The following is a 60,948-nucleotide window of genomic DNA, read 5'->3' on the forward strand; positions in this document are numbered from 1 at the left end:
CAGGCAAAGACTAAGGTGTTTCTAAGAGGGGCGTGGATGATCCCCATGCAAGACAGAATCTATAAGGAGGGAAGAAGGAGTGGGCGGGCTATAGCAGCAGAATAACTCTGTTGTGATATAAAAGGCATGTTGGCATGATCAGGAAAGAGCCAGTAGGATTGAAGATTTTGGTTAGAAAATAGGACCAGGGAGTTCTAGGTAACTTACAGCTCAAAATTATAGCCATAATCAATGAGAGTAAGAGGTGAGGGGTCACTGAAATATGGATAAGCAAAGATCAAAGAGGCCAAATGTTGGCTTGGTGGGCTTTCCTAGTGCCCCCAAGACACTGTCTCCCAAGGCAGCAGCAGGGCATGAGCTGATGGGAGGCTGAAACAGGAGCTCACACATTTTTTGATAATGAAAAGATGATGTGAAAATAAAATGAAAAGGTAGACCTTGGTACCTCATGGACTTCACAGGACGTGGAGAAGTAAGGACTCAGCTATGGTGAGGTGACAATGGGAAGCAAGGATCTGGCTGCCTCCTGCCCATGTACATACTGGAAACTGTGAGCATCCTGTATCTGAGTCTCCTGTATGTATTGAGGAATCAGAGAAGCCATTCTTGAGGTGGAAAATAAATGTGTGTTCCCTACACTGCAGAGTTCCAGCAGTATCATGGGAAGAGAAGGAAGGAGGACAGTTAAAGAAGAAAAGCTGATAAAGTGGAGAAAATGAGACCATAGCAAGTCCTTGGGAGGACCACTGCTGCCAAGGATAGCAGGGGCGCCAGGGTGAGAGACACGAGACCCTGGCAGACCCCAGCTAGCATCTTGCCCTCCTGCCTAGTCCCTCTTTCTTTCCCTTTTCCATTTATCTCCCATTAGAGTCTTTAGGGTACTAGAGGGAGCATTCACAACTTGTATTACTGCTGCTTCTAATAGTCATACATTTAAAAGATTCCCAAGTCTTATTCTTTATTGTGAGTTTGAGTTCTGTAAGAAAATAACACACCAGCTCGAACCAGAGCTCCCTCATTGAGTATGGTGGACCCTGAAGTGAGAATCACCTGAAGCTGCTCAAATAAAGATTCAAGCCCATCTTCCCAGTGATCCCCCACTGTCAGGAGGATGGCAAATTGGAAAACGACTCTGTTATAAGTAAAAGGTGTAAAAGCTGTGTAACAGCGAACAATTCTTTGCTTTTAACACCTTAGACTTCAGAATAGAGCTTGAAATGTACAGATATTCATCACTTAACTACTTTAATGTTATTGCTTTGAAGCTTTTAATCACTGCCTTTAAAAGTTCCCCTCAAAGACATTCACTTTGGATGAAAGCCCTAGAATACAATGTCGTTCTGGAACAGCCGGTTTCCATCAAGCGCTCTGCGCCTTAAGTTGTGAAAAACACATTGATTATACTGCCAGGCATTGCTAAAAAGTGTTCTGCATCATAAAAGAACCAGGAGCTCCATTTGTTATCATTTAAATTGTAAGCCGCACATTTGATAGAAACAGACTGAAGCTCACCCGAAAGATACCACAGTGAAGCAATTCTGATGCTCTTTTGAAAACCGTGTTTTGGGGGCACCCTAATCTAAAACAAATCTTTTTGTTGGCCCCTGAGCAAATGCTGGCTGCATACTTCCTGCCACATTCTTGGCAAGAGAAAAAAAAAGTTTGGCCATCTCAGACCCGTAGAGCAGTATTGAATGTGATTAAATAAAATGACAGGGATTCAAAAAAGTGTCTGAGTCATTACATAAGAGCAAAGCCCCGAGGCTTAAGGGATGGTTTTAGTTGCCCACATTTCACGCAATGGAGTTGTCTCTGTTTTCCTCCTGGGAGACATGGAATGCGCTTCGGAGATGGAAACCTATTAGTCTTGACCAAACTAATCCTAAAATCTGTCCTGTTCAGAGCAAGCCCAATCTGCCTGATAGCAAAGCTAATGCCAGTTTGGAAGCTGAGTTTCGGGCATATGTTTCTGGCAATTTGACATTTTTTCAGCCAAGTGAGAGAAGGGAAGCCAGCGGTGCCCCTGTGGTCCAAAATTGAGGTTAGAGGTATTGAAAGATATACATACTCTTCTTTCTTCTCATCTTTTCCTAATTCTGCTGCAAACAGAAGAGAGGATGGGTACTGAGTTCTGTGTATTCTGGAATATAAGAATACAGAAAGATAACACACAAAAGCTGGAATTTATTCAGCTGGCTTTTGTGACATAAGAATAACTTTGTTTAGCCGACATTTTCTGTAGTCTCTTGTAATATTCCATTGAAGTATAGATGTTAGGTTTCATAGCTATATTAGTTTCTCAGCTCTGATGGAATATTCTGGAAGGAACTTATACATTGAGTGCTGTTATAGTTTAGATTTTGAATTTCCCCCCTAAGGCCCGAGTGTTGAAGACTTTGTCCTCAGCCCATGGTGCCAGTGGAGAGGTGACAGGACTCTTAAGAGGTAGAGCCTTGTGGAAGGAAGCCATGTCATTTTTAACATGCTACTGAAGGGAAGCCTAGTCCCCATCGGTCTGTGACTAGACTTCCTCCACCATGACATTCCATGATGCCACAGGAAAAAGATGAGAGATTTGAACAAAGGCAGTGGCAGTGAAGGAGTGTCAGAGAGATGTAGATAGACAAGGGAAGGGGGAAACGGAGTGACAGCCTCCTGTTCCTAGAAGATGTCACATGGAAAGATGGTTCAGACGTGGGGGCTGGTTTCTAGACAGAACCAATCTGCAAACGGAGAGAACCATGTGCTCAGGCATATGATGAAAAGAATTAAAAGGCTCTCACTGTGCCATTATTTTTACATCTTTCCATTGGATTTATTACTATCATTAAATATTTAACTTCGGCACTGCCAAAATTGCCCCATTATACAAATTCTTATGGAACTTGTCACTTCTCCCAACATAAGAAGTCTCTTTACTCTGAAACTGAGGTGGCCCCAGACACAGGGTTGAAAGTAGGATGTTGGCAGCATGAATCTGTATGATATCTGAGCCTCGGTTGGAAAATGCCATACAATTTTTTCCAGGATCTCATGAGACAACAAGCTGTGGCGCTCTATGCTTCCATGTAAGAAGTCTAAAACACAGTGCCACAAGGAAGCCCAAAGCAAGAAACACAAAAATCACCTGCAAAGGCCCCAAGGCTCCAAAGAGAAAAAGCAAAAGTTTCCAGGGAGTCCTCAGCAGCATCAGCTCCCATTCAACAGCACTTACACAGGATGCGACAAAGAACTTCCAGGCAAGCTATTTACAAGTTCTTGACACATAGAGAAAAGAGGAGTGATAAATTGTTGCCGTTTTAAACCACTAAATGTTGGCTGGCGTAATATGTTACATAGTATTAGATATCAATCAAACTCCCGCTGCCGGTCTTAGGGAAGGGATTTATTCAAAAGGGATCATTTAGTAGATCTGTAGTCTACTACTGAAGTCTCCCCCCATCTCCAAGGGACACAATTTCCCCAGGTAAGAGGAATGATGGGGACTCACAGTCGTGTTCCTTTCCTATGAACCTTCAGCCAAAGTGAAGACTAGTGCATCATGCCCCCTTCGCTGTGGAGAAACCATAGCTGACTGGGTGGTACAGCAGTCAAAACTCTGTCCTCTCTGTGATAGTCCTAGCCCTCCAGAGGAGCAGACCACTAGAATGTGTGTCTTGCTTTAAAGAGGGTTTACTAGAATGGCTCACGACCGATAGGAACTGGGGAGTACAACAACAGCAGTCTGCATGCTGGAGAAGCCAAGAACTGGGAGTCTCAATCCATGAAAATGGATGCCTTAATAGACCTAATCTGATCCTGAAGTCACTGCTAATCTCAGTCCCCACTGGAATCCAAAGAAACTGGATTCTGACGTAAGCGAAGCAGCAGCAGCAATAGCAGCCCCAAAGATATCTGCATCCTCCAACAAGAAGTGAAGGCAGGCAAGCCATGCTGCTTTCTCTTAGACATCTTTGTATGTGGGTTGTACTTGAAGATGCCACCCACTCTGGTAGGGGAAGGTCTTCTCCCCCAGTGAACCCTTCCTGCAGATGCCTTCACAGAAGAGCTCAGAGGCCGGTCTTGTGGTATATCACAAAATGACTATGGAGATTATCTGTTGCGTTGGCCAAGTTCAGATTGAGCAGAGGGGTCATTTCAGACCTAGAGATCTTTGTGGGATGAGCTGAAGGCTTTGATGCCCCACTCAGCTTCTTTCTTTACTCAGCCTACACCTTTTACCCCCTCAGATGTAACCCAGTGCACGTAAAACTCCATTCGATGGCCTTTTCTAGTAACCTTAGCTAAGCTAGCATGAGTCAGACCTTAATTTCAGTGGAGAACGTACTCAGCGTGACCTACTCAGGCTCTGAAACACTACCACCCCTCGTTTTCACAGTAGACATAAATAGTAAAGAAACATTGATCCTTGCAATAACATGAGCACAGCCTGTGATCCATTGATTATCACCGATGGTCTGTAAGGCATTTTTTTTTTTTTTGCTTGTTCTGAAACCTGTTGGATATAATCTAATTTGTCCTGACCAAAGTATGTTTTGGTCTTAGGAGTTGGATGGGAGAACCTGATATTTCAGAAGACAATGTGCTGTTGTTGTTGTTTGAAAGCCATTGTTTTGTGGATCGGCACCAGTAATCAAGCACTCGAAAGAAGAGCACACACCATCTTCAAATCTAGGTCCTGACTATGCCGCATAATCTAAGTGACTATTTGCTGAAACTTCCTCAGGAAGATTTTTTTTTTCCCAGAAAAACTTCAGAGACTTGATGAGCTTGGTTCTGTTTTCCTGGAAGTGAGAGCTCCGTCTCTTATTTGACCTAGCAGTCTCCTTCCAGACGTGAATCATGACTTCACTGAGGCTGTGGAAAGAAAGAGTTCAGAGGACGTAGCTGGAGGGAGGGGGACAGTTCAGTGATTTAAACCACAGGACATTTTCTGTTCTCAAGCCAGGTTCTATCTTCAGGCATTTCATAATAAATTGATGAAGCTGAACTTCGAGAGTTTCCCCCACTTGTCTCGTCCGTGTTTGCAGCCTCTTCTGAATCTTCACAGAGCCCATCTAGCAGCCGGAGATACTGATTTCTCCAAATGTCCAAAGTCTTTTGAGCCCACTATAGTAACACCACAGAAAATCAGCAGCAAATGAGAACACACACACATGCATATTAGCTGCACAATGAAATAAGGAGCTGTTTTATATTACTTCACCAGCCTGGAAAACAAAGTAAAATACCATTATTTCTAAGATTAAGTTTCTTCAAGTTCATCTGTAGAAAAAAAAATAGTTTTCCCTTTCAGGGGTCTTCCATCCTAAGAGAAGCCCCCAAACTCAGAGGTATGTTCTGAGTTGAAGTGGTTCAGATTTGATGGTCATATCTTCCATTAGTGAGAATGAATGGAGCACCTTCCTTCCTTGGTCAGCCCTCCTGGTTGGTATAGCCACAGGGCCATGCCTACAAGGCCACAGCAGGTTTGCCAGTATTGACTCTACTCAAGAGAGAGAGCAGCACGGCCTCTTTCAGTTAAGTTTATTTTTGTCATAAATGCATATGATTATCCTATATTATTAAAAAAAAGTTGAGAAGGAAGTGTTAACTACCCCAATTTGATTAGCATACATTGTATAGCTGTGGCAAATTATGGCACTGTGTCTCATGACCTTGTACAACTGAGGTAATTCATTTTAAAAATATATAAATATATAGATTATAAAAAAGATTACTCTCAGCCCTACAACACTCTTGAGGCACAGAGCCATAGTAACACTCTAGGGGCGCATGGGTAGGCAGGGTCCAGCAAACCAGCCCCGCTGTGAACATGGGGAGTGTGAGAGAAGGACTGTATCTGTTGTGTGACGTATCCATGCTGTATGCTCAGAGACCCTGAAATCGCCTGCCCTTCTGCTGCATGCTGTGAACCCGCCTTTATCACTTTTAGGGTCTACCATTGAGGTCTTGGAGGTTGGGAGATGTCTGAGTGGATAAGACACCTGCTGTGTGAGCGTGAGAACCTGAGTTCAGATCCCTGTGGACTGCGTCAAGGTGTGTTAGCCTGGATCCCAAGAAGAGAGCTGGGATAAAACTATATAAGAAAAACATTATGTCATTTGCTAGAAGACGAATGTAACTGGAAAATATTATTTTGAGTGAGATAACAACCCAGAAAGACAAGTGTGCACATTCTCTCTCATATGTGTATCTTGCTTCATACGTGTGTGTGTGTGTGTGTGTGTGTGTGTGTGTGTGTGTGTGTACAGTCCAGGAAACCTGAAAGGGGACTGTGAGAAGGGAAAAGGAAGATTTAAGGAAGGGGTTGAAGAGGACAACAGAGTGCATTCAATAACACAATGGAAAGGGGGAACACGTCTGTAGAAATGGACAAGCAGGGACAGAGAGCAGGGAGATCGGGGGGAAGAACTGGAGGAAGTCAACCTAAACTAAGTATGTGTAAAAACATGCCACAAGGAGACCTATTACTTGGTATGAAAACATAAACTAAAAATGAGGGGAAAAAAAGAGAAGGAAACTGTTGGGCGCGTGGCTTCCATCCAACTGATAGCAGGGAGACTTTGTTGATTTCTGAATATTGCGAAAATATATGTGTGGTTTCTGGCATCTATCTAGTCCCTCAGGTTGGAAGGTAGGAAGCCAAGACCTTCCTTTTATTAAGGACAAGGAAGAGAGCCAGGCTTGGGTGCTCACACTTGTAATCTCAGCACTTGGGAAACAGAGGCAGAAAAGATGTCGTGAGTTCAAAGCCTTCATGGGCTATGTGGTAAGCGCTAGGCCAGCTTGGTCTATAGAGTGAGGACTTATCTCAAACAACAACCATAAAAATCAACGAAACAAACAAGAATAGGAAAAGACAGAAACAATTCCATCTAGGTCCAACGAAGCCTGGCTTACCAAGGAGCAATGTCAGCCATTGGTTTAACCATCCAGAGACATCGATTTCTTGAGAAACTGCATGGGACCTTTGTTGAAGCACGGCATAGTTAGAAAGATTTGTTTGCTTTCTTTTAAAATAGAATGGGCACATCAAAGGACTCTAACTCCCTGGTGATCATGCTGCACAGCGCACCTGACGCCAGATGTGTGCTGTTTTCCCCATCAAACCCTTCTCCAGCTCTCCAGACACCAGCTGGAGATCCTATAATTTAGTCAGCTCTGGCACCAACTGGAGTCAGCACTGGTCCCACAGGTGAAGCACCCAGCCACACAAGACTGCCCTCTCTTCAAATGGCATTCGTCAGTCTGAGGCTCAGGTGTTTCTAACTAGGGGTTCACATGTCTCTCCCCTGCCCAGCTCAGGGATGATAACTAGCTGGAAGGATTCACAGACTTCAGGGGAACCCTTCTGTGTACCGGCTTGTTATGAAGGACGCAACTGAGGGACAACTGACGGAGAAGCAGCAAGGGGAGCGATGTGTCCTCAGAGAAACCAGAGCCTCCATGCCCTCTAAGTGGAGTCTCCTCCCCAACATCTCTGTACGTTCGGCATCTCCAAACTCATCTGATCATGTTGTTCCATGGCCTCTGTGGAGACTTGTCTCCCACCCATTTTGCCTGGGTCCTGTGTGGAACAGTCCAGTTCCAGCCTCACAGATGGAGCTGTGAAATCACCCCTGTTGCTGAAACTAGAAGGGGGCTATACGTGCTACAGCTCTGAGGGGAAAGGTTTCCCCAATGGAAGCGTTGCACTCCTGAGGGGAAAGGTATCCTGTCAGTCAGGAGCCAAGAGGTAACACAAAGTGACGCTGTACAACAAACCTCACGGAAGAGACTTATTAGACAAGACACAAGAGGGTGGCTGCCTCTGCTTGGGTGAGAAGCAACAGGATCTGAGCAGGAGACCAACTTATATAGGGTTTCTTGGATGAGGAGTTTTTCAAGGTGATTTCCAGAGTAAGGATTGGTGGGATTTCACGTCTTGAGTTTAGGACAAACCCAGAGATTGGTGAGTTTTCAAGCTCAGAGACTAGTGGGTTTTCAAACCCAGAAGTGAGCTCTTGCCTTTGTCCTACAGGAGTAGGTCACTGTAGTGGTCCTGGGAAAACAGGATGTGAGTGTGGACTGGACTCCTGAAGGCATCCAGACTTACTGGCCTGGCCATCTTGGCTTTCACTCTTGGCTCTCCAATCAGTGGTGAGACAAACTGTTAACCAATTTTTTTTTCATGTTAAAAAATAGCCTAAATAATACATACCTATTGTGGTGTTTTAATTAACACTTACAATATAATTATAAATAATATATTATACTATAACTACATTATAACTATAATATATTATAATTGAAATTCTTGTACTTCCATCTTTCCAGGTCACCTAAAGTATTTTATTTCTAAACCTCTGCCCAAGAAGTAGCATTGAAAAACCTTTCTGTTCTGTGCTATTTCCATCACTTCCCTAAGAAGGTGGTTTAATAAATCAATTTGTAGACTATGATAGACTATGAGTACCTTTTAATGAGGAGTTTAGTAGATAGGAACTGGAGAAATCTCAGACTCTGACTTTTCCACCTGGATAGCCTCTCAGGAAAGCATAGGGTGAAGGGCCATGCTGAGCAGTTGCAGTGTGTGTGTCTGACGGACGAGCCAGCGTTTTGACTAGCCACTTGCTTGGTGCCTCCTGTGTGCCTGGTTCTAAACTGTGAGCTTTGAGATGGAACTGCACTGCATGGTTGTAACATCTCTCGAAAGGGCAAGTATCCTCAGCAGAGAAACTTCGATGGACTTCAAAGGAATTTCTTATCCCAAACACACCCCTGCGGCAGGTGTTGAAGCTGTTCAAGGTAAGGATAAACAGTAAGAGATTTCTTTAAAAAGGATGAGAAAGTAAAAGACGAACATGTGGCAAGAGGAGCTGGGGGGGGGGGTCAAAGATGAATAGAGAAGTTAGAAATGTATCAGCCTGAGATTGTCCTTGACTGCTCCATCCTCCCTGCCTGCTGGTTAATACCCGTTTCTCTTCCATCAGCACACTGCTACTTCCCACAAATCTGCCAGGTGCTAAAATGGGTAAAAGGAGGTCAAACAGAAATGAGCATTCATGCTCTTTAATTTGGAACTGGCATTTGGAGGTGTTTGTGAGGGCTTAAGTTTCATTAATCCACTCCTTAGGAGCAAAGCCGGCAGGTTCTTGTCCATGGATTTTAGAAAGTTGAAGTTTTTTCCTTTAGACCCTTGCAGTTCCCTAAATCTCTTGGCCGGTGGAGGAGGCTATCTTTAAATAGGTGGCTTGTTTCCTAGGAGTCTCTTCCCACAGACTGCATGTCATTTAGCCCATTTACCTTGCAGGGGAGGATGTACAAAAGTACGCAGAGGGCTATTTTGTGGGGATGCGGGATGGCATTAGCTATTTTATAACCGTGCTATGTTTTAAACCTTTCTCCTTCTTCTTAGGAAAGACTCTGCTGGCTTCCTGTTTCATCACATTAAACTCCAGGGAATGACTTCAGTTTTGATCCAAAAGCTTCAGCTCTCAGAAATTCCAAGCTCAGAGCCTTCAGGTCACATGCTAATCACATGCAGGAGAACATAGTAGATGTGCAGAAGGTGGGCAGTAGAAAACAAAGTGGTGCTGGTCTCAGGCAAGCACTTGAAGGCCTAAAGGACAATATGAGCCTGTCATAGCTCAGATTCCACGGATGACCAGGACTCCCGCTAGGCAAGAAGAAGCCCTAATGCCGGAATGAATCATGGTGTAAAAAATTTACTATGTGAATTCTGGGAAAGAGGTATGCCTGTGCATCTGTCCCCGGGTGTGTTAGTCTGCATCCAGAGAAGACTGAAGAGAGATGGGAGAAAGGTATTAGTTCCCGGAGATGATGTGCCATCAGTTCAGGCTCTGGATATGGTACTGATGAAAAACTGCCTCCCTTGGTGGGGCAATGCTTGAAGTGCCATCACTGGGACCCTCCAATAGCCTCGTCATATGTAAGGTCCTGGCCAGGCAGAAGCTCACCGTATCACATCTTTAGTGGCCATCATCTATGGCCATCAACATTGCATTATCGTTGGAAGTTTTGGAGGGGGCCATGAGAGGAGATAGCTGTACCCCCAACGTCCATAATAACTGTGGTAAATGTAAATATACAGGGAAGTATTGCAGATGTTAAGGACCTCTTTGGAGAGCTTCCAGAATCATCATGCTGTATTACCATGACGGAAGAACAAGACTCCCTGCAGACCAAATCCGATCAATTCAGACCAAATCAGACAAATTCTGTGTATTGACTTTAAGACTTGAGCTATATGCAACTGATGTGTGGTGGGAAATAAAGCCAATGTGTGTTAGGATAACAGAATCATATTTTTATTATTGAGGAAGAATATGGAAAAGAATGTTGGGTTGCTAAGGATCATGTGACATGAACCCTAGGGCTAGATGGTGAGTGATCCCTGCTGGAAAATCAGATAAAAAGTACCCCTAGCACTGTATATCATTGCTGACCGGAAGTCTTAACTTGGCCATTAGCAGTGGCGGTTGGTTTAAGCTATGACTTAGTTTCCCATTGCTGAAAATGTCATCACCTAATGCTGTGTAATTTCACATCTCACCATTCAGTAAAAAAATCTGACTCGGCCCTCACTGAACTAGTAGGCTCAAGGTCCAGCAGAGCTGTCATCTTCTGGGAGCACTGGAGAAGAATGCTGCATCTTTTCCGGCATCCAGAGGATGCTCAGCCTTTGGTCCATGGGTCCTTCTGTCTCACTGAGGGTTTAAGTCACCTGGCCAACTCTGGCTTCTTCCCTGTCACTCTTTCATTTTTCAAGTGCCTTTGGATTCTACTGGACTCATCCGGATAATTCAGGATAATCTTTTGCTCTCAAGGTCAGTTGTCTGACAAGCGTAATTCCATTGGCAAGCTTGATATTCCTTTGTCACAGGGATCTCCAGATTCCAGGGATCAGGGCACAAGCCTCTTTGTGGGCATTATCCTACAAAGAAAGAAAACAAGGACAGATAAAATTTACTGAATGACAGGTCAATGAGGCCATATGGGGACATAAAGCAGAGACGCTGGAAATAGGGCACAGTTGACATGCGTCTTCAAGGCTGAAGGACAAGCAAGTAAATTCCCCTAAGATGTCAGGCAATGTGGCTCATTCCTGCAATCCCAGAACTTTGGAGTCTGAGGCAGGAGGATTGCCAAGAAAGTTCAAAGCTCCCTTGGACTACAGCAGGAGCTCCAGGCCAGCCTTGGCAATAGAGATCCTTTCTCAAAATTAGAACAAACAAGCAAACCCAACAACAAGCTCTAAGAGGTAAGAGAATCTCTGTGGTGCCATCTATGAAGGAAGCTTTCCAGGCAAGGTGATGCTGAGTGTCAAGGCCTAAGGAGCAGGCCTGCTTGGAGTGTTGGAGTAGCAGGGAGGAGCTGGAGCTGAAGTCACCAAGAAGGGGACCAAGAGAGGAGAGGAAAACAAAGAGGATGCTGAGCCTCAGGTGACAATCACAGGTTACCAGCCAGGACTTTGCATTTCATTGAGCATAGAGGAGTTTTGTTCAACATTTTCAGAAGTGTTTTTTTTTCTTTAAAGATGATTTCAGAAGACTATTTTAAGTTTATATACTCCAGGGAGTTCCCATGCATGCCAACTTCACTGTCTGTCCACGGTGTCTGTAAACAGAACACAACCATCAGTGCTAGCTGGCACTGGTCCAGAACCATGCAGGCCCTCTGCAGACATCACTGGGTTTTCGGCTACCTTCCTCTATTGGTCTTGGATCCCATCCAGGATTCCCTGCTGTAAGGGTCTGCAGCTGAATCTGCTCTGCTTGTTTTCCATGACCTTGGCACCTTTTAGGAGGCTTATATAGGATGTTCCACAATGTGGTTTGCCAAAGTGGTCTTACAGTTACTCAGTGATGACCTTGGGAAGAGAATGGCACAGTTGAAAAGTCTCTCTGGTCACACCCATGTCACAGGGTCATCACCACAGATAGCTTAGTGACAGAGGTATTAACATCAGCTGGGGCCTGACAGTTTTCTCATCTATAGAGTTCCCCCACAGCATCTTGTACTCTTTTCATGATAAGTGAGACTTAAATCCAGGCTACACTCAAGGGAAGGAGATATCAGGCCTATATGTTGGTGTGCGAAGTACCAAAGAATGTATGTACGTAGGTTGCAAACACTAGTACAATGGGCAAGAACTCTAGAGGTCATTCTTTAGTGCAGTGGTTCTCAGCCTTCCTACTGCTGCAACCCTTTACTTTAATACAGTTCCTCATGTTGGAGTGACCTGCAGCCATAAAATTATTTAAATTGCTTCTTCATAATTCTAATTTTGTTACCGTTTTGAACCATAATGTAAATATCCATGTTTTCTGATGGTCTTAGTGGACCCCTGTGAAACGGTCCTTCAACCACCAAGTGGGCAGCAAGCCATAGGATGAGAACGCATGCTTTAAGGCCATGAGAATATCACACTCCTCCAAGTCTTGCACACACAGAGCAGCACAGATCCACAGATCCATGATCCTGCCTCCTTAGGATACCTTCCCGAGAATCCTACCCACCCATCCCTGCTCCACTCCACTACTGAAAAGGTCTAGTCAGAAAACTGGCCCCTTTGTTTTCTGTAAAGAGTTTGTTTGTGGGGTGTTCTTTGGGTGGCTGTTATTTTAGTTTTTAAAATCAGGGTCTCGTGTAATGACTTGAATGGATGAATGGCTGCCAGAGGCTGGAGCAGGGAAGAGGATCCACGGACTTTACTGGAAGGCCCTGATAGCAACCCTGTATATTACCAGCCAGCCTGTGGGTGTGAGTCCTGATCTTCATGCCTCAGCCCCACCCACGGACTAATAGTTCCCTGAGCACACACCTGCAGATGTCACTTTCAATGTAAACATGTAGTGTGCACAGCTGGCTTTGCTTGAACAAACTCTTCAGGGCAGCAGCCTTGGGAAAACAAAAGAGAGGCTCCTGGCACCCAGCTTGACTTTGTAAAATCAAGAGAGAACGTATGGTGTTGGGAACTATTTCTAAGGGGAGCAAGAGGCGTGGGACAGGCTTACCCAGAAGAAAATGTGTGCTAACGAGTTCCAGAGTAGCCCACTGGGTTCAGTGAGCGCACATCTCCTGAAGTAGCCCACTGGGTTGTTCAGTGAGCTCGTCTCTCTTGAAATCAGCAGAAGCTAGAAGAGGCAGCTGCTTCTTCGGTCACAAAGGCAGCAAGTAAAAGACTTTCTAAGAAGAGAAGCATAAATAGAAAGGGTTATCACTGAAGAAATAAAAATATTCCAGTAACTAATCCTAAGGAATTAGTGTGACTTGCCTAACCAAGAATTTAGAATGGTTGTTTTTAAGGATGTCCAATGCTACAAGGGAATATAGGCAACTTAAGGATACCACAAAGTAAATTAACAAAATTAGAAGTTCAATAAAAAGTTAGGAAATTTCAAGTATAAGTAAAATTCCTGATCTTGAAATGGAAACATGTAATAAAATCTGGCTTGTTGCTTGGTTGAAGAGCTACATGGGGGTGATTGCTATAAATGATTCCCGACTCCTTTTCTTTACTCTGGGAAGCATTTATTCAATGATAGAACCATTACAAAACACCTCAGGGTCCCCTTAACAAACCACCAGAGTAATCTTCATTCATAAAACTTTTATTGAGTCTCACTGTGTCCCGGGCACTCTGTTATCTGCTGATGATGCAGACAGGAAAGAGAATTTTCTCTTTCCCTGGGGCAGATAGGTGTAACAGTTCTAACAGGTGCAAGGGATATCATGAACTTGGGGGCAAAGTCTGCTAAAAGTGGTAGAGTATTAACACAAGAGAGGGAGCCACTATTCTCCTAAAAGGCAGAGAAGGAAGAATACAAAGCTAAGAGCTTAGCTAGTCATAGGTATAGGGCTGGAGTTCTAGCCAATTACAGAATGTTCACACATCTCTAAACGATGACAAAGTGGTGTAGTAGAGACCACGCTACCCACACCACACAGTTGTGTTTTCATCTTGAACACACTTCCCGGTTCCCTTACAGCCAGAAGGGACCATATATCATCACACTATGGGTCATAAAATGAGGGTAAAATGTAGGGATACCAGTCATAGGCTCCACCCCTGAACATCGGGTAGTTGGCTACATGTTTTGTGCCCTCTATGAAAAGGCTGATGTCTCAGTCACTGTTCTATTGTTATGAAGAGACACCATAGCCAAGGCAACTTTTATAAAAAAAAAAAAAAAACAAACACTGGGGCTTGATTATAGCTTCGGAAAATTGATTAGTCTATTATCATCATGGCAGGAAGAGTGATGGAAGAGAGATAGAAAGGCAAGCAGGCATGCATGGTGCACACACACACAATCACATACACATACCCATGAGAGAGAGAGACAGAGACAGAGAGAGACTGGGCCTAGTGTGGACTTTTGAAACCTCAAAGTCCCCAGGAACAGACCTCCTCCAAAAAGGCCACACCTCTGAATCTTTCTCAAACAGTTCCACTATCTGGAGACCAAACATTCAACTACAGGAGGCTCTGAGGGCCATTGTCATTCAAACCACCACAACTTAGATGTTCCAGCCATGCTGGAAAGGGCTCTCAGAAGCCTGCATTGACAAGCTGCCCCAGGAAGCATCCCTGGCTGAAAACACAAAACAAACAACCTCATAGCAACTCTGAAACTGCTTTCTGTAACCATCAGGCTGTTCCTGATTAATGTATCTCAACCTCAGAGGCTGACTGGAGACATAATGAGATCATGAGACCTTCTGAGTAACCAGCAGTCAATATTGCTATCGTTGCCATGCTACAAAGACGTGAGCACACACATAGATAAAACTAGAGGGGATGTGCTGAGCAGGCAGATAATAGAAGGAATCACAACGGTAGGAGTAGTAGAAATTCTCAGCAGACTGGGGAAGAACAGCAAAGAAAGGAAGCTAGCCAGGAGCTGTGGTACACACTGGTGCTCTCAGAACTACAGAGGCTGAGCTGGGAAGATCATGAATTGAGAGCCAATGTGGTCTCCATAGCAAGACCCCATCTAAAACAGAGTTTTAAGAAAAGAAAAGAATGAAGACTTGGGATAGAGCTCAGTTGGGAGAGTGTTGCCTTCAAAGGAAAAGCTCTGGGCCCTATCCCCAGCATGGAATAGACTGGGCTTGGTGGCTCACAGGGGGAACCTCAGCACTCAGGAGATACAGGGGGAAGGGTCAGAAATTGATGGGCATCCTCAGCTACGTGGTGCATTCACGACCAGCCTGGGCTACATGAGCTAGATCCTGTGTGACAAACAAAGACTGAAAAGATAAAAAGAAAAAGAAGAAAGGAGAGGGATGATCAGGACTGAGAGAGGGACGACTGGGAGGAAGAAACAGAGCAGAAAGAGGGGAAAAGCCCAATAGTGGCCACTCAGCAGCCAGGGAGTGCGGCTCAGAGCAGGGTACCTGGCCCAGGGCTTCTGCTAGCAGCTGCTCCCAGTTCAGTGCTGTTCCTCCCCAGTCCATTCCAGATGCAGGTGGAAAAACATGAATCTCTCATTTGTTATAAGCCGACGAAAGTTCCTTCCTGGACACTTGTTTTTACTACTTGGAATGTGTTTCTTTCAGCACCTTCCGGTCACAGGAAGGGTTTCAGGAAAGGAGGAGAGCAGAAGTCTCCACAGAGGCTGACTAACAAAAAACAGAGCTCTCTTTGTGTCTCGGGGCTGTGCGGGAACAAAGGACAATGTGCAGGGCTCTCCTAAGGCCCTGAGCAGCTGACACATCCCTGGTCCTAGGGATGCTAACCCATTGTCATGCCACCATTTCCCTGTGCTGTGCTGAGGGATGCTGTGTCCTTGAGCTCCTCACTACCATCATCCAGACAGCCCAGAGGGAACCTAGAGATGAAGCACTTCTCCTTACCTCTGCCAGGCTTGCTAACCTTTGCCAAGCCAGCTCTGTGATACTGAGTCTATGAGATAGTGAAGTATAGGCTTTGCTTATGAGATAAAATGAAAATGTCTCCCCAACTGGAATGGACCCAATCAACCTCGTTCATAATATAATCTTATCAAGAAATAAAACACACACACACACACACACACACACACACACACACACACACACGTCAGATAACCCAGGAGTTAGTACTTCTAGGCAAAGGAACAATTCATGCCCCCAATGGGAAGTGATTGAAGCAACACCAAATCGGCCCAGGCTGGCTGAGGATTAAGACCGAGCCTACAAAGAGACCTATTTATTTATTCCTTAGGGCTTCCAGAGAAGCCCATGGTCCAACTGTGTGATCACAGTCTGCTTTTTAAAAGTACATTTCACAACTGCTGCTAAAGACACATTTTTGTCCCTTTAAACAAACACTGAGAGATAAGAAACCAACACAAAAGGAACTATCAAATGTGATTGGTGCATATATCTCTTTAAGATATGTGATTTGTGCTATCTAGAGAATTAGCTAAAAGGTTCACACAGATTACCTCCCACACTGCTGGACCACACTCCCTGGAAAAGATACTGTGGAGGACTAGGAAAGTCCACAGAAGCAGCCACTATGTAGATGCCCAGAGGCCCCTCCCCATCCCTGGCATAAAGACTCCTGGGGGAGATTTCTTCTCACACTTCTTTACTTTCTATTTTTTTTCACCCACTTCCCCCATTTGGTGCTGCTTTTGCCTGCCTTTGTTTTATTTCAACTCTTGTTCTTAAATAAAGGAAAAGTGAGGGAAAGGGAAGGAGCATTTATTAAGCACCCACTTCTGAGACAAGGGGTTTCAAGTGTTATTTACTCATTCCTTCCATTGACTTAATCTGAAAAAGAATCTTGGCATGCTCCCAATGGAAGCATTTTTAATAAACTTTTTTAAGTAGCAAAGGCAATTTATTAAGTACTCTATTTTAGGACATCAAAGTCCTCAATATGTCCAATATATTAAAATCCTTGCCCTCCCTGCATGCTCTGTAGGGCATACAGTCTCTGTCTTTAACACACACACACATATCTCAGAGACACATCCTTTCTTTCCAACCTATGATGTGGATAATAGGTCTCATGGGCTGGCCTATCACCTCCCCCCCTCCCACCTCCACAACCGTGACTGCCTCAGTGCCTGACAGGTACAGCGGTAGCTGGAGCTGGAGAAGAGACTTCCTGCACCCTTCCAAATGACATTCCGAATTCCAGGATTCCCTTACTCAAGGCTCCTCTGTGACCTCTGTCAGCTCCTTCCCACCCTTCCTCTGCCTCGCTCGGTTCTTCCCGACTCTGGGCTTGCATGGGGCACTGTTACCAAGATCTACTGTGATCTCCCCTCAGTCCCTTGGTCCTTTTAAACTCCACAGAACAAATCCAGACAGCACTCTGGCAGAATAGTGTAAAAGACAGATGGAGTATGGTATATTACAGAGTAGGGGGGGTGCCTCCTGGAGGGGTGACTGTGGCAATGACTAAGGGGACCATTGCAGAGGGAAGCATTCTGACCGGGCAAGACTTGACCATGGCCAGAGAAAGCCTTGTACCAGGCACGGTCTCAAGAGGTAAGAATGGACAATGGGCAAAGAGACTATTGTGCCAACTCACATGCTCCTGTAGGCGTCTTCCTCTCTCTCAGAGTTCCTGGAACAGACAGCTTTCCTGGTGAGTGTTTTCCTGTCTAGGTGGTAGATAGGCCCATTTGAACAAACTTTACGTGAGGGACATAAAAGTCTTTATCAACTAGATAGTAATCCTTTGCCCCTCTTTGAGGGACAGTTTGGTATGCCCTATCTCCACCCGAGGCCAAAGACACCACTCAGACCCTGTTCTTGTGACCAGTAGTCAGGATCCCTGGAGTGTACTGTAAAACTATGACCTATGCAGAATGAGACGGCTACTCCAGTAGAAGCAGGTCAGACTAACTTAGAAGATGCCTGGGGGACATCCTCTCGATTGTAGTTGATGTAGAAGGGACCAGACCACTGTGGGTTTCACTATCCCCCAGACAGTCAGACTTGTGCTGTATGAGAACAAGAACCTGCGAGGGAACCAGCATGCAGTGTTCATCTGTGATTTTTGCTTTAAGCTCCTGTCTTGGCTTTCCTCAACGATGGACTAAAACCTATAAATGAAATAAATCCTTTTCTTCCCAAGTTGTTTCCATCACGGTGTTTCTCATAGCAATGGAAAGCAAGCTAGGACATGTGGAATAGGAGGTGTCCCTCACGGGACCCATTTCCATACCCATAGGCCCAGTCCTCAATTGTCCTTCATGTAGGGGCACCCTATGGCTTCCTGCAGAGGGAATCTGATGTTGCCTGTAGACTTGCATGTAGAAAAGATGAGTTTCTGCTCAGCAGGCCCAAGCCAAAGTTCTCCCTCAGTCTGCAGTCCTTATCGCCTAGGTCTACCACCCCATAGCTACTGGCTTATGTGAACCACGACTCCTGGCTCTGTACATAAGAGGGAGGGTGTTGTAATAAGGAGCGGTGGGGCTGTGTCCCCAGCACCCCAGCCGCCTGGCTAGCTTATGCCCCAAAATAACAACATACAAATTGTATTCTTTTAAACACTGCTTGACCCATTTCTATCTAGCCTCTTCTAGGCTAATTCTCACATATTAATTTAACCCATTTCTAATCATCTGCATAGCACCGCTAGGTGCGCTTACCGGGAAGATTCTAGCCTACGTCCATCCTGGGTCGGAGCTTCATCGCGTGTGTCTACCCGGGAGCAGGGAGCATGGCGTCTCTGAGCTCACTTCCTCTTCCTCCCAGCTTCTGTTCTGTTTACTCCTCCCACCTATGTTTTAACCTATCAGGACCAAGCAGTTTCTTTATTGCTTAACCAATGAAATCAACAGATTGATATATGACACTCCCACATCAGGAGGGGATGCTCAATTTATGGTGAGGTAGCTGGGGCACAGATAGCTTTTGGAACATCTCCAGGACACACAACTAGTAAACTGTGGAGCTGGGGTATGGACACCCAGGTAATAGGGAGTCCCTGTCTTTCTTTCCCTGAATCCTATGGTTTGCCTACAATTAAATGCACCCATCAGGATGCTCTGTTGAAAGTCTACATACATAAGGGCCCCACAACCCATAATGTTCTGGAGGTCGTGACACTGATTGTCTGTCTACATAGAATCTACTAACTACCAAAGGTAACCTAGATGCTTTACACGTATATCTATTTTACAGACTGAACTAGGGCACAGGTATTGATGAAAATGAGAAGGGTGGTCTAGAGTCACTAATCCAGGCTTTCTTGGCTCTTTTGATATGATAATGTTTGTTGAGAACCTCTCTGGGAGCCCACAGCCAAACATGAGGCATAGCTCAGGGAATCCTGAAGAAGAGGGTGAGGAAGGATCATAGGAGCCATAGGGATCATAGACCCCCCACAAGAAAATGACTCACAGAATCAACTAACCTGGGGTCACAGGGCTCACAGAGACTGAACCCACAGCCAGGGAGCATTATGAGACTGACCTAGGACCTCTGCATATATATAGTGGTTGTGCAGCGTGGGGTTCTTGTAGGACCCCTAACAGTGGAAGTGGGATCTGTCTCTGACTTTTTTTTTTTTTTTTTTTTTTTTTTGGTTTTTCAAGACAGGGTTTCTCTGTGACTTTGGAGCCTGTCCTGGAACTAGCTCTGTAGACCAGGCTGGTCTCGAACTCACAGAGATCCACCTGCCTCTGCCTCCCGAGTGCTGGGATTAAAGGCGTGTGCCACCATCGCCCGGCTCTGTCTCTGACTTTTGAGACCCTTTTCTTCTTAGTGGGTTGCCTTAATATGATGGGACATGCCTAATCTTATTATAAGTTGATATGCCAAATTTGGTTAATATTCCTGGGAGGCCTGCACTTTTCTGAAGGGAAGGAGGAGTGACTCTGAGGGAGGGGGGTGAGGTGAGGGCCTTGAGGAGAGGAGAGAGAAGAAACTGTCGTCAGGATGCAACAATGAGAGAGAGAGAGAGAGAGAGAGAGAGAGAGAGAGAGAGAGATCTTCTCCAGGGAAGATGGAACATTTTAAACTTCCTAAATATGATGGAAAGAAGTAAAAAGAAGCATAGGACCATTGTTTTGCCAGGCGCCCTCTGGGAGAGCTCTGGTTGGTAAATCAATTTAGTACATTTTTCTATGCTATGCAAGTGAACTATCTGTCAGATTTTGCTCCCCTGTTCTAGAAAGAACCAGGGATTCTGGGAATAAGGCTGAAAGAAGGGAGGAGAAGGGGAGCTTGCTCTCAGGGAAGGGTAACCTTTTCCAAGCTCAGGCTTCTAGCCTGTAATCTGGGTATGGCACTACGTCCTATACAGGGCTAGCAGGGCCGTGTCAGAAAAGGTGGTGTTGGTTATAATAAGGGCCATGCCACTGCCGCTGGTGACTGTCATTCTTTATCCCATTGCTGCTTACAGTGAGTATCATGGCCTTGACTAAACCTTGAAGTTAAATGTAGCCCCATTTTTTTCCTTATAAAATCAGGAATAGAGTTCTGCTTTATCCACAAACCTTGGTCCAGTGCAGGCACACGGTAGCTTCAAACGATGCAATATCCAGTTGTCTTTAGCCAGTCCTCTTCCACACAGGGACCCCTCCCCTCTTCAACTCATTTCCTTAGCCCTAGAAGAAGAGCACAGATTCCAAAGGCAGGTAGAATTTATAACTCTGCTTCCCTTTTGAGCTGGACTCTAGCTGACTTGCCCTTGCTGGTCTTGAACTCATGGTCTACCTGCCTCGATCTCTTCTGCTGTGAATGTTCACTTTCTTTTCGTTTTTTAACTTCCCATTCTTTCCCTATTTATTTACTTAATTTTTTATTGGATAAAGAATAGGGACTGGAAATTATCACAGACAGGCAATGGTGAGTCCAGTTTCTGTGTGCGTAAACGCAAGCACAGCTAGTACAGAGTTCCATTCTCTCTGGCAAAGCCATGGGAGCCAGAGCACACGCCGCTTCCTCGGGGTATCTGTGTCTGCACAGCTCCACACAGCATCCCCTAAGCTGCTGTCTGAGCACCTATTCTCTCCCCACCATAGAACAGTGTAATCCACAGGCTCCACAGAGGCCTAGGGACACTCCACATGCTATATTTTACAGTTTTGTCATATAGAGGATAACTATAGATTCCAGCTATTGTTGCAGGACAGGAAACAAATTTGAAAAACAACCCATGGCGGCTTTACACACGGTCCTAGTTTGCTTTCTATCACTGATAAGTACTATAACCAAATAGCGATGTGGGAGGGCAGGGTTTATTCCAGCCTGTAGCTTCCTTCATACAGCTCTTCATGAAGGGAAGCCAGAGCAGAAACTCAAGCCAGGAACGGAAGCAGAGACCACGGAGGAGCGCTGCTTACTGACGTGCTCGACATGGCTTGCTCGGCCTCCTTTCTTGCACCACCCAGGACACCAGCCTAGGTGTAGCACTGCCCACACGCAGCTGGGCCCTCTCCTGCCAACCATTTTAATTAAGAAAATGCTTCGCAGGCTTGCCTACAAATCAATCTTATGAAGACATTTTCTCAACTGAAGTTCCTTCTTCCTGTTGAATAATAATAATAATAACAATATCAATAATAAAATCAACACACACATTAGATGAGTCCATAAGAAGAGTCAGGAAAACAACTGCAAAATTAATATGTAGTCTTGTGATCTTGTGAAAAGCATAGGGTCTTCTAGTCTCCTACTTACTAGATCCAGAGGACAACTGGGGTGCTCCTTTCCTTCCGTAGCAGAGGGGGGGCGACTATGGATAGAAGTGGGGGAGTCACCTTTTAAGAGTCCTTGCTATTGGATATTAAAGATGGTTCCTGAGTGGGTGCCTAGATATTTTATGGGCACTTGGCGCCCTCTAGTGACAGCATGCCAGCTCTTCAGTAGCATTAAAGTTGAGGCAACCAATATTTCTGGTAGTGGAGAGGGATAGAGAGGCCTGTGTTGGAGCGACTTTCTAACTCAGCTGGCTGGATGTCAGGCTGCATCCTGGGCTTTACAGGTTAGGAATCCCCCATGATTTTGAAGTTTCACTGTTCTTAAAAAGGAAAGGGGACTTTTCCACCTGTGTCTCTGGGGAACTCCCTGACTTGGAGTTGAGGGTTTCCCTCAAGCAACTCAGAAATGCTCCCCAAATCACCCAATCCTCTCAGCTCCTGTATACCAGGCATAAGAGAGCAGTTATAAACATCCCACAATATCAGCTGGAACAGAGTATGTGCCCTTTGTGAGCCCAGCTCCTTTCAGGTCAGCAGAGGACCAAAGGGTATCAACACAGCTGTTTTCTCCACAGGGAACACTGTGTAAGCTCCTCTCCCCTCCCAGTACCCCTTCTTTGGTCTGTGCCTGCACCTGTGCTGATGGCCGCCACCATCCTCAGGCAAAGGCCATGCTGTCTTCCCCATTCCTTCTCTCCCTGTGGCATCACTACCAAGCTGGCTTCCATGTGGCAGTCTTGACACCATTGCTGCAAACCATCTTAGCTACTTCCCACAGGATGGCTTTTCTTCCTCTACCAAACCAGAGTCCCTCTCCCCGGCCATTCATTTGTTAAACCGCTACTAGCAACCTTCCACAAGGTAGCCCCCTGCTGGACTGTCTGACCACCTTAAGAAAGACGTGATCCAGTGGGTTTCTTTCCACTTTCCCTCCCCTCCTTCAGTACACTGTCCACCCTGTCCTACAGTGACAATTTATCTCTAGGTCGTGACCCCTGGCCCTCCTTTACGACATACAGTGTCATCTTCAGGAAGCACCCCCAGCCTGGTGGGTACCACGTCAGCCTCCAGAGTGCTTTGACAGCACCATAAGGGAGCACTGCAGTCTGCTTCAGAGCAAAACACCGGACTTATTTTTGTGCACACATCCCAGAGTTCCCCACATGTGTGTAAAGAGAGTAATGTATCAAAATGCATATATGTGGTTGAGATACACGGATCTAACCTTTAAGGTTTATTTCATCTATAGCTCACCACACAAAACACATGTTGGAAAGAACATATGGTTCAGCAACCAACAGGACATGGCTTGAATCTTTGTTCTACCTCTTCCCAGTTGTATGGCTTTAGGCGACACAGCAATGCAGAATTGGTGTGTTTGGCTTACAAAATGAGGTAGTAGTTAACATCCACAGGAGGTGAACTAAAGAAGATACCGGATGTAAAGCTCTTGAGTACCTGCAATATGGTATGAAAGAAGAGTCCTCAAACACTGCCGAATGCCGCTGGATACAGTTCTAGCTAGCTGGTTGTTGTTTCCAAATTTAACTTTTTTTTTTTAAAGATTTATTTATTTATCATGTATACAACATTTCTTCCATGTATGCTTGCATGCCAGAAGAGGGCACCAGATCTCATTATAGATGGCTGTGAGCCACCATGTGGTTGCTGGGAATTGAACTCAGGACCTCTGGAAGAGCAGTCAGCGCTCCTAACCTCTGAGCCATCTCTCCAGCCCCAAATTTAACTTTTTCTTGATTCTGAATTTCACATCATGCATCTCAACCAACCACTCTCTACCCTTGCAAACCATCCCCCACCAGGATAAAACATAAAATTTAAAAGAAAAAAGAAGAAAACTCTCACTGTGGAAGCTGTAGCGTAGCAGAGTGAGACACACAGTCCCTTAGTTCATATATCACTACTTGCGAATGTTCATTGCAATGAGTTGGTCTGGTTTTGCAGTCTCTGGTTTTTGCTGCATCATCAATACTGGGCCCGCACTAGGGCTCCTCTTGGATATCCTGTTGTTGTCCTGTGTCATAGAGATCCTGCAGCTTTGGGTCTGCAGGGCTGGTCCCTTCATGTGCTCCAGCAGATCATAGATGGGTGGATGATGGGATAGGTCAACTCGTAGACCTAGATCTGGGTCTGGGTGGTTTATAGGTTGGTTAGTTCTGGGTCTGGTGGTTGATGGGTTGGTCAGTCCCCCAGTTTTCCCTCATCTTCAACACCAAGATGAGCCCCCAGCACTACCCTGGCTAGGCTAGCTCACGCTAGTGAGCAGCAAGGGGCAGAGCTGTTTCTCCTGCTCTCCTGGCCTCTGATTGCCCACACCTACATCACCAGGGCAAGCTCTGCTGTGTTGCCTAGGCAAGGTGTTGGGGCCACTCTGCCCAGTGCTGCAGCTGGTGAGAGGAGGCAGGGCCATTTAGCTAGCTATTGTATACCTATACCTATCCACCTATCTGTCCGTCCATCTCATATACAATATATACACGTACATGGCAAAGAGGATTTAATCTTCCTGCAAAAATAAGGGCCGGAAAGTCTAGCTCTGAGCTCACATTGAACAGATCTCCTCTTTTCTCCACAGCCCTTATACACACATACATTTCCATCTGCATTTGACATTAACTAATGCCTTCTTTCTAACTAATGGAAGGTTATTCGATGGTCAAGTATTACTTCATAGAAACATGTCTACCATGCCTCGGTTTCATATAAAAAGCATGGGCAAAGTGTGGTTTTTATTAATAGGTCATTTCATCATTTTTTTTCCTCTTAACTCCTATACATGCACCAGAGCCAAGTCAGTTGGGGAAAAAAAAGTGTATAAGTCAAGGGCTACTTTCTCATCGTGCTTCCGAAGCACCTGATTCCAACACACTTATCTATCCACAACACACACACTACCCTCTTCCACAGCGTCAGATTCAGGGTGCAATGCCTGGCTGGACAATTCACTGTCTTGAGGTTGAAAGGGGCACAGAGGAGCCAAGAAGGTGAGATTAGCTGTCAATATTAATTAGTAGGGGTGAAGGCTCTAGGAAAGCGCCGGACCACCTTCCATGCGTTCAGCTACACAGATGTCATTAGGAATAGAGCCTTACCACCAATTTGTGTAGAGCCACCGCCTTGACAATTGTCTGGGTCGCTTGCAGGTTCCCATGGGACCTCTTTAGTCAACAACTCGATCAGATGTAATCCATTCCTGACAATGGATACTTCATTTGGTGATGAGAGATGTCTAATTGGGGCTTGGTCTTCCCAGTTATTTGGTGAGTCCATTTAGATTTCTTAGACATATGTAAAAACTTTTAAGACCCTTCTACTGCCCCAGAAACTGCTCGCAAAGGGAAAATTGGTTTTCTCCAATGGAGTCCCACTGGGTACACAAACCACACTTACGGGCCAACCCAGCAGGAGACGGCCAACAGAAAATGAACTTAATGGATAAAAGACTTGTGGAGATGGGTGAAATTCAAAACCCTGTACCTTTCTCCCCAATTAATATTGCTGATCCTAAAACAATTACAAAAAATAGAAATAAAATAAAATAAAAAGGACAGGTATGGAGAGAAAGGAAAAGTTCTGCTGAGGCACTGGGGCTTTTCATGAACCCCTGGCTTCCCATCACTTCCGGTCTCTCCCACAGGTCTTCTCTCTATACTGAGTTCTCCAGCCTCCAAGTTGGAGGTTGGCGCATCTGAATGTTAAAATTCTCCAGAAAAAAAGGAGCTTAAGATCTGGTCATGTGTGGAAGCTGGTAACCAATTTAGAGTCAAAAAGGAGTGTGCGGCCTTCTAATATACTAATGCAAATTAGCATTTAAATCACTGCACACCTTCTAATATACTAATGCAAATTAGCATTTAAATCACTGCACACCTTTGAGAAGTCAAAGTATTTATTTTTGACATATTTACATACTTACAAAATTGATTTTATCCAATATATCACTCTACATAATATCACAAAATGAATACAATATCCTAGGAAAAAAAATCTACATTTCATAATAATTTATGTTTAACTCAACAACTTTTACAACAGATTATCAATTTGGCTTCACAAATCACTGTCCTTAGTTTTAGTGTAGTTTTGATTTTTTTTCTTCTTTTTGCCAAATAACAAGAGTAAACTAAAGGGCAGGCTGAAGTATTGAGTTGACCCTGAGTAACTGCTAATTTGCATAATTCAGAACAGGTGTAGTGTGTGCTTTCATTTGTTTTCTTACCTGCCTACACTTAAGATGGCAGCATCTTATCTCTAAAGATTGAGGAAGGAAGAATGAAAAACAACACAAAAATCAGTAGAAAAAACTTCCAGCTTCTAAAATGTTTCCAACTTCAGAGTCCTTGATACAGTTTCTGTCCAGAGTTGCCTCAAATCTGAGGAGGGACCTGGGGCTGTGGCCCTTCAGGAGAACGCTTGCCCAGAGTAAATGAGGCTCTGCCTGGCATTGTTATAAATAAACCACGCTAGGGGAAAACAAGGAAAGCAACAAAAACTGAATCCTTGGAACTAAATAGTTGAACAGTCTTGTAAGGCTGATCTTAAATTTTATTTTCCTACTGATAAATACAACCACCACCACAAACTCGCTAAAAATGCCAGTGTGGAAGGGACACAAAAACAGGCAGGAGAAAAGGGCACAGGAACAGAAGGGCCGGGAAGGAAACCAGGGTTTTGGACAGCTCAGGTATAAATGTCACCAGGCAGATTGAGCAGAAGAATCCTCAGAAAACAAGGGTCAGGGAAACAAGCCGGTAGAGTCAGCCTGCTCTGACATCCTCCAAAGAGAATTCTAGGCCAGAGAACCTGTCTACAGAGAGATCAGACTGGATCAAATAGTTCTCTCTTCCATCAGCCCGTCACTCCTCCTCCTCCCTTCCTCACAGTAGGCAGACTAGGTAACGACAATTATCCAGTTTCAGCCAAACCATGGCATAAGTCTGCCACTGTTAATTAGGACTCAAGGAAACCATCACCCAATGAGATGTCAGTGACTCCAGTGATTCTACTGGAACGATCCTCTGAAACAGTAACTAAGGTAATGCAGACTCAACCAGACAAGAGAAAAACAGGGTACCTTTAGGGTCTGTAAAACTTGCCTTTGGAGAATAATAAAATACTATTACCCAGGCAATGCCCCATCAAATGCTGCTAGACAAGACAGTTCCCCCTGGTGTGTGTGTGTGTGTGTGTGTGTGTGTGTGTGTGTGTGTGTGTGTTTTTTTTCCAGGGATTGACCCTAGGGCCTGACATCAGCTAGTGTTCCATTATGGCCTACATCCCCAGACCCAAAGGACAGTTCTTAAAAACAGCACAGCAGCAAGTGGTAAAGAAAGACCCCGGTTTCTTGTGCACGAAGAAGCATTGAGAGGCACTGTGGCCAATTTACTCTGGCCAGGCCCATCACCACAGCCACAGAATTCCTTCCTGTCTAACTAAGCACCACACACAGTGCTTGGGGATTAACAAACACCCACCTCAAAAGTAATAATTCTCCTTCTGGAAAAGTATGATGTCATTACTGGAAAGCACTATGGCACAGCACACTGTACATGGAAGGACAGAGGATGAGTGTAGAATCGACTAACTCTGGCATCTACAGAACTGTATCAACAAGGAAAAGAAAGTAAAATTACATTTCAGTACCAAATTATCTTCACGAAAATATCTGAATTGCATATACAGAGTTTAACTGTGTAAGAAAATTTTTTACTTAATTTTGACTTATGTAAATCCCCAAATGGTAAAATATATTATTTCAGGGAGAAAAAAGCATTCGTTAAATGCAATGGATTAAATAAACTACATCGAATATAAAATCATTCCCTTGAAGACATCCATAAGAAATAAAGGCAGAAGGGCACAGTCAGAAAAGTCAAGCTGTGCTTAAGGCAAACCAGGAAACAACCTTAGACATACACAAGGTCCAGTTGATCAACATCCAGCATGGGTGAGCCCATGAATCCCGCCCCCAAACTGGGGAGCTATTGACAGTTGATGAGTTCTGAGGGATAGTCAGTTTTCAAGGGTGTAGTCCCTCATAGGTCAACTGGTTGACAGCCTAACACCTATTTGGGCAGTACAAACTGGACTCGGTAAAGAGGACAAGAAGGGGAACATGGAGGGGAAGGGGTGGGAGACAAGTGTTATCAGAACACACTTCATGAACTTCTCAAATAATAAAAAGAGGAACTTTCACTAAAGAAAACACATACCATCCCAAGAGAAGGGGATCCTCTCTTAGAGTCTGGAGACGGTGAGTAGATGCAGGAGGAACAGCTGTCATGACAGCCAACTTCCACAAATGACACAAGGGCTGGAGAGATGGTTCAGGGGTTAAGGACATTGATTGCTCTTCTAGAAGAACCAGGTTCGATTCCCAGCACCGATATGGTTGCTCACAACCATCTGTGACTCCAGTTTCAGGGTCTGATGACCTCTTCTGGCCTCCCTGGTCACTGTGCACATGGTATATAGACATACAAGTAAAACATCAATACACAATTTTTTTTTAAAAAAAATCTCAATAACAACAACAATAAAACCACAAATACATATCTTATCTAAAATAGATTTGAATGATCTGCCCTTTAGTTCTCACATAGCAATGAAGAAAAATAAAACGTTATTTTCTGATGTTCAGAGTTATGGATCTGCAAAATGCCAAAGTTTAAAACAAAAAGGAAACAAGTCTAACTTCTAAACTATACATACATGACAAAAACTATCCATTCTGTTAATGTGGCCCATATTCTATAAAACACAAGGAACTGTGCACAACCCCCATGACCCAGCAAGCATGTCAGGTTGGTTGTTGAGCATGTGCACACACAGATGACAACAGGGTTAACAGGGCAGGTAACACAGACATGTTCTTAAGAAACCAGAAGAGCCAAGAACAATCATCCATTTGTGAGCATGGATTTCCGCGTTATAAATTTGGTATACTGAATTGTGCTGTAAATATGTGTGTATATTTTGGGGGAACTAGGACGTATGAAATCATGACAGTGGAAAGAGGATCTACTTCTTCTGTTTTACTGGAATGACACTGTGCCTTTATTTAATTGTTTATTCTTTTAAAAGGACAATTGTAAAAACTGTTGGATTCTCTGGAACTATCCAGTCTCCTCTAGCACAGAGCCAAGGGTGACGGCAGGTCTCCATTTCCCAGCAGCTGGTCTCACATGGGCCTGGGTGGCAGGCGCTGCTTATACATGCCCGCCAGAGCCTTGGCTGCGCTGTAGATCATCTGTCGGCGAGACATGCCAGTGAAAGCAAGGTGCCAATCAGTCCGGCTGACGTTTACCAAGCTCTTTTCCAGGACTTCCCCCACTGTCACCAAAAGGCCTGACCACCTCAGATTGTAGTCCTGGGGAGTCAGGCTTTGCGCCTACGGAAAAAGGAAGGTGAGTTACTTGTCACACACTGAAACAGAATTGGAACTCGCTATATTACAGAAGACTCCTTGGTGCCTCGACTCTGCTTATTTTAATACAGATTCTGACAAACCCTCAAGAGTATGGTTACAAGGGCGACTGCACACGCCTACTGTGTTAATGAGCCCAGCACACTCACGGGTCACACAGAATCTAATCTCCTCACAATTTACATTTTCAGAGGGCTGAGTGCACATCCAGTGAGAACCCCAGCTTCTCACAACTCATGCTGAGGGCTTAAGCTCTAGTTCGACGTTCAGGGTCACTTCACATTAGTAACAGGTTTCTGCTAAAATCATGTTCTTAGAGCCACAGAATTCCAAGCAGAGAGAGACTACATGTTGAGTCTTTAGCGCATTTAAGAAAGGATTTAGTAGTTCCTAGACAGTGTCTGCAGATACGGATAATACGAGTCAGCAGCTCACAAACGGCACCCAGGCCAGGTCAGCAGCCACCAGTACTGTCGCTCCCCACCTTTACCCAGCCTGTATGAACACCACTTCTCACACAGAAGTGAACGGCAAACAGATTCAAGGGTTCAATAGCTGGGGCTGGTTTAGAGTCCAGAGAATATCTGCAGGCAGCATGGACCTGCACTCTGCACGCATGCCCCACTACCTGCTTCACAATCACCCCAAGGGCTTCCCTTTACCTCAAAAACAAAACGAAATGAAACCAATAACAAAAACAAAAACAATTTCTTAGGCTCAATTTGGAAACACTACAGATGATTACAAGACAAATAGTCAAGAGTTACATCAAATAGCTTCCCACCAACCCTGAAAGAGACAGTGCCATGCTCTGCACTACCAGCATTGCAGTGTGCTTCAAAGAGAGACAGCAGGTCTTCAAAGATCCTGAGAGCCTGCTCCTCACACACCACAGAATCCATGGGAGCCTGCTCCTCACACACCATGGAATTCATGGGAGCCTGCTCCTCACACACCATGGAATTCATGGGAGCCTGCTGCTCACACACCATGGAATCCATGGGAGCCTGCTCCTCACACACCATGGAATCCATGGGAGCCTGCTGCTCACACACCACACAAGTCCCACTGTGAGCATCAAGAACCGTGTGCAGATCTCGCTCAAGGCATTAATCAGTGTTTTATTGCTGGGTGGTGCCCTTTCCCTGTCGGGCTAATGGAAGTGGTTAGGCTAAGTCACATGAATTATGGCAGTGACTCCTAGACTATTAAAGACAGCAATTCTACAAGGCTCAATCTAATACTTTTGAATCAACAGTGGTAAAACTTCCATCGTCCTAGAAAACCTGTCATGGCCATTTTAAGTTTCATTAGCATAACAATATGCTAATATTAATATCATATATTATATTAATATATAGTTAATATAATACTAATATGCACAGCAGCAGCTTAAAGCCTCTAACTGTCCTCACGTGAGTGCGCGACCTTCTGAAGAGAACTTAGGTGCAAATAAGCTTCAAAGAACATCAAAACTTTAAGCATCTTTCCACACTGCAAACATAGGAAGGACCACTAAGCACCTTTAGCAACTATATGGCTACACATTAAACTGAAATGTAACTGCACACATATTTTCTCAGAGAACATCAAATGTCTTCCCATACCATCAAATGTCATACATTCCAAATAAGTGTAAAAGGGGGGCAACTGTCTGGTATGGATGAAGGCCAGTTTTCTTCTGATTCCGGGGCCATGAACATAAAAAATGGAAAATAACAACATGGTACAATAGAAAACCGACAAGCAGAGCAAAAGACAAAGAATCAAGGGCATAATCCTCACAATAAATGTGGAGTGTCACGAAAAGGCAAAGAAACTAACCTGCTGCACAAACTCCAAAGGCACCGGTGTGGCTTGAGTAAAGGCTTCCAGGCGGATGCCATGCACCGGGTCTTCAACCACCAAGCAGCCGATGTCAAACCACCTGGAAGAGAAACGGAAGCCGCCCCCTGTTCACACGCTAGATAAAATGAGAGTGGACGGGGGCAGCACCCTGTTCACACGCTAGATAAAATGAGAGTGGAGATACAAAATGGCAAAGCAAGTTCCCTCTCACTGTTCAGACTAAAGTACCACAGTTCCCAGAAAGAAAATGTCTAATTAGTTTGCACATGGACAAGCCATAAATGTAAAACTAAAATTACTTTACTGTCTTAATTTCAAGAAGGTAGAAAGAGAGTAACAAAAAAGGAAACAGAACTAAGGTGGGGGATGACAGGAATGGGGGTTCTCAAATACACAGCTGACTTACCAGAATATGCAAAGAGCCACTTGCGGGTAATATTTTTAAATGATACTTGCTAAAATATGGGGAAATTTGTAATACCAACTCTCACCAGCATGCAACCATCTAACAATGTTAGGAAATAAACTCGTTCAGAGGAAACAACTGTGTGCTTGAGCCTCATGAACGTGAAACCTTCCAGTCCCAGCTGTAGCCAGGAGCCAGCCTTTGAAAGCACACTCTTGACAGATAATTAACCATAGATTATAAAACCCAAGGCACCAGGAACACACTTCAGATAACTGGGATGGCATCAGAATCCTAGCTCCCAGAAATATGAAACAGCCCTGACTGTAAGCACCAAGGGCGCATGGACAAGGTTATGTTTGTTCAATGACTCCATCTTTTAAAAAATAAGTAGATTTTAAAAGCACAAAGAACCACAAAATGAATAAGGAAATAACACGTTTAAAAAAAAAACACTAAATAAGACACAAGGCAGCATAGGCAACTCCACAGAATATTAAAGTGATACTTTGAAATGTCTCAATATTCACATCTTAAAAACATTTCAACTTATGAGTACTAAATAATATTTATTCCACTTGACTACTAATCAAAATCTCATATTTTGTTTTAACAAAGTCTCATTCAAGAAAGTGCAGCCAAGCTCAGCTATACCTTGTTTTGCCTCGTTCTGCCTGCTGTGGGCAGTGTCCATCCGGATACCGCACTGACCCAAGTGGAGACTGCCCCTTTGTGTCCTGAGAAGCTGCCCTACAAGCCCAGCAGTCTCTAAGCCACACACATCAGAAGTCCAGTCAACCTCTAAAAAGCACCACCTCCACCAGACACTGCAACTGGGAACCTGCTTTCCCATCCCCTCTGTGAACCTGCAATCCCTGCCACGTGCCCAGCGCCCTTCCATTTCGGTCCCTCGCCCTGCCGGCTAAGGGAACTTTCAGATTTCCCTCTTCTTCATAAAGTCCTTTAACAGGATCACAACTGGGGCCAGGGGTGGGGAGAATCTCAGCTGATCACTTTTGGTTACTAGGGATCTCCATCTTTTCTTCCCGTGTATAAGACAAGGTGAGAGGAACGTGATGGACCGTGGTCCCAAATATTTCCCAGCGCAGAGAATGGTTCACACTAGATTCAGAAGCCACAAAGAGACTGCCTACCATCACCAGTCAAGCCACAATGAAGTTGATGCTTAACACATTGTAATAACATTTTTGTGCACTTAACATGTCTAAAACTAACACCAAAGTCTAGACCTGTTCATCTCAGAATACTTACACTGGCATTATTCTAACGTGGAAGAAGACAACAGGCTAATTTTTCCAACTCTGCATGAATGAACAACAGTATCTGAAGAGCGCTAACCAGGTCTATATGGTTCTACTTCTTTTCCCTGGCAAGCACATTTCGAGATGATTTCCCCTTTAGCTGATTGCTCTCCCTGGCAGATGTTTCCAGCTCAGTAGAGGCCACATTTTGCAAATTATGGTTACAAAATACTAGGCAACAAGTAAACAAAAAATTAACACAACACCGTGAGATTATAAATGAAATTAGAATTCACCAAAGCACGGCTGTTTATTAAAAAGTAACTCAGCATATCCAAACAGGCTTTCCCATGGGAAAAAAAAATCTATTAAAAACATAGAGGCATAGAGCCCTCAAGAACAATGCTGAACTGTGCTTCCAGAGGCGTTGTAAAGCTACGCACACAGTATTATGCATCTCCAGCCTGTGTGTACCATCACATCTTCCTGCCCATCTTCCACCACTGTGAGTCACATGGGAGCAGTGTGCTTACTCCCAGGGCTCTATTAGACCTGGCCAGGCTGACGCGTAGCGTGTTTCCTACATTCAGTCCTAACGTATCAAGTGGTTGTCAGCACAGCTTGAGAGGCAGGCATCGCTCTGCACTGCTCAGTTACAAGAGAGAAGTAAGGACGAGAGCCAGCTAAGCACGGGACAGTTCCACTATCGGAGCAGACTCCCCACTCTGGCTCAAAACAGGAGGCACCTTCTCTAGGTGTTCCATGTGAGGACCTAGAGACTCCAGACACGGCTGTGTTGATTCCCAGGGTGCCCTGCGCCTCTTACTTGTCGGGCAGCAGCTCAGCGATGAAGTTTTCCACTGACACAGCAGTCTGCTTCTCGTGGATTGCGCCAGTCCTCCGCAGGCTGTCTATGCGTTCCTGGGCGCCCTGGAGCAAAAGCAGTGCAGGTTGTCAACTGGTTTTTAATACAGTATTAATCTTAAATATACTATTCTTAGCTATACAGTACATGCAGGTATTGAATACAATACACTCACCTTTAATCCCAACACTTGGAAGGCAGGCATATCTCTCTGAGTTCAAGGACAGCCGGGTCTACAGAGTGATTGCCAGAACAGCCAAAGATACACAGAGAAACCTAGTCTCAAAAAGGTTTGATCAAGGAAGATCCCCTGAGAAATCTCTGGTAGGAATAGAGGCCTAGATGTCTGAGTTCTACATCCAGAACAGTTTCAAGACTGCTAGCTGAGATGATCGAGCCCCACATTATACTCCAGTCAGGACTTGATCATAATTCTAAATTTTCTTTAGGTCCCCATAAGATTACCAGTGCCCTCAGTCAGCAGGAAGTAGCCTGGAAAACTATGCCCACATCCCTCCTCCCCCAAAAACTCTGAATTATGGATGTTTGCCTTTGTTTAGAATGTTGGTTACAAGTTGTTATGGATAATGGTCAGGAGAAAAGGTAAACAAAGGATATTAGGTTTAGAGTTCTTGTTTGTTTTTTTTTTAAAGGGGGGAGTACTGTGGGACAATGGTCTTTTATCCTGTCACTTGTATTATTTTTGATAAACACTAATTGGCCAGTAGCCAGGCAGGAAGTATAGGTGGGGCAACCAGGCAGGAAGTATAGGTGGGGTGAGGAGAACAGGAGAATTCTGGGAAGAGGAAAGATTCAGTCTGCAGTTGTTACCAGTCGCAGAGGAAGCAAGATGAGAATCCCCTCTCTGACAAAGGTACCAAGCCACGTGGCTAACACCCACAAGAATAATGGGTTAATGTAAGATGTAAGAATTAATTAATAAGAAGCCTGAGTTACTAGGCCAACCAGTTTATAATTAATGTAGACCTCTGTGTATTTCTTTGGGACTGATGGCTGTGGAACTGGGCAGAACAGAAACCTTAGTCAACACTCACTGACTCTGGACTCATAGTGGGCAAACCTGTATAAGACCAAATTAGGCCCACTGAATGTGGGGGACAGTTGTGAGGCTTGGGCAGTCTGTGGGGCCACTGGCAGTGGGACCAGGACTTATCCCTAGTGCTTGAACTGACATCTAGGAGCACATTCTTTTTGGAGGAATACCTTGCTCAGCCTAGATATAGGGGGAGAGCCTTGGTCTTACCTCGAAGTGAAGTATTAGACTTTGTTGACTCCCCAAGGGAAGTCATATCCTTTTAGAGGAGTGGATAGGGAGGTGGGGTGTGGGAGAAGGGGAGTAAGTGGTAAGCTACGTAAAATGAGAAAAGATTGTAATATTAAAAAAAATCCTAATAAAAAGTTACTACCATTCCAAATGGTCCCATGTGTAATAATGAAGTGCTATCTGAGGCTCAGCATAGGAGGGCTCTGAAATACTTTAGGAGGAAAACGTGTGTGCTAAATAAACTGCATCCCAACAGGAGTTACAGGACTGCTGGCTATGACTTTATTATAATGTATATACATACCAGCATCTATTTGTACATATAGAGTTGTATCTAAACAGAATCAAACATTAAACAAACAAACAACAACAACAACAAAACTTCTATGTTGACAGCCTGGCCAAAAACACTGTGGCCAGAGGCCCACAGTGACCTAATCCTTTTTCCCTTCACAGCAAGAGTACCATAATGACTAGTATGATGTACAGCAACCTCATAGAGAAAAACTACAGCAAACTATAGTCTGTCTTGCAAACAAGATAGAATGATGGAATAGAAACAAGAGGAGACTCTACAACTGGTGTCAAGCTTTCTCATATAAGAAAATGGAAGGGCAGAACTGCCATTGACTGAGACTACATATAAGAAAAAGGAAAAGTTTTGTTTTAGACGTACTGAGCTTGGGATATTCAAGTAGAGTTGTCAAAGAGGCAACTTTTACATAAATTCAAAATTCACAAGCAGTCTTAGCAGTTATATGAAGCTGCAAGCGACAGCATAAGATGCTGGCTAAGGCCAGGGACGACATGAGGTCAGCAAAGGAAGTGTATGGAGACAGAGTCCAAGAGGAAGCTAGAGAGAAAAGCAAGATGTGCACCCAGAAGCCACAGGGAGACAAACAGACTGAAGTAAAAGTCAGGCATGGTGCTGCAGGCCTATAATTCCAGAACTCAGGAGGTAGAAGTAGAATCAGGAGTTCAAGGCCAGTGTTGGCCTCAAAGCAAGTCTGAGGCCAGCCTGGCTATCCAAAACTCTATTGAAACAACAGAGAAGATGACCACCTGGCTCAACAGTTCCTGACCAACCAAATACACAGCGAGCCTATTATTGGTGGGCTTTAAGTGCACTCTGATTATGACAGGAAGTGAAGAAGTGGGGCTAGCCAACTGGAAACCCAACAGAGAATTGGAGAAAAATATTCAAAATTCTTACAGGAATTTTTACTGCAGAAGGAAGCAAGCATGATAAACTGATACAGGGGAAGTGAGGTCACAGAACCACAGAGAGGAAGTGAGGTCACAGAACCACACAGGGAAAGTGAGGTCACAGAACAATACAGGGGAAATGAGGTCACAGAACAATACAGGGGAAGTGAGGTCACAGAACAATACAGGGGAAGTGAGGTCACAGAACAATACAGGGGAAATGAGGTCACAGAACCACACAGGGGAAGTGAGGTCACAGATCAATACAGGGGAAGTGAGGTCACAGAACCACACAGGGGAAGTGAGGTCACAGATCAATACAGGGGAAATGAGGTCACAGAACAATACAGGGGAAGTGAGGCCAAAGAATCTGTTGGGATTTCCCTTCCCCTGCTTTAGGATAGGAAAATGTTTGGATGCCATCAACTTCATTTGTTCTTGAATGATTGTGTCTTTGTAACAATGTGACAGAGAGTAGTGTGTGTATGTGTGTGTGTCTACTGGGACCAAACAGATATTATAATTTCATTAACTGACTTGAAAGGCAATACTAAGTTACAAAGATTCCTTTCAAGATCTATTCTTTTTGTTCTTTCTTAATGAAACTGCCATCCTCCTCCAATAATCAAAACCTAATTGAGACTTATTTAATTAAAACTCCTTTATATCCCTCATAGCATTTACAGTGTTGACTAACTAAGGATAAAGCTAGTACTTCAGAATATAAATCTGCAGTAGTTCCCCACAGACCACAGGATCCTTATCACAATTATGGGCAAACTCTGGAAAAGCTGTCACACTCACCTTTAATCCAGCTGCATAGCCTACTGGCTGTGGGGCGATATTGGACTGTCCAGCTTCCCCCACAACCACAGCTAAGCCAAAGACTTCCTGGAAGGCATCTCGGACAGCAGCCACTTTCACTTCTTTATTTGAGGTTACAACAATATCCAATTCACCTCCAGATTCTACAGGAACCAAAAGGAACTTCAATTCCAAATTTAACAGTAACTTTCTGGTAATTACTACCATGTCATAAGCTTACACTGTATTTACTGTTACCAGCCTCACACATGTGAGCTAGGCTGACAGAACCTTACCTACCATAACACAGCTAAGCACTATTGTCAGGACTAAAACCCAAGTCAGACACAAATCCTCTTTTTATCACATCTTCTGATCAAACTACCAACTTCCCTTGCATTTTAAGGATGGGAATTCAGCACATTCTCTGCAGTCTCTCTCACAAGCCGAGGCTGGCACACACCTCCTACTGGCTCCAAGTCACCTGTGGTAACCGGAGCACAGTTCTTCAGTATTCTATGAACACTCCAGAACTCATTAACTCTGTCTGAAGCACAGTCCTCTACAGTCAAACAACCTTAGGAGAGGGTACCAGTAGGGGAGTTCAACAGCTGAATTCTATGCTTTCTCATTAACCAGCTTTATTACCTGAGGAAGACAGGGCTGGTTTCTTTGTAGGAAAACACCTGCCATCTCCGTGGTCTTGCTCTAAGAACTGACTTCTAATACAGTATGCCCAATGGAACAGCAAGAGCTCCAAAAATGCTCATTTCATAATGTCAAAGATATACACAAGAAGTAAAGAAATATATAATCATTATCTCCAACTAGATTGGTATGGATATGTAAATATGAAAATAAATACATGGAGTAAAGTCAAATTTATGAGTCCTTTGGATGGTTACAAACATAAAGAATTCTTTGGGTTTTTACATTTGTTTGTATTTTGCTGATTTTTGAGACCATGAACTTGCCATACTAAGAAAAGGTACCAAGCCACATGGCAGAGCACAGATAAGAAATGTGGATTAATTTATAATGTAAGAGCCAGTTAGTAAAAAGCTTACGGTATCAGCTGAGCATATATAATTAATATTAAGTCTCTGTTGGGAGCAGCTGCTGGAACACACAGAAAAGTCCACCTACGAATGGTGCCCAAACATCTGATACCTACATCCACCTAAGACCTGAGAAAGCTTCACAAAGATTCTAAACACACAAAAATGAAGCCACATGTGGCCTCCTACTCTCAAGTCTTTCATACTAGCCGAGAGCACTGACAGAGTGAGCCCTGCCAGCACGCCATGAACAAACCACATGGCATGTTTAAGTTTTATCATGCAAACAAAAGATTACAGACAGGAAGTGAAGACAGATACAGATGGAAAAAAAAACCTAAATGGGCTACAATGTGTCAATATATACATAAGCTCATGAGACAAAGAGAAATGATATAGATAGTCATAGAAAAAATAGTTTAAAAATAATAAAATATTCAAAGAAGGAATAAAGTAACATAATGGTAAAAATGCAGGCAAAGATGGAAAATACATTTGGAGTCTGGATCCTGTATGTTATTGTTGTCTTTGAATTTTCTGACTGCTGATGAATGAATGACAACTGCTAAGACACACCGCATTACGGAAACTGCTGGATTAAACCAACCTATATATTTTAAAAATATCTTGACTTCAAAATGGAAGTAAAAAGTGTGTTGCTTTGGGGTAGAGGCTGTGAACTCGTTCCAAGTTGATACGGATCAGGTTTGATCTGGGAAGATCCCCTGAAAATCCTGGCTACAAACATAAAGTAAACCTTAAAAAAACCTACAAAACACATAAACTATATTTTATCCGCTCAAACTAAAACAAAAAGTCATCTTTGACTAACTTGTGTACAACACAATCTATATTTGTATTAATACAGATATGTATGTTACTGTAGTAATAAGGGCGGCGGGGCTGCGTCCCCAGCACCCCGGCTGCCTGGCTAGCTTATGCCTGAAATAACAACACACAAACTGTATTCATTTAATCACTGCTTGGCCCATTTCTATCTAGCCTCTTCTAGGCTAATTCTCACATATTAATTTAGCCAATTTCTAATCATCTGTGTAGCGCCCCTAGGTGCGCTTACCGGGAAGATTCTAGCCTATGTCCATCCTGGGTCAGAGCTTCATCGCGTGCGTCTGCCTGGGAGCTGGGAGCATGGCGTCTCTCTGAGGCGTCTGCTCCCGAGAGGAGAGCTGTGGAGTCTGAGCTCACTTCCTCTTCCTCCCAGCGTCTGTTCTGTTTACTCCTCCCACCTATCTTCTAACCAATGAGGGCCAAGCAGTTTCTTTTTATTTAACCAATGACCTTCCTCCATCATGTTACCTTTAAAAGTTCATGTATTTTTCTGGATGGGAGGTGGTGGCTCACACCTTTAATCCCAGAGGGGAAAAAAAAAGCTAGACAAAAAGAGTTAAATTCAAAGATCTCTTTCTAAAGGAAAAAAAAGGCCAATATGATATAAAAATGATGAAATTAAAAAGGTAGATTATTGAATCTACTTTAATTCAAAAGACAACTATTAATCTCAAAATAGTTTACATTGGTATGGATTTTGGTTTAATGACACACATTTAAGGTTAATTTTGTTATACTGTATGTGTGGTTTCTACTCTTGTTTGGGGAATTGTGGTTATATCACTCATTAAAAAATGTAATGTATAATTAAAGTACAAGTTAGTAGTTAGTTATCTATAATAATCACACTTGTAGCCATAGTAGGTATGTTTTCAAGGTCATATGCAGATATATTTAGACATATAAACGGTCTTCAAACACTTCAAAGATCTACAGAATGTGGCATTCAATATATTTAATAACCTAAGGCTTTTCATGACAGTGAAATATATCTGCTCCTGACAGCAACAATTTTCTTCAAAAGAGGATGATGGGCAATGAAGAAAACCCATATGGAGTTTGTTTTCTTTATGGTAACAGCTATCATTTGGAGAAAAGAAACTGCCCTTGCCTTAATTTCTGAGAGTATGAACCAGCAGGACAAAAAGGGCAACTGCCAAACTTAGCCAAGACAAGGTAGGACAGTCCTTCAAAACTCCCTGTTTCTCAAAAATGTCGGTCAGATATACTAGGCATGTACGATGCCCCAATATTACAAAGAACTTGGGTGACTGTCCAGGTAGTCAGATGTCCCTGTCCTTAAGTAATATTATACCCTTCTGGGTTCTTTGAAGGAATTAAAGATTAAATAATTAAAAGATTTCCTTAGTCATGGTAAAAAGGTAAATTAGGTATAAATCTTTAGACTCACAAAGGTAAGATAGACAGTATTTTTCTCTAAATTTGCCAAATACAAACGAACTAGCTATTATAATTATAGTTCTTACTTGATAACTGGTTTTGTTGTATATAATTTTACTAAGTTAAAGTTAAAACCATCCTTTCTAATTAGACAGAAAGGAGGAAACGTGGAAGATGCCTTTATACTGTGTGAATTTATGTCACTATGACTGGCTTAATAAAGAAGCTGACTGGCCAATAGCTGCATGAGGTAGAGGTTAGGCAGAACTTGCAGACAAAAAGAACACAAAGAGAAGAAGCTGAGCAAAGGTACCAAGCCACGTGGCAGAATGTAGATAAAAAATATGGGTTAATTTATAAGTGTAAGAGCTAACCCTAAGAAATATGGTTTAACTTAAAATGTAAGAGCTAGTTTATAGTGGTACCTCATTTGTGTTTTAATAAATAAAGCTTGCCTGAAGATCAGAGTGCAAAGCAGCCACATTAGTCAGCCATCCAGGCCAGACAGTAGTGGCACACACCTTTCATCCCTGTAGCCACACGAGTTAGCCAGAGAAGCCAGGTGGTGGTGGTGCATGCCTTTAATCCCAGCACTAGAGAGTATAAGAAGGGAGGAAACAGGTCTCATGCTCAGTCTCAGTCTGAAGATTTGTGGAGGCAGGATCACCCATTTCAGTGTGAGGTAGAGGTAAGAGCCAGTGGTTAGCCGCTTTGCTTTTCTGATCTTCAGCTTGAATCCCAATACTGTCTCTGGGTTTTTATTATTCATGCTACACTAGTTAGTAACAAGCTTAAGCTCTCAGCTGAGCATTTATACGGTTATTTGGGAGCAGCTGCTGGGACACACAGAAAAGTTCACCCACAATCAAATTACTCCTTCCCTTTTCCAAAGTTCATACTATGAAGTTCTAAAACTTATGTGATGATGATTAAGCAAAAGATAAATTAGTTAGGCAAAACTCAGGCTGAGAATGAATTTGAATTAAGAGCACAGGAGGAATTTCTATCACTTACATGACAGAGATGAACTGAAACTATAATTGTGAGTGAAACTGACGAACACTTTAGAAGCGTGGCCGACACTGGGCTCAGTTCTATACATACTGATATAGGGAGCCATGCCGGGGTCCAGCGTCGTGATCATGCTCTCTACCGAATGCTTGGTCTTATCAAGCACAGATCTCACCATAGGATTCCCAGCAACGCCCTGGACAAAGCAAGATTCAAATGTTCAGTTCAAGCAAAGAATACCAGAATACCTTGACTTTCATAAACATGACAAAACTTTTTTAAAACTTTATTTTTGAGAATTTCATCCATGAAAACAATTAAGTGTGATCATTCTACCCCCTTTCCCTCTCCAAATTCCCCCACGTCTCAACACACTACTCTCAACGTCATGTCAGTTAGTACTGCACATATGGGTACGGATGTGGGGACATCCCCTGGAGCACAGGCAACTTGCCAGTGGTCACCTCCTGAAGAAGAATGATCTTTCCTCCCTCAGCTACTGTTCACTGCCAATGACTCCTCCAGGTAGAGCCTGGAGACCCTCTACCACATCTACACTTAAATGTTTGTTACTCAAGAGTTGCACAACTGCTCACAGTGCTGGGAATAAGAGATGAGCACTCGGCCCTCAATGGGACACCTGTATTAACCACACTACTACCCAGGAGCAGGGAACATCACAGAAAAGGAGGTGGGAAAATCGTGACGGGCTAAGGTTGAGAAAGAGTGTTATGAAATGGTGTCTCCCAAACATGGCCAGCTACTGCAAACTGTGCTCACAACAGCTGTGGTTACCGGCGAGACCAACACAGGAAACTTTTCTTTTTAAGTTTCCCAGGCATCGGTACACCAATTTTTTTTTTTTTTGATTTTTTGAGATAGGGTTTCTCCGTAGCTTTTGGTTCCTGTCCTGGAACTAGCTCTTGTAGACCAGGCTGGCCTCGAACTCACAGAGATCCGCCTGCCTCTGCCTCCCGAGTGCTGGGATTAAAGGCGTGCGCCACCACCGCCCAGCTACCAATTTTTTTAAAAAAATGTAAATGGTACTTTTGGAATCTCTGAGTAAAATGAGGTCAATCAGTGTCAAACTCTTACTACGATTCTAAGTAGTGCTCTTGGCTTCTTCCCTTCACACAGAAAGCAGGCCAGGCAACCTGTGCAGGGCTCTGGAGCAACACTGCTCAAAGTGTTAGTCTGAAAAGTGTGCTTCAGTTATAAATACATTTATAGGAAGATTTTTCTCTCAGGGTTCCAAATGAGGACTGCAGCCATGTGTCTATATAAGGCCACACTTTGTTCCTAAAAAAATGAAGGCAGTAAAAATATATTTCTCACCTTTATCCCTCAGAATAGCTCCTGACTGCCTTAATGGATAACTTTGTCGTTCACATGTTCTACACAAGCTCCTTTTCTTGTTGTCCCCATTCCCAAACCCTCTTCCTTAGGTGGCTTTTCCTTCCGGATTCTTCAGCCCAACAGCACCATGAGCTGTCAGGCAACCTCAGGATAAAATCATGTTTTCTACTACTGTGACAAGTATTAAAACTAGCAACCGACAGTCTCTTTACAAAGCAGGAAGAAGGCTGTAGTTTCTATATAAGAAAATATTTCACAGCATAGCGAAACATAAAAGTGTAGAAAGAACAGATTCCTGAAACATGACCATTATTAACCACTTAGTTTAAAACTATGATTAATGTATGTAATGAAACTGAACGGCTTCTCGGCAGAACCCTGGGACGAAGTTGACAGAATGAGTTCAAAACTCTCTTTTCTTAAGAAAAAAGTGGAAGGACCAGCAAAGTGAATGTCAAGAGAAAACATTATTAGAGGCTCACAGAGCCGGAACCGGAGCACACAGCAAGCATTCAGCACGCATCAGTGGAATGACCAAGCCTAGGTACAGTTTAAATGGTGTGCTACTATTACAGAGCCAGGTTCAACGGGATAAAAGACAAAGACTGACATTAATGTGTAATTTAGTAAACAAAATAAGGGGGATATCAGGTCGCTGAGGGAATGACATCATAATACTCCATTAAGAGGCTGGAAAACACTTAAATTTCATCTCTGCTGTACACGGTGTACTGACACATATCAGCTACATGGAGCTGCTCAGGATTAGAACTGAAGTGGTTAAAAAACCTAGATGGAATGCAAAGGTATTCTTTCCGCACACAGAACTGAAAGAGATGCACAGAAATGACTTCTCAACACAAGCACTTTTGTGAGAAAAAAGCAAAATAAAATTAAAATGCAGATTAAAATGGAAAAGGCCATAACGTGTACATCTTAAAATAGCATTGCTTTAACCAGAGTTCTTAACAAACTCACTTAGAGATGCAAGCCTCCCAACTTCAAAGTGGGTAAAGATGAACAGAGAATACAGACAACAAAATTTCATGGAGAAAAAAAAAGGCCAAAATTAATAGCAAAGAAATGAAAAATTAAAACATGGTTTCAAGGTTGGAAGTTTGGCTTATAAAGTAACACAGTTGCATAGCGTAAGGACCAGAGTTGGGATCCCCAGAACCCACACAAATGGGTGTGGTGGCCATACATAATCCCAATGCTCAGGATGGAGAGTTGGAGCAAGCTGGCAAGCCAGGCCAGTTCAAACCACAAGCTCTGGATACAGCAAGAAAGTGGACCTCAATATATATGGTAGACATCACTCATAAGCCACTGTGTTTCAACCCAAGGACTCCTCTCTCTCTCTCTCTCTCTCTCTCTCTCTCTCTCTCTCTAACGCACACGTACTCAGGCACAAAAAAAAAAGGTTTCAAATGTTTTTGTCTATTGAATCAGAAAAAAAAACAATATTTCAAATTAACATCCTTTGCGGTGTGTGAGCAATGACGGAACAACATGTGCTGGTGTGGCTGCTGCAAGCCAACATGCAGGAAGTTCTAGGGCATCACAGGGCTTTCATCAGGAACTAATGATGTCAGAGATGCCCAGCAAGATTACATACAAGAGTGCTAAGTCGTTTTATTTCTAAGAATTAGAATCAGAAGGGACCACCGTATGGCTCAGCAGCTGCATCATGTTAATCAGGCCTAAGGGTGCAGGCCTGTGATCCTGTTACAAGCCAGGATGAGGCAGGAGGACTGCAAGCTTTAGGCCAGCCTGGGATACTAAGTGAGCCTTTCTAAGACTGAGAGTAAAAAAGAGAGCTGGGGATCAGGTTAGTAATGAAGTGCTTACCAGTGTGTGTAAGGCCCCAGGTTCAGTCTACACTACCCCCAAAACAACAAAAAATGTACATGTTTACACATTTTTCTCAATTAGAGAGAGTAAAATGACTTAAAAACTTACAACCAGATAACAGTGATAACAGATTTTTACACATTTTTCTCAATTAGAGAGAGTAAAATGACTTAAAAACTTACAACCAGATAACAGTGATAACAGATTTATAAAATAAAACATGATTTTGCAGAACCCAGCACCGTGTAAAAAGCAGAGCGCTACAGCACATGTCTGAGAGCCCTCGCTCTGGACGGAGCACAGACGACAGGATCACTGGCAAGGTGCATGGAAAAATTCCAAATTCAGTGACACACACACACACACACACACCTGTGCACATCCGTCCATACATACAAACATATGCAGACCCCAAATACACAAGAAACAAAGACAGACAGGCAACTTTACAGCTAGGAGGACATTAATGAAGTCTTCTAGAAAAGACAAAGAACACAAAGCCCACACCACTAATCCATCTGGATTCTATTAAGAGAATGAGTACATGGGTAGACACACATAGACAAAAGATAAGCATCAACTACAAAAATCTGGCCATAAGGGGCTTGTTTTCCCTTACACCATACTGTGTTCTCAGAGCACTGCCTTCCTACCCTACACTGCCTTTCTCTACTGGATACCCTGTCAGCTTCACAACTGAACCGTGATTTGAAAGACAAACACCCTTACCTTGATAAAGCCCCAGATCCCACCGGCAGGTGCCTCATCCTGGCCTCTAATAATTCTAGGATCTTCCTGCTCCTCGGGGAAAGTAATGGCTGATGTGGTTCCAGGTCCTGGTGCCAGAGATGTCATACTGGCTTGCTGAGTAATGGGGGCTGGCAGAATACCTAGTCAATGGCAAAACATTTAGTTGGGTCATTTATTCCACAAATGTTTTCCTATAAAAAGATGTATCATATGAGAAGCTCAAGACAAATCCACCCACAGAACTACTGAAGCACCTAAAGATGAAGTTATTAACTCAGACCTCTATAAACAAGATGCAAAAAATCCCTCAAGAGGTATTTTCTCCTTCACACAGGTTTATACCAAGTGTCCTGAAAAACAACAAATACAAGCACACATACACACACTCAGTGTCTGTGTGTGCATGTTCCTGTTTGTCCTATTCAGCATCTGGATGACAGGTGGACTTCTAATCTCCTTAATCCATAAAAATAATTGAGTACTCAGCCCATCATTTAAAAAAAAAACATCAACAATCACCATACATACTCCATATACTTCCAAAGGAAAACTTGGACCCATTGGGGCTGGAGAGAAAGTCCAGCAGCTGATAGCACTGGCTGCTCCTGCAGAGGACCCAGGTTCAACAGCCATATTAGATGACTTCACAACAATCTGTAACTCCAGTGGTAGCCGATAAAACAACTTCCTGGCCTCCTAGACTGTCTGCATGCATGTGCGCATATGATGGTCATACATACACTCTCTCTCTCACACACACACACAATAAATAAATCTTTTTAAAACACATGTAAACACAGGTAAACATGTAATGTCTATGCTCCGTAATAAATTTTTATTTGGAAAGATAGATAGGTCAATTTGGATACTAAATAATCAAAGCTAAAGTGCTCCTTACCCTAAAATCATGAACAGGAGACAACAAAGATTGGGTCTTGATAATTTGTTTCCATAACCATACTAAAGAAGGGGACTGAGGGAATGTAGTTGGCCTAGGAAAAGAAATGGCCTAGTATCACCACTTCTGGCACATGGGACTGGCTACATAAAATGTACTCCCTAGGGATGTTGGTTCTCTTGGATTACAACCTGCAGCCTATCAGTAAGTAACAAATATTAGCATGGAATATGAGAAGTCTTTCTCACACCTCAAATGTCAATCATATATCAATTTTTATACCACACAAAAATCACACAGTAAGTTATACTATTTTTACTGTTAATAATTTAAGTGGCAAAAAGATGAGCTTGGGAAACTCTGGAAGTCAGAGTGAGCCTAGATCATGAATGTCGAGAAAGCAAAGCCCCAGGAGCAGCAGGTGCCCAAATCTACCCAGAAACTAAAATAGTACTATACCATGCACCTCAATCACTGTCTAGTAAACAAAGCACAGCACAGTACAACTCAAAGCTGGCACACGACAATAAAGCACCAAAGGCAGCTGTGTACTGAGGAAAGTAAGAGATCACCTGTGACTGGGGGCGCGGAGAAGGATGGCATCAGCGGTGTCTGGGGCGCTCTCCCGGCATGGCCCCTTGTGATGTCGTAAGCGGTACCGACAGAAAATCCTGATATAGGAGGACCCGAAGGTGGAGCAGATAAAAGCACACCGGAGGCAGAAGTCGCAGGTGGGAAGGAGGATAAAGGCGGGCTGCTGAAGGCCATGGCAGGGGACGGAGACACGGAGGGCAGCACCGAAGTGCCACTCAGGGGAGCCGACGGAGCTGTAGACAGCGGCACAAAAGGAGGGGGTGCTGATGGCTGCACAGGGGGCAGGGATGGCTGAGGCGTGGAATAGGCATGTGGTGTCAGGGACTCCATCCCAGACACATTGGGAGATGAGAAGGAACTGGTTGTAGCTAGAAAAAAAAAAAAAAAAAAAAGCAGACAGAGAGGATAAACACACAAGGCTGAAAAAGCTTTTCATCTCATTTTCAAACTTTCACTGCTTGGGAAATTCCTAATGTGGTAAGCCAAATCTTAATAATTAATTTTAAAGGTGTAATTTCCAATGCATAACGCTTGTACCTGAGCGCAGGCCCCGCACTTATCCACCGGATAAACAGCGTAACTCAAGGATGGCACCGTCCAAGAGCAGACCTTCCTTTTCATTTTTGTTTCTTAGACAAGAAGGTCAGTTTTCAGCCCCGATTTGAACATAAAAACCTAGACATTAACACCTCGAAAAGATTAATCCCCACAAAGTCCTAGGACATCAGAGACGAGAACTCTGAAGGCCGCTAGGTCTGCAGTGACTGAGCAGAGAGCAAGCCTGCTAGCAGCAAGCGTCAGCCTCCTTGCTTGTTCAAGACAATTGCTGTGCTGTGCTTAAGTTTAAAGAGCTACTTCTTTGAACACAGACAAGACTAGCGAAGCAGGAACAAACAGTCTTCTAACTGATTCAGAGAGACCAGAGTCTTTCCCAGTTTCTCCCACCCAGCAGAGGTTAGGCACAACACCCACCTAAGTGAACCTCAGTGGAGGGCATGGTGGCAGCCAGGACTGCAGGGTTCAGGGGAGGGGTTCCAGGTGGAGTGGTCTCTATTCCACTTTCTTCCATCATCTTCCCTCAGTTACTGTGGCCTGCAAAGACAGAAAAACATGATAAGCTTGCACAGGGGTGGCAGCTCACGTAGTTAGAGAACAATTAAGGATGATCAGAAAGAAGCAATCTGTCTGTAATCCTTATAATACAGCAATATCTAGACGAAGGGTTTGTCACAGCTCCTCAGAGCTGGAGAGAGGACCCATCAGGTGACAACACTTGTGCTCCTGCAGGGGACCCGAGTTCAGATCCCAGTGCCCAATCAGCCAGCTCACAACTACCTGTGCGGCAGTTTCAGGGTATCTGACCCTCTCTTCTAGCTTCCAAAGGTACCCATACACATATCACACACACACACATGTGCGTACATACAATATTTAAAAATAGGATCTTTGGTATCTGAAAAAAGACTCTTTAGTGCTGTGTGATATTTTGATTGTGTTCTAACAAATAAAGCTTGCTTGTAGTTAGAGGGAGGAGCCAGCCACTAGGTGACCAAAATTAACCATTGAGATTTGGAGGACTAGACAAATAAGGAGATAGGACATAGCAAGGTGGAGCTAAGAGAGGATCTCTGGCCCCTTCTGGAGGAAGGAAGGGAAGAGACAGGTGACTAGTGGCTGTTCCCCTGCTTCTCCGATCATTCAAGTTCTTACCCCAATATCTGACTCCCGATTTTTTTATTGATAAAGAATAATTAATTAAGCCGGGTGGTGGTGGCGCACGCCTTTAACCCCAGCACTCGGGAGGCAGAGGCAGGCGGATCTCTGTGAGTTCGAGGCCAGCCTGGTCTAGAAGAGCTAGTTTCAGGACAGGAACCAAAAAAGCTATGGAGAAACCCTGTCTCGAAAATCAAAAATAAAAGAATAATTAATTAAGGCTTTAGTATAGTCTTTGGGTCTTGTTCATTTCTGTGTGTAATTTATTTTGCAACCATTTTTATAACAAAGTTTAAATAAATTTAAAAAAAACACTGCATGAAACTAATGCACAAATATCCTGTGACAAGTCCATACACATATTTTACAACTTGGAAATAATTTTACGGTAGCCATTTCATTAATGAAGCTATATATTTCAAATACTAAAGTGCCAAGCTGGTGTGGCCACTTGAGTCCCATTAAGAGTCACATGCCAGTTTCAATCAAATTGCTTAAAATGCAAACATCTAATTTAACTTTGAAACTCCACGTCTTCCCTCACCAAACATTCTACGTGGACTACTCTACTGACATTTCTTTTTAAATGTTAAATTTGCTTGACTTTACAAATGCACTCTCTTCCCTCAATACATTCCATGTTGTCTATGCCTATTAACATGTTTTTAAAAATCAGGAAGTGTTCAGCTTTATAAACATGTTAGCTTCCAGACTCCTGGTCCACAGCAGCTTTATGAAATGCGATGGTGTGGCTCAGGGGTTAGAAGCTGACTGTAGAAAACAAGCCACAAGAAAGCAATGTCCTAAAAGATGATGATGCACACCAACTATAAGAAAACATCTCACAAATCAAATTGCTTCCTAAGCACTCAGTTATATACCTATAATCTGTGCGGCTCTCAGCCCTCATCAGAGAAGGTCTTTTTGCAATGGATGGCAGTTAACAGAGAGACTCAGAAGTACTGAAATCACAGCAAATAAGTTAAGGGAGTGCTCTGCCCCAAAAGGACCAGGTAAGTAACACCCCTCCCACCGAGGCTCGGGAAGATTGTAAGTGCCAGAGCTTGAGCTGCTATGAAGCGGTGTCTTATAGACAGAACAGGGCCATAAGACCTGCACAAAATCAAGCCAGTCAAATTCCCAGCACAGATGGAAGAGGAGCTCAGGGGCTGAGAGAGTTGATGGCGGTGAGGGGAAGAGTTTGTTTTCTGCAGGGCTATGTCCTGCAGTAGATCTCATACCTACACACACGGGGGGTGGGGGGCATCACTATCTGGAGGAGGTGTGTGTGGCTGGGGTGGATATGATTCTATAAAAAAGTTACTAATCTTAAGATTCATCTTAAGTGTATGATAGTGTAAACCTTAGTCAACCTGACAGACACTGAATCACCTGGGTTACAGCCACTAAGTACGGCTGTGGGCATTATCTTGATTGTGTTTGCTGAAGTGGGAAGATGCCCAGGTAAGTGGCATTGCTGGTCGGGCTTCTACTGTAAAAATGGAAAACGGAGGTTTAGCAGCCCCAGGGTCATCTCATTTGTGAACTTCATCTTGGTTGATTGGTTGATTCCAGTAACCACAGTAATTTGATTTCTAGAAGTAAATTAACTTGCTCTATAGAATATTGGCTACTCTGCCCTGCTGACCCCAGGAAAGACATTTACTGATCACCTGACATTCTTTCCATCACTGCTCACCATTCTTAGTCAGAAGCTTTGCAACTCCCTAACCCCATCTCCTTCCTTCTAACTACCCCAGCGAGTAAGCTGGTGGTGGTCTCTGATTTGTGCAGAGATCCCTCCACAGGCTTTTCTCCCTGAATAAGGACGGGCTGCACTGTCCTAAGTCTCATCCCCTGGCCTGTCTTTCCTTCTCGCTCAGCGTTCATTTGGTGAGCCCCACAGATGATGTCTATGCAGGAGAACCTGAGAGGCAGAGTGGAATAAGCAGGGAGCAGGGCAGAGGCCAAGAAGATAAAGGGCTGGAATGTAGGAAACTTTGGACTATAATCCATCGGCTTAAGTCTCTCTGGATCTGGTAGTGCAATGTGTTGTACTCTGTCCAGGAGCAGCCGCTGTCAAAGGGCAGTGCAGTCAGGCCATGCTGCAGAAAATGCTAAGACGTGTAGGTTTAGCAGAAGTGTTTAGTCCCAGGGCAGATCACTGTGCTTTAATTTTATGTTTATAAATGGTTTGCCTGCATATCTGTGTACCATGTGGGTGGCTGGTACCCACATAAGCCAGAATGAGGGTATCAGATCCCCTGGAATTGGAATCACAGTCAGTTGTTAGCCACCAGAGGGGTATTGGGAATCGAACCTAGATCTTCTGGAAGAGCAGTGAGAACTCTTAACCACTGAGTCATCTTTCTAAACAAAAGGCACATGTTTTTAGGAGATAGCAGACCCTCTAGGCCAGTAGTTTTCAACCTTCCTAATGCTGCAATTCTTTAATACAGTTCCTCTTGCTGTGGTGACCCCCAACCATAAAATTTTGTTGCTATGTAACTGTAAGTTTGCTACTGTTAGGAATAGTAGTGTAAATATCTCATACACCCAATGGTCTTAGGAGACCTTTGCAGAAGGGAGGGTTGTTTGGCCCCCAGGTTGAGAACCAGTGTTCTAGGCTTCTAGGCGGTTTAGAACAGTGCCGGCCCGTGGTCATAAGGAGAGATGAATCAAGAGATCTTCCCAAACAATAAGCAGGCTTCAAAAGGAGGACCACCCTTTTCCCTGAGGGGTCCTACTTAATAATGGAGCGCCTTCAAGAGGACTGGGGCATCTCTTCAGATCCTCTAGAGAAGAACCAACAATATGATCTGAGGGAAAACTCCACTGAGCTGGAATTTCTGAGAGTCCATCTGGCTGAGGATCAGAAAGGAGGAGTCTCCAATGGGAAAATTCTACACAACTCACCCAAAGATAAATCAGCCACTGGCCGATGAGAAGTCAATGGATAAGGTCCCTGTTGGAATTGCTAGGGGTGGGGGACAGGGAGGCACCATCTAGAGCAGAACAGATTTAATCTGAGAAAATCCACGGAAGGGAGGTCTCTGGATTAGGAAAACAGACCGCTCACTGTTCACTGAGAGCAGGGATCAAAAGCATCCGCTGCCAGGGATGGTCCAAGACTGGTGAGTGAGAGACTGGACTAAGGCTGGTCCTAACTATCTCTCTGACCAGCCATTGTCAAGGGCCTGAAGCGGGGGAGGGGGCACAGCAGGAAAACAAGTCTAAAATGCTGGTCACTGTAGTTGGAGGAGAATGCCATCACTTAACCAAAACAGAAACTTTTCTCAACTGGTGGGACCATGCTACCAAGCAGCTGTAAGCATTCATTCATCAATCTCCCTGGCATCCCGATTCTGGATGTCATGTGACCTTTGAGCTCCCGCCTGGAAGTCTTCACCATGGTGGGCTATGCCCTTGAACTATGAAGCGGATGAGCCCTCTTCTCTCTGAAGTGGCTTTCACTGTCTGTTAGAGTGTTTTATACAACAGGAAAAGAAATCCAGACAGTACACAACCAACGCCAAATCAGCTCTTGATACTTTTCCTCATTTTACAGATGTTCAGCAAAAGTTTGTCGTTTCCCAAGCGCTGAAGCAGCCTCTGGGAATATAGTGTTAAGCGAAATCCGGTCAACTTAGAGACTCGTACAAGCCACAACCAAATAAAAGCACCAATATCCAACGATGAATTCAATACAGCAACAGCAATACACCCCGAGGCTGGGTTTTATATCCAAAGCTGGATTCTCTGACGCCAAGAACACAGTCTAGAGAAGGATCCCAACTCAGAGATGAGCTCAGTTCTGAAGGATAAACCAAACTTCCATACGCCAAGAAAAGAGAGAACTTAAACAAGGAAAGGGGAAGCTTCCAGAAGAAGAGTGAGCACACTGCAGGTATAAACGCTACGTGCGGCAAAAGGGAGTAAGACGGTCACAAAAACCCAAATGGCAGAACAAGACTGAGGGGCAGCCAGGGGCCCAGACGCCTGGTCTTCCTGACAGCGGTAAGGAGCTGGCCCTCCGATGAACAGAAAGGCACTTGAGCTGGAGGAAGTACCTGTCTTTTTATTCCAACTCTTCTGAGATTTTGAATCCAAAAGACAAAAACATAGTAGAGTATTCTATGCATTCAGTCACAACCATGTGCAGAAATCCACAGGAACCACTTTGCACATCTTCCCTGGACTCCAGCTATTGTTAGTTACCTGTGTGTGTACGAAGTGTGCACAGTTCTGTGAAACTGAATCATGTGCAGACACCCGTCATCGCCACAGTTAGGACACAGAACCACATCATCACTGCAAACGTCACATCCTTCCTCAAAACATAGAGCCAGCAACAAAACACTCCCTTGTTCTCTCATTTTCCTCCCTTCATAAAGGTAAAATAACAAAATTATACCCCCCACGCAACTCCTAATATTTGCCATTTTTACACTCTGCACACAGAAAAGTGCCTGAGATTCGTTGACGCTGGTCCACTTCCATTCTTGATGAATGGCATTTCTACCTCACAGACGTCAGCCCATCTACCACCCACTGGAAGACTCAGGCTGATCCCAGCCACTGACAATCCCTATTTGTGTCCTGAACAGTCCTTTGGGCCGGGGTCACAGCTCAGTGGTGAAATGCTTGCCTAGCAAACGCAAGGGCCCTGAATTCAACCTCCAATACCATGGGGGGGGGGGGATAAAAAATTTAAAAAAAGGATTCCTTTGGCTGAAATATGTATACTGGACCACTGGGCAGAGAGAGCACTCAGAGGTACAGAAAAGTTCAAATAAGTCTGTCAATATCCTATACTACAGATAATCATAATCTCATATTCCCTAGGGTTTTCATGACAACTTCTGGTTGTCACAGGGTACTGCTCATATTAAGTGGTGGCTCAAATTCCCATAACGCACATCTCGCAACCCATAAGAATCGTATGTCCCCAGACATCCATAGTGCCAGGCTGAGACTCTGTAGCCTAAACTAAGGTGATGATGGGGATAAGAAAGGAGCCAGACTTGAGAAACACTTAGGGGGTAAGACTCAGTGAGTACCCATAAAGGAAGCATGGAGAGACATGGGTTACACAATCCATCAGACAGATGGCGGGGTCAACAGGTAGGACAGAGAGCTCTGCAAGAGGCTAAGGACATTTACGGTGTCTTGGGGTGGAATCATAAAGTGCTTCCTTCCCCTCTAACTCAGCAGGGTCAAGTTCCTTGAAACACCTGAGTAGAGACACCAACTAGGTCTGGAGTTCACAAACCACAAGTGTTATCAATGTACCAACAGTTTCTGAGACGGTGCTCTGCTCTATCTTTCCCAAGAAGGGCATACCAAGATAAAGGGACGACGACTACTTACCACCAAACCTTCTTCCAGTCATGTGGCCAACGTGCAGAAAATAAAACCAGCAGAATGACAGGGAGAAGGGAGGACACCATGGCACCCAGGGGCCAGCATTTCGAAGCAGGACAGGATGACAGCACTAACTACTGCAGAGGAGCCAGGAGGGATGCTGTGGACGATTCCCTGGGTTTGCTTAAACTGCGGATGTTCTCAGAGCTTTCCCCAAAGGTGGGAGACTAGGGGATGGCTAGGATCAAACTGAGGAGGAGTGGGAACAAACAAGAACCTGCCCAGCAAAGTCTGGCTGAGAGGAAGAACAAGGCATCCAAGAGGCTAACTCTAGACATATTCCCTACCTGGACAAAGTCAGATAACCTGAGAGAAAGGCTCCTTCACCAACTGCATCACTTTCTACCACCATTCCTTCATCCCTTAATTTGTCACTCATATTCTTGTGGCAGGAGCTATCTACCCCCTACCACAGTCAGGTCCTATTTAAAGATGACCCCGATCTCTCAGCAATTGCATGGGCAAAAGAGTTCACCTGAGATACATGATCAATTTCTTTCGGCCCTTAAAAGCTTTACTGTTAGAGAAATGATTGAATGCGATAATAAAATAAACTTCATAAACATGAACATATCCTCTTAAATAAAGAAAAAAAAAGAAGCCTGCTAGGATAAAAAACACAGAAACATCAAAAGTCGACAGAGCTTTTGAGGAACAAAAGTAGTCCAAATGCATCAACGTTATGGGAAAAGAGATGGAAAGAAAGAGCTTAGAAGATTTGTCCTCAGGCTATAATCGATCAAACTGCTCTTCGAATCTGCTTGCACCTACTCAGGTCTGCTTTTAGAAAATACACGATTACTGCTAGGATATAAGAGAGTGTGGACTTTTGATAGATTCAGAGCATTCGAAGCTATTCCTATTGATCTTATTGATGCCCTGGGTTTGCCTCGAATACCACCAGCCGGAGGTCAGCAGTCTGTCACTCTGTGTGGAGCCCAAAAATAAACTTCCCTAAACACTCACTGATTCAAGCAGTGCTCACACTGCACTGGAGTGCCAAAAAGTGTCAGGATCGCGTCAAAGCTGCCTCCCAAATAAACTACTGTGACAACAACTCTTGGACGGGAGATCCTGCCATTTAGGAAGTAAGCAATCCTGCAAAGTTGGCTGAAGCGGGTCCGGGGTGACGGGCCCTGCAGGACGGCGCTGGACACTCGCGGGGATCCCAGGAGCAGACGCTGCATCCCACCGGGGCCAGTGGCCTGGGCAGTGTGGGCAGCCTGTGCCACGTCTGCAGGCCGGGCTGGCCGGGCGAAGGTCCGCGGGCCTGGCCACCCATGCACGAGGGCGAAGGTGCAGGCCCGGGAACCGGGATCGGGGGCCGGAGCAACACGGGGGGATGGACCCGGCTCGCCCGATGCCTGTCCCCGCCGCCCGGAGCCCCCCGCACTCCGCCGCCGGCCGGCCCGCCCACCTGGGACTCGCCCGCGGTCTGTGGCCGCCGCTCCGCTCCGCGCGGGTCACCGCCAGGCCCGCGCTCACCTGGCTCCGAGCGAGCGCCTATGCGGAAGCTACACACGCGGATCGGGGTCGGGATCCGGGTGTCCGGCGCGGGGATCCGGCTCAGCGAGGACGAGGACGACCAGGGGAGCGCGCGTCCCGCGCCAAGATGGCCTCCGCGCCGCCCCGCTGCCACGTCGCCGCCACGCCCCGCCACGCCCCTCGGCCGGCCTCCGCCGTGCGGCCGCACACCCACCCAGAACCGGCCGGGGTGCACGGCCGCCCGCGTTCGGCCCCACCTCCCTGCAAGGCAGGGAGCGAAGCTTTCCACGTCGCAGAGGTTGCCCTCCCGAGAGAGGTACTGGTGGCAAGTTACTTGCCGATTTTCTTTTTAAGTAATGCATATTATTATTAAAAAAAAAAACTAGATCTGGGAGCCACTTCCTTATTTTATAGGCACCTGAAACAGTTCCCACGACGTATGTTAAAGAAACCAATGAATGAAAAAAGTGTAAAAGGAAGAAAGAAAAAAAGAAGAAAAAGAAAGGAAAAGAAAAGAAAGAATTTCGCAGTCAGACATCCTAATTTGGATCTAAAGACCCTTTGCTCTGCAGCATCCCCTTGTATGAACTACTATTCTTCTTTCCATCTATAAAATGGGAATAATATTTTCCAGCACTCATTCAGGTTGGTAACAAAGTCAAATAAAACAAGATGAGTGAAAGGGCCTTTCAAGCTGCCTAGTGGTCAATATACGAAGAATTACAGCTTTCGTTTTAGTTGGGAATTTCCGTCAGGGACTGAGTCATACGTATGACGTCGATGCAGCTCTTGAACTCGGCAGCTTTAAATACTCTACAATGCTTTGCTGAAAACCAGTACTATTTAGCAGCTCCCCGACTGTATATTCGACTCCGCAGCTACCGTGGGTTGTTCCCTTCCTTACCTTATCCACTCAGAATGTGTGTAGGTGGCTGACTGGGTTACTCTTTAAACAGCTTTGTTTAGGGCGGTGCTCAAAGCAGATACCATCTCCATCCCTTTGGCTCACACCCTCGATAGTTATAAGGTGTGCTGATTTCTTCATTCATTTAGCAGAGATTAATTGATGGCTGCAGTGCTGCCATGATCAAGACAGGCAAGGTCTCAGTGCACCACCTTTCCTTTGAATAGGAAAAAAGTCCATGAGCTAGAAAATCAACAAGACAACACAAGGGTAACATGACTTGGACCATAATTTAGGCTCACCACTTAGGGGTGTGGGATGAAAAGGCTTTGTGTAAGAAATGAGATTTGAGCAGAAACATAGCCCAAAGCAGGCTGTGGTTTTCTAGGCAAAAAGAAGAGCATATAGGGAGTGGTGGGCCGGGCTGTGTGTGTGTGTGTGTGCTTTGTCACAAAGGAAGCCAGAGACCAGTAAGAAATGGGGGCAGCGAAAGCAGAAAGTGAGGTCAAACACAGCCGACAGGCCACGGCAAAGTCTATGGTGTGGATCAAATCAGAATGAAATGGGAGCCACGTGGATGGGAAGGAGCCGAGAACTGACGAGGTTATATTTCAGCTTTGAATCATACCATATCACAGTGTGCCTGTAGCACATGGAAGGGTGAAAAGATGACCATCAGAGGGACCGCCATGGCTTAGACTGATGGGTGAAGGTGTGGAGGCTAGACATGTCTTACAAGGTGAGCTGTTTTAGTTAACTGATGGCTTAGCTTTAGGCCTTCTTCATTGTTTATAGCCATGGCCGGTGGCTCAAAACAACAGATTTTATTCTGTCACATTTGCAGAGGCCAGCAGCAGTCCAAGAAGAACGGATCAACAGGGCCTCTCTCTAAAACTTAGGGGAGAATCCTTTATGTCCCTTCCAACTTTGGTGGCACCACGTGTTTCTTAACTTGTCCGAACTATCTCCAGTCTTTGTCCCTGTGTGTATCTGGCCGCCCCTCTTCCCATGCACTGTGGCTCAATTTCTCTTTACTTCTCCCTAAGTATATCTGTCATTGCATTGAGGGTCTAAGTCTGAAGAAACTTGGAAGTCTTACAGAGAACTTACAAATAAGGTCACAGATATACATATCTTTTGGGGTGGGCTCACTATTCAACTGGCTGTATAGACAAAGATACAGGAATGAATGAAAAACCTATAATTATAAGATAGATTTTGAACTTGTCATTCACAACATTTATAACATATGTATCCATTACTTTTTTGGTGACTATGACCATAAATCACTGACAAGAATCCATTTAAGGGAGAAAGGATTCATTTTGTTTTGTAGTTTAAGTGTGTAGACCATCTCATCAGACAGTGCATGTCATGGGAGAATATGCCCCAACCAGGAATCTAAGAAAAGACAGGCAGTGGGACTATGCTAAGAAACCTCTAGGTCCTCCCCCAGTGACCTGCTTCCTCTAGCTGGGCACCACCTCGAGCTCTGTTCCTAGCTAGAAGCCTGTGTCCACACTTATAAACCTATGAGGGGCATTTCACATCCCAACCACAGCATACAGTATGCTTTTCTTACCACTTCATATTCGAGCTTCTTGAGAAGTTTGTATGGCAGATATCATTATTCTAGAATTATAAATATAAAAACGAAGGCTTTCAGGATCGCGAGTAGAACTGGAATTGAAACCCAGCTTTCATAGATGATATCCCAACTGCTTGCTTACTTTTTTTTTTGTAGTAAGGACATAAAATGAGTTCTTAGATGTGCAGACAATGAGGAGGATCCGTAGACAGTTGCAACTTAAGGACAAAACAAAATACCGATCTGCAGGTTAGTCTTTGTCAACCACACAGTCTAGGGTCAGCTGAGAAGAGGAAACCTCAGTTAAGAATTGCCTCCATCAGACTGGCCTGTGGTCATGTCTGTGGGACATTTTATTGGCTAACCATTGATGCAGTAGGGCTAGCCCATTATAGATAGGGTCACCCCTGGGCTGGTAGTCCTGTGTTGTCTAGGAAAGCAAACTGGGCCTGGAGAGAAGGCTCATCTCTTAAAGGCTAGGATCACAACCAAAATACAAGAAGGCAAACTGAACAAGTCCGGAAGCAGAATTCTTCAGTGGTCTCTGCTCTGGTTCCCACCTCCGGGTTCCAGCCTTGTGTTTTAGCCTTGTTTTCCTCAATGGAAATAAAAGAATAAAATGAGCAATAGCCTGGAGGTTGAAATAAACCCTTTCCTCTCCACATTGCTCTTGATCAGCACTTTATCCCATCAGAAGTGAAGCATACGAGGAAGACTCAAGGTTTGTTTTAAGTTAATGACATCCTTTTGAAGTTAACGATAACTCCACAGTTTCTCTCAGAAATCTCTAATACTATTGGAGTGTGTGAGCTATAAGCACCATCATTCCATAGTAGAATCTTCCTTTCTCTCTGCACAAAGACATAGGCAACCAAATCACAACTCCTTGGAGTCTCTATTCTAGCCCAACTAGAGTTAATAGATCTCTTTTTAAATATTCTTAGGACAGTACTGAGTGCCCACAACGTTCACATGATTATACAAAAAGATACTCACAGGTATGATTTGGTCATCTGCAGCATAGCTGGGAGGTAGGCACTGGTGACCCTGGATGCAGAGGATGGCCTCAGCTGAGAGCAAAGCTCTGAGCTACACGACCAGACAGGATGCTTCAGCCGACACTGTAGGAGTATGGTCAAGAGGTAGAGGTGCACACACACAGTTATATGGATATGATGTGTAAGCTCTTTGGGTAATTAAGAAGAGAGGGTAAATCTTGCCATAAATATTGCATGACACACACTTGAACTGAAAAATTATGTAGTGCACATACATTTACTAAGACCTACACACATATACATAAAATGAAAAAAGTCCTAAAAATGAAATTACATCTCTAACTTGAATTTTAGGTGATGAGTTGAGCAACTTAAAACTCAGAGTGGGTGTCGCATGATGTCTAAACAGGCCAAAGGTTAGCTGTTGACTAAGTAGGTATCAGTGTGGGGATTTCAACCCAAGCTGTTTGGTCACAAAGTTAAACATTCTAGTCTATACTATATTGCCTTTTGGGCATTAATTCCTGGCTCACTTGCCTCTTAAATGTGAATTTCAGGTGAATAATTCATAATTTTATGTTTATAGCTGTTTTGCCTGCTTGTATGTTTGTGTACCTGGAAGTCAAAAGGGGGTGTCAGATCACCTAGAACTGTTATAGGCAGTTGTGAGCTTCCTGATGTGGGTGATAGGACTGCACCCTAGCAAATGTTCTTCACCCCTGAACCTTCTATCCAGCCCCCACAGATATAACTTTTAAATGAAGCTTGTGTATTCTTACTTGTTTTCAACTTTAAAAAATTAGGTATAGGTGTGACTACCTCTCAGTTTGTCTAAAATACCCCCACTTCAGAGCTGCTGTTAAGAGTAGCCACCTTGGGGGCTGGAGAGATGGCTCAGAGGTTAAGAGCATTGCCTGCTCTTCCAAAGGTCCTGAGTTCAATTCCCAGCAACCACATGGTGGCTCACAACCATCTGTAATGGGATCTGGTGCCCTCTTCTGGCCTGCAGTCATACACACAGAATATTGTATACATAAAAAAAAAAAAGAGTAGCCACCTTTTATTCTCAAAACCATTTCAACCTGACGATAAATGGTGTGAGTGTGTGTCCCTGTGTGGGTACATTTGCATGCAAGTATCTGCATATGTATACGTGTGTATGTAGAAGCCAGGGGACAACTTTGGATGTTGCGCCTTATATGTTGTCCAACTCTTTCTGGAAATGTGCTCTCTCGCTACATTGGAATACGCCGGGGAAGTAGGCTGGCTAGCCAACAAGCCTGTGTAGCTGGGTTCTAACATCTTCCTGGGAGACGGGATGAGAAGGCACAACATCAATGGACGCCTTTATGGGAGCCCCGTGAAAAGGATATAGCAGACTTGTTTATTTTAACAAGGGGGAAACACTTATATACCCTCCCAGCACCCAGGCATTCCGATCTGTTGACATCACATGGTCCCCCCTCATTGACTAGGCACAATGAAGTTCCCTGACAACACCAGGCAGACACCAGGTTGGGTCCTTAACTGATAGGCCTTCACTTCCTACATAGATTTTTCCATCCCACTGGCATCCCCTGCAATCCACAGGGACAAGCCATTGGCCAGGACTGTCTCGCCAGAGACTAGGAGAGATCCTCAACAGAGGTCTTTTTCCAAATGAACTTTCTCAAGTTTGATGATAAGGGGCTCAACCCAGCCTACAAGCGTTGGGCATCTCTGCCAAGAAACACACCCCTCCCCCTGGTGAGATGGGGAGATCCTAGATCCCTTCAATGGCAGCTGCCAGCCCCTCTGCTAACCCATGGGAGAGGGTATGCTTGTGTTGGTCCTCAGACTGCCATGGCACCAATATGGATGCTGGTAAGATATGTATATGTATGCCTGACCAAGGATCAGCCTGCTCCCACCAAGGAGGGAATAGTCCAGGATGGATAATGTATATACTCCCCTTTCTTGCTTTCATTTCCCCCACCCCCAAACAAATTAATTTATTAAGGGCAGAAGTTATATAGCCTTTGACTTCATTTTTGAAAGGGTTGTTTGATCCTTCCTGGATGCTCACATATGCATTAATTGGTGGGGTGGAATTGTTAATCCATATTCTTTTTAAATGTCTCCTACAGCAGATCTGACACCAGCAGGCAGCAGCTAAGGCAACTCTTCAGGGGTTAGCGGCTCTTAAGCACCCTTCTCTCAGCTCTCCATAGGAGGTTATACATGACTGGTTTTCTGTAATTCAGAAGGCTGCCTAGTCCCCCAACCCTGGCAGCTCTCCAG

The 60,948-nt window shown here is 44.3% G+C and overlaps 1 protein-coding gene and 1 long non-coding RNA gene across 3 annotated transcripts; both read right to left on the reverse strand.

Annotated features, from left to right (window-relative positions):
* Nucleotides 1-10,374: 10,374 nt before the first annotated feature.
* On the reverse strand, nt 10,375-15,469 carry LOC121440583. The gene is made up of 3 exons (XR_005973366.1): nt 15,409-15,469; nt 13,023-13,194; nt 10,375-10,939 (listed from the first exon to the last, which is right to left on the reverse strand). It is a non-coding gene; the product is annotated as an uncharacterized LOC121440583 (long non-coding RNA).
* Nucleotides 15,470-28,738: 13,269 nt separating this feature from the next.
* Nucleotides 28,739-55,274, reverse strand: LOC121440662 (protein PRRC1). Of its 2 annotated transcripts, none has more exons than XM_041641455.1 (9): nt 55,179-55,274; nt 47,529-47,648; nt 46,535-46,924; nt 45,044-45,204; nt 41,198-41,300; nt 36,786-36,949; nt 33,452-33,555; nt 30,934-31,036; nt 28,739-29,073 (listed from the first exon to the last, which is right to left on the reverse strand). In XM_041641455.1, exons 2-9 carry the CDS (start codon nt 47,626-47,628, stop codon nt 28,864-28,866), a joined length of 1,335 nt encoding a protein of 444 aa, XP_041497389.1. In that variant the 5' UTR covers nt 47,629-47,648; nt 55,179-55,274; the 3' UTR covers nt 28,739-28,863. The 2 variants fall into 2 exon arrangements, with proteins under 2 accessions (XP_041497389.1, XP_041497390.1); XM_041641456.1 differs by having other exon boundaries at nt 55,111-55,232.
* Between the last annotated feature and the right edge of the window lie 5,674 nt (nt 55,275-60,948).

Source organism: Microtus oregoni, unplaced genomic scaffold, assembly GCF_018167655.1.
Source record: "Microtus oregoni isolate MIOR12 unplaced genomic scaffold, Mior012 000069F_ref0000032, whole genome shotgun sequence".
NCBI lineage: Eukaryota > Metazoa > Chordata > Mammalia > Rodentia > Cricetidae > Microtus > Microtus oregoni.

Excerpts from the sequence above, each read along its gene's own strand:
- LOC121440662 (XM_041641455.1), bottom strand. The coding sequence starts at position 47,628 with ATGATGGAAGAAAGTGGAATAGAGACCACTCCACCTGGAACCCCTCCC. Across the intron at positions 41,301-45,043 it reads GGATCTGGGGCTTTATCAAG|GGCGTTGCTGGGAATCCTAT; the intron begins GTAAGGGTGTTT and ends TGCTTTGTCCAG. Across the intron at positions 29,074-30,933 it reads CTTTGGAGTTTGTGCAGCAG|GCGCAAAGCCTGACTCCCCA; the intron begins GTTAGTTTCTTT and ends CTTTTTCCGTAG.